Consider the following 71,544-nt stretch of genomic DNA (forward strand, 5'->3'; position numbering starts at 1 on the left):
CCCACTCTGTAGGCTGTCTGTTTACTCTGTTGCTAATTTCTTTTGCTGTGTGGAAGCTCTTTACAGTATTAGGTCTGACTTGTCAATTTTTGTTGCCATTGCTTTTGGGGATGTAGCCACATAGATTCTTTGCCAAACTCTATGTGAAGAAAGGTATTTTGTATGTTTTCTTGCAGGATTTTAATCGTTTGAGGTCTTCCATTTAGATCTTTTATTCATCTGGAGTTCATGGCGAGAGGTTGGGACCCAGTGTTTCTCTTCCGCCCATGGCTAGCCGCTTATCCCACCACCATTGATTGAATAGGGCATCTTTTCCCCCTTGCTTATTATTGTGGATTCTGTAGAGGATCAGTAGGGTTTTGGTGTGTGAGTTTACTTCCTGGTCCTCTCTCGTGTTCCACTGCTCTGTGTGGAAGCAGGTCCCTAACTTTTCCATAAAATTTGAAATCGGTGGGTGAGATGTATCTGACATAGTCTGGATGTCTCAGGATTCCTTTGGAAGAAATTCAGGGTGTTTCATGGTTCCGTGTGAATTTTAGCATCATGTATTTAAGTTTCTTTAAATAAATTTGCTGAATAGCAAAGGAATAAAATGAGAGGGTAGAGTGCAATGTTTTGGTCTTTCCTTACATTGTAGAATGATGAAACCAGGGTATTTAGTGTCTCTGTTATTTTGTACCATTGTTTATTCTTTTGTGGCAAGAAGCTTCAGTATCCTCCTTTCAAGCTGTTTTGAAGATGCAACCATACTGGGTAACCCTGGTTACCCTGCTGTGGAATAGAAGAACAAGATTTCTTTCCTCTCATCTGTGTGGAACTTTGTACCCTTTTCTAATCCCTACTCATTCCCTCTCTTCCCTCCAACCTCTCATAACCACTGCTACGCTTTCCAGGTCTTTAAGTTACAGTTTCTCAGCTTCTGCATGAGTGAGAGGATGCAAAGTTTATCTTTCCGCCTGGCTCATTTCATTTACCTTCATGTCCTCCAGGTGTAACCGTGTGGCTCCCATGATGGGATTTCACTGTGTTCTTCTGGCTGAAGAGTATTCCAGTGTCTGCATGTGGGACAGCTTCTCTACCCCTTCATCTGCAGATGGACAGGTAGGCTGATTTCTTCTCTTGGCTATTCTGCATAGTGCTGGATTCCACCTGCGAATGCAGATAATCTCTTCCGTGTCTTGATTTCATGTGCTCTGTATATATACCTAGTAGTCGAATTGCTGGATGAAATGGTAGTTGTCGTTTTAAGGTTTGGAGAAATCTCCAAGTGGTTTTTTTAGTATGTATACTAGTTTATGTTTCCACGAACTGTGGAGACAAGTTCCCCCTTCGTGGAAAACCCACACCATCATTGTTTTGTCTTTTAATATTTTTCAACTTTTTTGTAGTATCCAGTCCATCTAGAGTGAGATGGACTATGAATGGTGGTTTTGAGTTTGTGTGTATGTGTGATTAGTTACATTCGCCAAGTTATTGTTTTTGTTTTTTGGGTTTTTTTGAGACGGAGTCTCACTCTGTCACCCAGGCTGGAGTAAAGTGGCGTGATCTTGGCTCACTGAAACCTCTGCTTCCTGAGTTCAAGGTATTCTCCTGCCTCAGCCTCCCAAGTAGCTGGGACTACAGGCACCAACCACCACTCCCAGCTAATTTTTGTATTTTGAGTAGAGACAGGGTTTTATTATGTTGGCCAGGCTGGTCTGGAACTCCTGACCTCAAGTGATCTGCCCGCCTTGCCTCCCAAAGTGCTGGGATTACAAGTGCGAGCCACTGTGTGCAGCCCACTATTGAACTTTCTACTTCTAGGAGATAAAGTTGTTTAGAGATAAAGTTGACCTCATTCTTACATGCATGAAATCATGCAGTGTTTGTCTTTCTCTACCTGGTTCATTTCCTTTAATGTCACGTCCCCCAGGTTTCTGCACGTTGATGCAGATGACGTGATTTCATGAATTTCTATGGCTGAAGAGAATTCCATTGTGTACTCTGGTTTCTGTATTGCTTCATCTGTGGATGAACAGGTAGATTGATTCCATATCTTTGCTTTGTGAACAGTGCTTCAGTCACCATAGGAAGCCTGATATCTCTTCAACATAACAGATTTCATGTGCTTTCAGTGCATAACCAGTGGTGGGATTGCTATATGAAAGGGTAGTTGTAATTTTAAATTTTTGAGGTAACGTCAACTGTTTTGCATCATGTGTACAGTAATGTACATTCCCATCAATAGTGTATAAAAGTTTCTTTTGGCTGGGTGTGGTGGCTCATGTCTGTAATCCCAGCACTTTGGGAAGCCAAGGTGGGCAGATCATCTAAGGTCAGCAGTTCGAGACCAGCCTGGCCAACATGGCAAAAGCCCATCTTTACTAAAAATACAAAAATTAGCCAGGCGTGGGGGTGCACGCCTGTAGTCCCAGCTACTTGGGAGACTGAGGCAGGAGAATCACTTGAATCTGGGAGGCGGAGGTTGCAGTGAGCCAAGATCGTGCCACTACACTCCAGCCTGGGTGACAGAGCAAGACTCCATCTCAAAAAAAAAAAAAAAAAGTTTCTTTTTCTCCAAATCTACATTGGCCATTGCCTGTGAACATATGTGGATTTTTTGTTGGTTTTGGTAAGTTTCCTTCTAAGTAGAGTGAGAGGTGTCTGAGTGTGGTTTGCACTTATACATTTGTGTGAGGATTAGTGAAGTTGAGCAACTTGTCTTTGACTTGTTAGGCAATTTCAAGCTTTCTTTTCAGATACACCTTTTCAGGTTTTTTGCCCAGTGTTGGATTGGGTATTAGGTTTTGTTCATTTTCCCAGTTATAGTAGTACATTCTACTATATAGTCGTATATTCTTGTGCATGTTAGATAACAACCCCTTTCACAGATATGATTTTGCCAAACCTCCTTTCAATCTGTAGGATGCCTTCTTTTACAACTCATTGTTTTTCTTCCCCATGCAGAAGCTCTAAAATTTTGTGTAGTCCCCATGTGTTTGTATTTGCGTTTGCTAGCAGTGATTTTTGTGTCCCATCAAAAAGAAAGAAAGAAAGAAAAGAAAAAAGAAAAAAAAAAAGAGGAGAATGTTCACTTTTCCTCCCTGCGGAAGTGGCAGTGAGCCGAGATCGCACCATTGCACTCCAGCCTGGGTGATGAGTGACTCTCCATCTCAACAACAACAACAAAAACAGCCTTAAAGATTATTGGTAAAATGTAAATTTTTGGCTGGACATGGTGGCTCACACCTGTAATCCTAGCACTTTGCGAGGCTGAGGCGGGTGGATTGCCTGAGCTCAGGAGTTTGAGACCAGCCTGAGCAACACGGTGAAACCCATCTCTGCTAAAAATATAAAAAATTAGCTGGGCATGGTGGTGCATGCCTGTAGTCCCAGCTACTTGGGAGGCTGAGGCACAAGAATCACTTGAACTGGGGAGGCAGAAGTTGTAGTGAGCCAAGATTGTACCACTGCACTCCAGCCTGGGTGACAGAGTGAGATACTTGAAAAAAAAAAAATGAAAATTTTTGCCTAGGGTTAAAGGATTGTTTTGAATTAGATAAGATAAAGCTAAAAGTTCAAACAAGTTGTGGAGGGATTATAAAAATTAATCTTGCAAAAGAAATTCCGTGTATGGGGCCAGGCACAGTGGCTCATGCCTGTAATCCCAGCACTTCGGGAGGCCGAGGTGGGTGGATCACTTGAGTTCAGGAGATGGATACCAGCCTGGCCAACATGGCAAAACCTCGTCCAACTTGCCCAACAAGTGTTTACATCAAATGCTTTTGTGCAGATGAGAGAACCTGCCCAGGGTCTTGTCTGCGCATGCCTGCAATGGACTGGGGACCTGCCTGGGAGAATGGGGAAATTTGTGCCTTGTGCAGAGGGGAGCATCCTTGGCCTCTTCACCTTGTGTGTGGTGGCCTGATATTCAATCTGTGAGGTGGGAGCCTATTGGGGGACCCCTTTTCACTTTGCTAAGGGTTTTTGTTTTCCTTTTCGCCCAATAAATTCTGCTGTCCTCACCCTTCAATGTGTCCATGTGCTTAATTTTTCCTGGTCATGACACAAGAACTCGGATTTAGCTGAAATAAGGAGCAAAAATCCTTCATTATTTACATATGAAAAGTCAAGTAACGCAGGAGCTAACAATGCTAGAGTTACCTAATGTTGAGCTTGAAGGAAGCTAGATGGCCCATAATCCATCTCCCCAGGACCCACAAGGAAATGAGGCCCAGTGACCCCAAGGAACTTGCCAGCCTCGCTCAGCACATTGCTGAGAAGCTGGGTGACTGTGTCTTACAATTGACAAAATAAAAAGCAAGCCCTAGTTCTGCCGTTAGAAGGCATTCAGAAATATTCAGTGAAGTGAAATGAATGCCACAAGGCAATCCATAACTCACTGAAGAGGTAACAATGCATGCTTTGGTTTCAGGAGAGAACAAGATCACTTCAGGTGTGAGGGAACAAGATCACTTCAGGTGTGAGGGAACAAGATCACTTCAGGTGTGAGGGTTCTGGGATCAGCGTATATTTTCCCATCTTTCCGGAAAGAAACTAACCACTGTCAACCATGTGGGTGGTAGAGAGAGAGCAAGGCAGCTGAGGCCATCCAGGTGGCTGTTGGACATCTCCCATCCCAGGGCTGCTTACTTCATAAGACTCAATAAACTTCCACCTGGGGCACTGCAGGAATTAACACCTGCCTTCTCACGATCCAAAAAGAATTATCCTTTTTCTCCTTTTTTTTAATTTTTATTAGTATTTTTTAGTATTTTTATTAGTTCTATAGCCAGCTGAACTGGAAATTCCACTAGGATATTCAGGACTCAGAACCTGAGGCATCTAGCAACAGAGCAGGAGAATCTTCCCTAATAATCTTAATAACTAACATATACTGAGCATTTCCTGTAAACTAGAGGTTGTTTTAGGTTGGAGGTAATTAAGATAGTAAGAAGGCTAAAGCCCCTCCAGGCTACTCAATAATTAACCTGATAAACAGGAGATCTGAAAGAATGGCCAGGAGTCCCTTGAGATGTTAATCAATGGTCTTTAAGTGTTTTGAGGTCAGGGATTTTCCCTAAGAATCTGTGCATAGCTAGGCTAAACTGTTTCCCAGAATAATGCACACAAAAGTTTGCATATAATAAATGGGGTTCCCTGAAATCATCCTTGTTAAGTCAGCGTGCGTGTGTGTGTGTGTGTGTGTGTGTGTGTGTGTGTGTGTGTGTGGTGTGTGTGTTAGAGATGGGGGTCGGGGTGGCTGAAACATTATTTTCTTGGTAGAAAATAAGGAAGTGTTCAATGAATGATGAAGACTTGTCAAAAGGAAGCAGCTTGAAGGGACTCTCATGGTCAAAAGAAGAACAATTTGAACATCAAAAATAAACAGTGGCCAAGGGCCAGGTATGGTGGCTCATGCCTGTAATCCTAGCACTTTCAGAGGCCAAGGCAGGAGAATTTCTTGAGCCCAGGAATTCAAGACCAGCCTGGGCAACATAGCAACACCCCATCTCTACAAAAAAATTTAAAAATTAGCCATGTGTGTTTGGCGTGTCTATGGTCCCAGCTACTCAGGAGGCTGAGGTGGAGGATCACTTAATCCCAGGAGGTTGAGGCTGCAGTGAGCTGAGACTGTGCTACTGCACTCCAGCCTGGGCAGCAGAGCAGGACCCTGTCTCAGTCAATCAATCAATCAATCAATGCCAAGGCAGGAGGATCACTTGAGGCCAGGAGTTCAAGGCCTGTGTGGGCAACATAGTGAGTATCCATCTGTACAAAAACTTTAAAAATTAGCCAGAAACAGTGGCACATGCCTATAGTCCCTCGAGCGGCTGAGGTGGGAGGATCACTTGAGCCCAGGAGTTCAAGGCTATAGCAGGGAGCTAGGATAGGGCCACTGAACTCCAGCCTGGGCAACAGAGCAAGATCCTATCTCAAAAAATAAATATTAATCAAGTACAACTCACTAAATGAAGTCATGCTGGTGTGAATAAATGAATCAATGGGAGAGTAGGAAAAGTTCTTCCTTACAAGAGAATGCCAATTAACAAATATGGAGGAACTCACGGAAATAATCAACATTGGACAACCACTATGGAGGTGACTGATTCATGTGGGAGCTGTCGATGAATACTAAGCTAGTTGGTGGAAGCGTGACAAAGAACAGGATATTGGCATAATATTGGAATACCTCCCCCCACCACCAATACTAATCAATTACAAAGGTGAAATGGTGAAATTAAGGTAGAGAAACCCAGCAGTCACCAACATGACTAGATGATTAAGGTCAACATCACCAATGGTAGAACGAGCCCGTCCCTGGTGTGAAGCACTGAGAGGAGCACATCGCCATCTCTGTGATGTTCCTGCCATGAATGAGCAAATATCAGAATGACCTGAGTTGAGGGCTGTCCTACAGAACGTAAGGCCCGCACGCTTAAAACTGCCAAGGAAATGAAAGATAGGGAAAGGATGATGACAAACTGTTTCAGATTGAAGAAGTTTGAAAAGACATGACAGGCTGGGCACAGTGGCTCACACCTGTAATCCCAGCACTTTGGGAGGACAAGGCGGGAGGATCACTTGAGGCCAGGAGTTCAAGATCAGCCTGGGCAACATGATGAAACCCCGTCTCTACTAAAAATACAAAAATTAGCCAGGCATGGTAGTGCTCGCCTATAATCCCAGCTATCGGGAGGCAGAGACATGAAAATTGCTTGAACCTGGGAGATGGAGGCTGCAGTGACCTGAGATCGCACCACTGGACTCCTCCCTGGACAACAGAGTGAGACTATGTCTCAAAAAATAAAAATAAATAAATAAAAATTCAGAAACAGGCCGAGCATGGTGGCTCATGCCTATAATCCCAGCACTTTGGGAGGCCAGGAGTTCGAGACCAGTCTGGGCAACATAGTGAGACTCCCTGTCTCTAATATTTAATTGTAATTTTTAAAAAAGATAAAAATTCCCAAACAACTTATGATAACTAGTACTTATTTATAGAGAGAGGACAAAGGAGAAAAGAAGTAAAATGAACAATTAGGGAATGTGGGTAAATGGGAGATAGTTCTCTGTACTGTTCTGGCAACTTTAGTGCAAGTTTGAAATTATTTAAAAATATATTATTTTTGAAACAAAGAATGATACCTCATACACAAAGGACTTATGGTAGATCATTTGCCAATGGGGCCACATTTTCTCCTATTTTGGATGCTTCTTTGCAATGTTACTTTGTGGCCTTTCCTATCAAGAGGGAGAGTCTATTGACCTGCCTTTTGAATTTAGGTAGCTTTGTCCCTTGCTTTGACCAAAAGAAGGCAGACATTATGTGACTCCTGAGCCTTGGTCCTTTTTTTTTTTGAGACGGAATCTCACACTGTCGCCCAGGCTGGAGTGCAGTGGTGCGATCTTGGCTCACTGCAAGCTCTGCCTCCCGGGTTCATGCCATTCTCTTGCCTCAGCCTCCCGAGTAGCTGAGACTACAGGCACCGGCCACCATGCCTGGCTAATTTTTTGTATTTTAGTAGAGACGGGGTTTCACCATGTTAGCCGGGATGGTCTCGATCTCCCGCTCATGATCTGCCTGCCTCGGCCTCCCAAAGTGCTGGGATTACAGGCGTAAGCCACTGCGCCCAGCTGAGCCTTGGTCTTAAAAGGCCTCGCAGCCTTCCTTCTTGCCCTCCTGCTACTCTGAGATCATTGTGGAAAGAAGCTCAGAACTCCTTGAGGATGAATGACCACATACAGAGAGAGAGCCAACCATAAGCCATGTAAGATAGGCCATCTTGGACCATGCAGCCATTTCAGCTGCATTCTGCCACTAGAGACATGAGCCCAGGGGACACAAGCCAATGGACCGGCAGTTAACACACAGACTTGGGAGGAATAATAAATCATCGTTGTAAGTTTTGGGGTAGCTTGTTACACAACATTAAATAATCTTCTATGTTGCTATAATTAAAGATTTAATCAACATGACTGACCACATTGCTTTGAGTTTTTCTACATACCAGAGTACTGTAGTTGGTTTTCTCTGCAAAGCTATCTCAAACTTCCATTAGAGAATTTGTTTGCACACAAGTTCACAGTGATAACAGCTCTTTATAGAGCTCTTTTATTTATGTAACCTAATTTCACTTTTACCACAACCCTATAAGATGGAATAGGTGTTCTACTTAACTTGACGAATGGGGAAATAGGTTCAGAGAGGTCATGTCACTTGCCAAGGAAACATAGCCCTGAAGGGGGTAATATCAGGATTGGAACCCAGGTCCTTTCTACTTTGTCAAGGTCAACTATAGTCATGAGCTTTCTGGAGAGAACACTTTGCCCTCCCTTCAGATGTCAAACCAGAAAAATATCAGGAAATGTTCTGAATCAACCTCAGTTGCTGTGAATATGAATGGGGGTTAACAAGAATTCCCCAAGCAACCAGGACCCCAAATGCACTTTATTCCACCTGTACCTCATTTTACTGTGTGGATACTGAGCTGTATGACAACTATAGGTCTAAAATAAGAAGAGCTCACAGTGAGACTTAATGTCAATCTTAAAATATGCTTGATTATGACTGAAGGTTGTCTAGTCATTTGAATGTGGTCAGCACTGAGCCTCAGAACAGAGACAGGAAACAGATGGTGGAAAGTAAGGATTAAAAGTCATTGAACAACAAAAATCCTCTATTTTTCTTTTTAGCCATTATCATTAAGCTTCCTGTAAGCAATCAGTAACTACTTGCTGATTGATGAATGGACAGACAGATGGAGGAAGTCCAAATGAATGACGTAATAGAGGCTCAGGGCACAGGTTTTGCAACAAGATGTGGTTTACTACCACTTACCTGTGTGATGTGTCTCAAACTCTCTAAGCCTCAGTTTCCTCAACTTTAAAATGGAAGTGAAATAGAATACATGGCTTGTAGGATGGTTGTGAAGATCAGACGGGACTAGTATTTACAAGGACTAGGCTTGGTGCAGTGGCTCATGCCCATAATCCTAGCACTTTGAAAACCCAAGGTGGGAGGATCACTTGAGCTCAGGAGCTTGAGACCAGCCTGGACAACACAGGGAGAGCTTGTCTCTACAAAAAACAGAAATCTTAAAAATTAGCCGGACATGGTGGTGCATGCCTGTGGTCCCAGCTACTCAGGAAGCTGAGGCAGAGGATCACTTAAGGCCAGGAGGTGGAGGCTGCAGTGAGCTGTGACCGTGCCACCTACACTACAGCCTGAGTAACAGAGTAACTTTCAAAAAAAAGTTGGGGGGAATGGGGCACAGTGGCTCTCACCTGTAATCCCAACACCTTGGGAAGCCGTGATGGGAGGATCACTTGAGCCCAGGAGTTCAGGCCCAGGAGTTTGAGACCAGCCTGGGCAACATAAAAAGACCCTACACAAAAATATAAAAAATTCACCAGGCATGGTGTCATGCACCTGTAGTCCCAGCTACTTGGGAGGCTGAGGTGGGAGAAGTGCTTGAGCCTGGGAAATTAAGGCGGCAGTGAGCATGATTGCGGCACTGCACTCCAGCCCGAGCGACAGAATGAGACCCTGTCTCAAAAATTAAAAAATTAAAAACAATAAAAGACTAGCCTGCCTTATAATAGGCCCTCAGGAAATGTTACCTGATGGGAGAATCTGTGTTTGGTGGTCTTTTAAGAAAGAACAGATATGCTTCTGTCCGCACAGTTTAACCCTTATTTCTCTAAAATTCCCAGGATCAGAGGAGGTCATTTCCCAAGGCCCTCTCTAGTCCTGTGACTCTGAGATAGGATTCCTCTTTCAGATATTTTTTTTCATGGTCAGGGAAATGAGAAACAACTTCAGAAATGGCCCCCTCAAGGCCCGCTTTGTGGGCAGAAACCGGTTTGGAGAGTTTTCTCATCCAGACACACTTCCCTCTGAAGCATCTGAGGTTTCATTTCAGCCATGGTTCATGACAGTGAGTAACCCAACATGAAAAGGCCACTGGCAGTTCTTCACCAAAGGACGAAGCTAAATAGCTATGAAAGGATTAAAAAACGAATCTCACCACCCAGACAGTCTGTGAGTAAAACACACATACACAACTTAGCGACAATAATCAAAGAGCTAGAGACAGTGCTATGGTCTCATGGTCCTATAAAGAAAATATAAAGCCCCTTCAGGCTGTCTGCCCTCTCCCAGCAGCCTGTCGGTCTTGACGTGGAGATGAAAGAGCTGGCAATGGTTGACAGAAGGGTCAAAAGAGCTCGCCTAGGGGTACAGTCTGCCTTTATAGTGATCACTGTGAGAAGGATTCCGCGGGTCAACATTGCTATCAAAAGTTTCATTCCTAGGGTGAAAAATGGGATTGTTAACCATTTTTGGAGATGATGACGATAACTTTGAAGCTTTGAAGAAAACCTTTGTCTAGACAGAAACAGCTCAGCAAGCTTTTGGTATGCACATCCATCTGAAACCTCTTGACTGATTATAGCTGGAGAATGCTGACACAGCCTAGAGATGCTTTCCCCAGCCTGATTCGACTTGGCTGTCAAGTTCAGTTTAAGGCTTTGTGACAGTCCCTTTGGACTGTTATAGCAAAGTACTGTAGACTGGGCAGCTTAAACAGCCATTTATTTCTCACAGTTCTGGAAGCTAGAAGTCCAAGATTAGGATGCCAAGATGATGGCTGGGTTCTGGTGAGGGGCCTCCTCTGGATTGCAGACTGCTGACTTTTCATTGTATCCTTAGATGTCACAAAGAGGATGAGAGAACTCTCTAGGGGTCCCTTTTAAGGGCACTAATCTCACTCATGAGGGCTCCAGCCCCATGACCTCATGACCTAATCACCTCCCAAAGGCCCCATCACACTGGGGGTTAGGATTTCAACATATGAATTTGCAGTGGAGGGGGACAAGCATACAGTCCATTGCAGGCTTATAGCACCTGGAGTTAGGAGGACAGGAATTAAGTTCCAGGGTCCAGGATTGAAGTTCTGTTGCCCACAGATCCAAAACTGCTCTGTGAAAAGGCACAGACCCCATGTCTTCAGATCTAGATGACTGAAGGGCATCTCAATTCTACTCTCCTCCAAACCCTGTTCTTCTTTGAAAGGTTTTTATTCTTCTTCCCCCGTCCCCAGAAATTCCACAAAGGAAAGAAAGTAAGGTACTATTTATTTCTCTCTAGCCCTTAATCTATTGCATTTACTCTGTATTGGTTTCTTTGTTGATGTTTTTGTACATAAGCAGTGTATTTTTTTTACCCCAGAAGCCACAGACAAAAGGAAATTAATGAATTATTGAGCACCTATTATTTGCTGCCAGATTCTTGGGCAAGGTGTGTGGCATATATTATCACTGTCTCATATAATAAACACTAGGCCAGGTGTGGTGGCTCATACCTGTAATCCCAGCACTTTGGAAGGCCGAGGGAGGCGGATCACTTGAGATCAGGAGTTCAAGACCAGCCTGGCTAACACAGCGAAACCCTCATCTCTACCAAAATACAAAAATTAGCTGGGTGTGGTGGTGGGCACCTGTAGTCCCAGCTACTCAGGAGGCTGAGGTGGGAGAAATGCTTGAATCCAGGAGGCGGAGGTTGCAGTGAGCCGAGATCGTGCCACTGCACTCTAGCCTGGGTGACAGAGTGAAACTCTGTCTCAAAAATAAATAAATGAATAAATAAGTAAATAAATAAATAAACACTGCAGAACTTTCTGGAGATATTTATAGTTACAAAACCTTACACTACTAAATAAATATGAATATCATTTAAAATGTGTCATTATGAAGAAGATCTGTGTCATTTTTTTAACCAGGTCATTAAAAACTGATAACTTAATGCTTTTGAAACTAGTTAGCACCCAAGGAACAATATTAAACCCACACAGGTATACTTTTCATACAACCCTCATCTCATTTTCATCTCCACTGTCTGCAAATGGCAGAACCAGCTCCATCTTCTTCAACAACTTAAAAACCTACCTTAGTTTTAGTGCATTACCTTCCAACTCTCTGCCCTCCCAGTTATTTAATCTCTCCAATTCCTAGGACCTTCACCTCCACCTAATTTCAGACTCCTTGAAGCCTTGTCACCTCTGAGCCTCTGAATCAACTAGACCTGTTTACCTGGAAGACCTCAGGCTCAGAACTATCTTTGGCATCCCATCCTTTCCTCCACTTGGGTCACACCAGCCCAGCTCTCTTTCTCCCTTCACTGTGAAGTATATAGAAAGGGCAGTCTTCAAGTTGACTTCTACTTCTCATTCCTTCAGTCCACTGTGCTATTTCTGCTCTTACAGAGGTCTCTAGCAATACAGAGTGCTAAAGTCAGGACAGCAATCCAGGCCCTGCCTCATGCAGCACATTGCAGAGAAACTGGGGCCAGAGTGAAGGGCTCAACCCAATGAGTTCCCCTCATACTTCAACCACCTGACACCTCTGATTCACAGGATGCTGTCACCCACTCCCTCTTTCTGATACAATTATATCCTCATTTAACTGCCACAATTTCATACCAGCTTGATTCTCTTTCCAACTTCTCTGGCTCCTATTTCTCAGCTCTCTTCAAAGACATTTCTTCTTATGACACACCTTCAATGCAGGCCTGTCCCTGCTTTCTTCTCTTTATTTATTTATTTATATATATTTTTTGAGACACAGTGTCACTCTGTTGCCCAGGCTGGAATGCAGTGGTGTGATCATGGCTTATTGCAGCCTCGACCTCCTGGGCTCAGGTGATCCTCCCACCTCAGCCTCCCGAGTAGCCAGCACCACAGGCATGCACCACCCTTCCTGGATGATTTTAAATTTTTTTGTAGACAGCGGGGAGTCTCCCTATGTTTCATAGGCTGGTCTTGAACTCCTGGCTCAAGTGATCCTCCTACCTCGGCCTCCCAAAGTGCTAGCATTACAGGTGTGAGCCACCACGCCCAACTCTTCTCTTTTTCTCATCAACATTCTCCTGTGGAGATCACACCTACTTCTATTACTCCCCATAAGTGTGTGGCTCTTAAAGAAACAGCTATGCTTGACTTTTCTCTTGACCTCAACATCAGCATTTTCAGTTGTTTGTGGGCAGGAGTAGCCTACCAGTATTTTACATTCAGCATCTCCAAAACAAGACTCTTACATTTTAAATCCACTTCTCTTTCTGTGTTCTCAATTTCAACCACAGTTGTCTTTAACTTCTCCCTCTTCCTCATCCCCTCCCCCTCCTCTGAGTTGCCAAGACCTATCAGTTCCACTTGTTAATCCATCCCTCCCTTCCCGTTCCCAATAACACTATCAGAGTTCAGGCTCCCACTTCATTTCCTCTCCCTTAATTATGGCAATACCCTATTGGTCAGCTGCTTCCTACCACCGGAGTACCATGATCCTTAACCACATACCTTCTCCAACACCCTCCCTCAATTTTTTTTCAATAGTTCCCCATTGGTTAAAAACTCAACTCCAGGGCCGGGCGTGATGGCTCACGCCTGTAATCCCAGCACTTTGGGAGGCCGAGGCGGGTGGATCACGAGGTCAGGAGATCGAGACCATCCTGGCTAACATGGTGAAACCCCATCTCTAATAAAAATACAAAAAATTAGCCGGGCATGGTGGCAGGCGCCTGTAATCCCAGCTACGGGAGGCTGAGACAGGAGAATGGCGTGAACCTGGTAGGCAGAGCTTGCGGTGAGCCAAGATCACGCCACTGCACTCCAGCCTGGGCAACAGAGTGAGACTTCATCTCAAAAAAAAAAAAAACAAACAACTCCAAGCTGTTTTAGCCTGGCGTTCAATGTCCCTAGAGCCTTGCCTCAGCCATCGTGTGCAGTCTCCTATTACTCAGCCTCTCTGTGCTCTCCAAACAGTTCCTGTCTTTTCAGCAACTTTGTTCTTCTTGTTCCCTCTGCCTGGAGTTCTCGTTCCATTCTTACCTACTAAACGCTGCATCCACCAAAGCCTTTCCTTCTTGTTCCCTTCTAGCTTGAGGCTGGACCAAATCCCTCTTTTCTTTGGCTCCTCATAGCATATCTTCCATTTTGGATATCAGTTACACCATTTATACCTTTTTCCTCATATTGAGGTAAAATGGGTCTATTTCCTCACCAACTTGTAAAGAGTCTTCAAGTTCCATTCCATAAAAAAATTATAAAGCTTTCAGTGATTTTTTGTGTTGTTTTGTTTTAACTGGGCATGGTAACAGCAACTAGGAGTCAAAAAAAAAAAAAAAAAAAAATGTAGGCCGCAGCCGCAGGGCTGGATCATTCTAATGGGAAGAGGGAAATACAGGAACAGAAAGCACCCTGCTGTGTGGCAGGAAGTGGGCATGCCTTATTGCATTTGCTTCCCCCAGCTGGGACTTTGCACAGGTCGGATGCACAATATTTTCCAGCCAGAAGAGTCTAAAAGATAATGTGATCCACTCTTCATGTGTCCTAGCATAGGAAACGAGAGCACAACAGTTAGGGACTTGCTCAAAGTCACCAAGTCTGTGAGTGGCAAGAGCTGGCTCCAGCCTCAGGGCCAGGGCACGCTCCGCCACATCCCAACACAGGCCCTCCCGCTTTGCACGCTCGGGGTGGGGTGGGGTGGGGTGGGGTGGGTGTCGCAGCAATTACTCAGGTTGCCAACCACAGGGAGTATTCTAAAAGCAATCAAGTGCAATCAAGGGGTATGGCTGGGCTGAGTGGGAAAAATAAAAAAAGGGAAGATGTTGAAGGACATGAAAATCTTTCTCCTTTTGTGAATGCTTCATTGCCAAAAAAATCCCCTGCACTCTTGCTTCCACAAAATTCACTGGAAATTTATTTTGTTCTGTTTGAAAGCTAAATTGTTCTAGGGTTAATGAAGTGATCATTCGCAGGAAAAGAGGTCGAGCCTTTTTAGAGGTCTCATTCCTGGATTGGTGCTCTTCCTGTAAGTCATGAGGAGGGTCCCAGAAAAACTACACGATTTTTTCTTTTAAAAAGTTATATCATTGCGAAAGGAATTCATTTAATTATTATTATTTTTTTAAACAGGAGTCTTACTCTGTCGCCCAGGCTGGAGGGCAGGGAGAGGCACAATCATGGTTTACGGAGGCCTCGAACACCTGAGTGCAAGCAAACCTCCAACCTCGGCCTCCTGAGTAGTTGGGACTACAGGGACGTGCCACCAAGCCTGGATAAATTTTTTTAATTTTTGTAGGTACAAGGTTTCTATATGTTGCCAAAGGCTGGTCTCGTGCTCCTGGCCTCAAGTGATCCTCCTACCTTGGCCTCCCAAAGTGCTGGGACTACAGGCATGAGCCACCACACCAGCTGAGAGAGGGTTTTATTTTTATTTTTCCAAAAGATTTCTCAAAATCATTGCCTTATTCTCAACAGGGCTTCAAATAAAACCACATTAAGGTTTCCAGTACCTGGGCTGGTCTCAAACTCCTGAGCTCAAGCAATCCATCTACCTTTGCCTCCCAATGTGCTGGGATTACAGGGTGAGCCACTGCACCCAGCCAATTCTATGTTTTGACATGGATTCAGCGTTCAAAGCATGTATCCTAGAACCTTACCAGAGGAGGTAAGAGAGTGTGGTCACTCTGTCCCTCTATTGAAACACTGAAGAAATCACACCAACTCCACCTAGAGATTTTATTCTTAACCAGGCTTTATTCTCCATAAACTGAGAAATAGTATTTTCCCCAAAATAATAAAACTACTAATTTATCAATGGTTAGTGCCTTGCAGATTACCAAGGTCTTTCACATACACTTCTGTAAACATTTCTGTACAGGTGAGAAAACTGAGTTGCAGCAACATTTGCTCTGCTAGCAAATGACAGAGCAAGAGACAGCACGGTAAGGGAGAAAGAAATCCTTGGCTTTGGGTTCAGGCTCGGGACTTGATCTCAGCTCAAGGAATCCTAGCAACACTAAACTGGTCAAGGTATGTAACCTCTTTGAGCTTCATATTTTTTTTAATCACAAAATATTTGTCATACCCACCCCACAAATTTATGACAATTAAATAGGACAAAATGTAAAAAGCCACAACAAAATTCCTAGCACATAAAAGATGTCCACTGAACATATAGCCTGCCTTAGTTGCTACAACTGTAAAAGGAGGTAATAAAATCTAAGTGAAATCTACCTGGAGGATGCACTTCCACTGTTAGTTCTCTTTGTCCACTTCCATTTCCCCTCCTTCTTCCCCCACAAACCAAAGCTGCCTCCATGGAAAGGATAATTCGGCATATTAGAAAACAATCTTAGGGAAGCTGATCTTCATACATCAGCAAGCATTTAACTTATCTACTGAATTCAAAATTGTTTCTCAGAAAAAAAAGACCCAAATTCAATATTTTAAAAAAGGCTTTTAACATGGCCAAAGTCACTACATCATTTCCATATACTGTACCTGGAAGCCCTCATGGTGATAAAAATATTTGAGAATGTACCAACTTCGATCCATCCCTCTTGTCCCATATCTTTCCCCCATCTGGCTCAACCCGCAAAAAGGACTTCCAGGTAGATTTCTTTTTTTATTTTTAAAGTCACAATGCCACTTCAGTTTATCCAAAACTTAGATGGAGAGCTACAGGTTGGCGGTGGGGGGGGGGGGGGGGGGGGGGGGGGGGGGTATGCAGAGAAAAGGAAAATGAAGAAAACAGTGGACAAAACAATTGAGAGGAAAAACAAGTTTTCATACAAATCTGGGCTCTCTTCCAAAGAGATCATTAATTCTAAGATATTTTACTATCTGCTCAAAGCTACAAAGCTTCCACTTGGCCACTGGATGAAACAGTATGTACCAAGTCATGGATTCCCGGCACCATCATTCACACAGTCAACAGCACATGCTGGCAAATTCGTTCTCAAGTATCAGCTTACAGTCTCCTTCACCCAAAGCAAGAGGTCAACAATTACTTTCAATTACATTTCGAATACAATTCCCAAAGGGAGGAATGCAAGAAAATGTTCCTCTCATTTTTAAGGACTGCTTTTGGCTGTTTGGGGTCGTTTCTGTTTTGGTGGCAGTAAAGTTCCTCTTCGGTTAAGGTTTAATATTTATGTATACCATTTACCCACACCACGGAAGGTGGGAAATTCCAGTTGTTCTTGCCCTTTGAGTTTTTAGAATAATCGTATTTACAATGAGGCGCTCAGAATCTGGAACAGTTTGCATTTTAGAAGTATAGGAAAAGAGTCTCCTTAATAAGCACCTATAAGTTGCAGGCACGTAACCAGTAAGGGCAGGGGAGAAATTCCCAAATGTCAAAACAACTCCCCCATCCTCCAAACCCCAGCACCCGTTTCTTTTTCTTAAGATTTAGTCCTGGAGAAGATACCAGATTAACAATGCAAACCACCTTCGAAGAGACCTTAGGCTGAGCGCCCGGCTGCGCGCTGTGCGGCAGGCGCGGGGTCCTGGCCGGTCCGGGCGCTCGCTAGCTGCCCACCTCCTCGGGCTCGCTGCTGGGCGAAGGCGCCGAAGAGGCCTTGGACTCCCCGTCGCTGTTGCATTCCGCCCTGCGCTGGGGGACGGCGCCGGCCGCGCCCTCGGGCCCCCGAGCCTGGCGCTCCAACAGCTCCTGCAGGTGCTTGATGTAGCCGATGGCAGCGCGGAGCGTCTCCACTTTGCTGAGGCGCTTGTCTGCCAGCTCCCGGGGCAGGTGCTCTCGGAGGCGCGCATAGCCCTCGTTCACGCAGCGCACCCGCTGCCGCTCGCGCTCGTTGCGCTTGCGGAGGAAGGCGGGCTCGAAGGCGCCGTCCAGCGGCAGGGGCAGGTACTGCCGTCTCCGTGCGCAGCCGCTGCGTGCCCACTCCCAGCACGCGGCGTCCAGACGCAGGGCGACCCTGAGGGGGTCCCTCCGCGGGAGTCCGTGCAGGGTCGTCGGCACGCCCAGGGGCGCGGTGCGCAGCGAGTATGGCAAGGCCAGCAGTTCCGCCGGTTTACGCGTCTCCATCATTTGCCGGAAAGCACACAAATCACTCAACAGGTCAATCTCTCAATAGAAGACGACGAAACAGAATCCTAGAAGCAGAGGTGCTGGTGCAGACTGCTTGGCTCAGTGGGTCTGTCTTTGGAGAAGTTTCTGGGTCCGGAAGTTAAGTTCCTGGACAGGCTTCAAGGAAACGGTGCATGATTCCTGAAGTTCATTGCACTCCTCGATCTTTTCATGAAGATTTAGGCAGAGGTGGTAGGCAAAGACGTAGGACCTCCTAATCCACACTTCAAACCCCGTCTTCCCCGCTGATCTTCTTTCAAAAGATAACAAAGGGGGTTCCTCTGCCTGGTCCCCCAGCCTGGAAAGGTGAGCTCACACCAGAGTCATCTTCCAAAGCCACCAAAATCTTTTCAATGCCTGTAATCCACCACTCTAGGTCTTCAAGAGATGAGTCGTTCGCCAAGAGCCTAGCAATCTTCAGGATTTGAGAAGAGCTCCTCCCAGGAACCAGTAGATCTCCTGGCGGCGGGGGGGAAAGTGGACCAGAGGCTTTCTCCTTGAAAATCACTTGACTGTCCTTTGTGGTTTCCCGCGACCAGGTCTAATGGAAGGAGCTTTTAGAGTGTTTGCAAACTTAAACTTGCTCTTTCATTTCTGGGGCCTGAGCCTCATCAAAGGAAAAACTGCTCCCTTGCGGTCATAAAATGTGTCAAGTCAAGGAAGACCTGGGGCGAGGCTTGAGGTTTTTCTTCTTCCAAACCGAATCTTTTAAAAACTCGATGAGGCATATTTGAAGGGTACAGGAAAAATACAGACTGTAGCAAAGAATATAATGGTCTGCATATTATGTTACAACTTACGTTGTTTTATGGTTGTTTAGGATGTTTTATGGATATGCAACTTTTTAAGAGCACATCAAAAGACTGAACAATAACAAACGCGCTTAGCCGGTTATTTCTCACAGTGCTTACTGTAAACACAGCTTAAATACTGCTTCCCAGCCTCCTCTTCTAATCTCACCCAGGATATAAGGACATCATCTTTCCATAGTGCAAAGAATGTTTTTCCATTGGATTCTTCTTCTTTAAAAAATGACATTTATTTTCTTTCTTGGGGACAGGAAAGCAACATTTGAAAGGTGGAGACTCCCAGTTCCAAGGAGAAAGGATGATGACTTTGAAGACTTGTCTTTTTAACACACAACCCCTCCAAAATGAGTAATTAATCCATCCGTGATGGTAAATCCTTTGAAGATGAAAGTGTCATTAAAAATCCAACTGTACTGTTTAATGTCAAAGAATATGTTATCACACTGAAAATCAGATTTCCTCTTCTGCAAACCAGTACATTAAAGGCGTCTTCTACTTTAAAAGTCCGACTTAAAAACAAGAGAAGCAAAAACCCCCTACATTTATGATGAGACCTTCTGCCTATTCCTCAGCAGACAAGGTGCTGCCCTAACATGTTTTTCTTTTTAGTTTGGCAAGTCCTGTGCTTCCCTGTTTGTTCTAAATGATCTGCCTGAAGCAACTCAAAAAACAAGGCAAATAAAATAGAAATAATTATTCCTTTCGGGTATAAGTTAGTCACATTTTTAAAGGTGTAGCTTGGCTGGGTGCAGTGGCTCAAGGTTGTAATCCCAGCACTTTGGGAGGCCAAGGCGGGTGGATTGCTTGAGGCCGAGAGTTCAAGATCAACCTGGCCAATATAGCAAGACCCCCATCTTTTAAAAAGAAGAAAGAAAAATTAAAAGTTGTAGCTCCCGATGAGGTTTGTACTGGCAAACATCCTAATATATCATCACAATTTCTCAGTAGAATTGAGAAAGCCCTTTCTATTCGGAGAAAAGTCCACCACTCAGGCAGGTAGGCTGTTATACCACACGATGCTTTTGGGCCATGTCAAAGATTTTAACTTTTAACAGTGACAGGAAGATAATGAAATATTTTAAGCAGGGAGGTGATATTTGAAGATTTGTGTTTCAAAAAAGATAACTGGGCCGGGCGCAGTGGCTCACGCCTGTAATCCCAGCACTTTGGGAGGCCAAGGCAGGCAGATCACGAGGTCAGGAGATCACGACCATCCTGGCTAACACGGTGAAACCCTGTATCTACTAAAAATACAAAAAAATTAGCCAGGCGTGGTGGCGGGCACCTGTAGTCCCAGCTACTCGGGAGGCTGAGGCAGGAGAATGGCGTGAACCCAGGAGGTGGAGCTTACAGTGAGCCGAGATCGCACCACTGCACTCCAGCCTGGGTGACAGAGTGAGACTCCATCTCAAAAAAAAAAAAAAAAAGATAACTGTATCTGCAGATTGGGGACTAGATTGGAAGAGAGCAAAAGGAAGAACAGTTGAGATGCCATTTCTCCTCAGATTGGCAAAAATTTAAAAGATTGCTAAGATTCAGGGCAGGCAAGGATTTGAGGAAAGGGTGGGAGCACAGATTGCTTCAAGAAACTATTAAAATTATTATTATTATTATTATTATTTTGAGACAGGTCTCACTCTGTCACCCAGGCTGGGGTGCAGTGATGCGATCTCGGCTCACTGCAACCTCTGCCTCCCAGGCTCAAGGGATCCTCCTATCTCAGCCTCCTGAGTAGCTGGGACTACAGGCTTGTGCCTCCACGTCCCAGCTAAAGAAACCGTTAAAATTAATAGTGCACATCACATCCTTTGATTCAGATAGCTGTCCCATTTTGTCCTACCAAAATAAATGTAGCAATACCTATTTATGTGTACAATAATGTTTATTGCAACATTTGTAGCGATTTAAAAAAAGGAGGGTCCAGGCGAGGTGGCTCATGCCTGTAATCCCAGCACTTTGGGAGGCCAAAGTGGGCGGATCACTTGAGGTCAGGAGTTCAAGACCAGCCTAGCCAACATGGCGAAAGCCTGTCTCTACTAAAAATACAAATAATTAGTCGAGTTTGTAGCAGGTGCCTGTAATCCCAGCTACTTGGGAGGCTGAGACAGGAGACTCACTTGAATCCTGGAGGCGGAGGTTGTAGTGAGCCAAGATCACACCACTGCACTCCAGCCTGGGTGACAGAGCAAGACCCAATCTCAAAAAAAAAAAAAAAAAAAAAGGCGAGGCCGGGCGCAGTAGCCCATGCCTGTAATCTCAGCACTTTGGGAAGCCAAGGTGGGAGGATCACGAGGCCAGGAGTTCAAGACCTGCCTGACCAGCATGGTGAAACCCCATCTCTACTAAAAATCAAAAAAATTAGCTGGGCCTGGTGGCACGTGCCTGTAGTCCCAGCTACTTGGGAGGCTGAGGCAGGAGAATCGCTTCAACCTGGCAGGCAGAGGTTGAAGTGAGCTGAGATAGCCTGGGCGACAGAGCGAGACTCTGTCTTAAAAAATAAATAAATAAGAAAAGAAGAAGAAGAAAAAGGGAACAGCCTGAACAGCCTGAATCTCCATCAATAGGAAAAGAGTTAAAAATCTTAGAATATTGTGCTATTATTAAAAACAATGAGTAAAATCTGTACGTAAGAACTTGCAGACATATCCACAATGTCATAAGTGAAAAAAGCAAATTGCAGAGTAACATATGCAGCGGGAACATAAAAACAGTTCTACATGATGTGAATGTCCTGTATATGTGTTTCTGTGAGCATGGAGAATGAAATAGAAAGACACACAATGAATAGTTTTTTGCATTGGTTGCCTGAAAAGAAAGGGTGGCATTGGGGAGGAAGGGGGGGATGTTCATTTTTCTTTATAAATCTTTCTACTGTTTAACTTGTTAATACCAACACTATTACTTTCTCTTTTTTATAACTCAGTGAAACTTAGTAAGAGAAAATGTGTAGAAACTTCAAATGACACCCCCTGATCTGGCCCAAACCAACAGATTTATCATTAGAAATTAGAACTCTCGGACCAGGTTTTCTGGCTTCTTGTAAATTCTGTCTCTGAGGAAGAAGTATCTATAAGACTTTCTCTCTCTCTCTCTCTCTCTCTCTCACTCCTAATACCACAATCAAAATTGGTCAAGGCCAGGCGACGTGGCTCATGCCTGTAATCCTAGCACTTTGGGAGGCAAGGGCAGGCGGATCACCTGAGGTCAGGAGTTCAAGACCAGCCTGACCAACATGGAGAAACCCCGTTTCTACTAAAAATACAAAATTAGCTGGGCGTGGTGGTGCATGCCTATAATCCCAGCTACTCAGGAGGCTGAGGCAGGAGGAGAATCACTTGAACCCAGGAGGTGGAGTTTGTGGTGAGCTGAGATTGCGCCATTTCACTCCAGCCTGGGGAACAAGAGCGAAACTCTGTCAAAAAAAAAACAAAAAACTGGTCAAATCCTGATCCTACAGTGGTCTTTTTATAGGATCCAAGTAATATAATGACCTAACTGCATGGTCACAAAGAATGCTGACAGCCTTTCCTAAAGAACAAAAGCATTGAAAATAAGTGGCTTTTCCAGTAGGAATAGGACTGTTTCACTCACGTGATGTGCAGGGTATGGGGTGGGGGTTACCTTCTTTACATAAGAGATCAAAAGAAGAAGTTTTGACTCCTGATTACTCTCCAGTCAGTTTTGACCCAGATAAACATTCTCTCCAACCTAAAGCTGTCCTAAGGCTGGCTAGATCATGCAACATATATGCTAATCTGCCAAGAGCAACTGGGGCTGGGTTTGTGTAGTCCTATTTGGGTCTGCTCATGAAAGGGGGCAGATGGGCAGGTATATTTTAATCCTTTCCTTCTGGCTTTTGTCTTTTCTCCCTTGTTTAAGGCTACTTTCCCCTACCGCAAGTTTTACAAGGCCTCCCCTTGTCTGTATAACACCTTGATGTGAATTATGAAGAGGCACCAAACTCAAGGCTTGGAGAATGAATGGCTGACTCTAAAATTCATCTGGAAGAACTTTTGGGCAAGGATTGCCCAAATTTGGAAAAGAAGACCAAAGAACACAACGTGCACTTTTAATATCCATGAGGAAGAAACCACCACTTGAGATTCTAATTGAGGCTGTGTTAAATAGAAAGAAATTGGGCCAGGCGCAGTGGCCCACACCTGTAATTCCAACACTTTGGGAAGCTTAGACAGGCAGATCACTTGAGCCCAGGAGTTTGAGACCAGCCTGAGCAACATGGGGAGACCCCATTAATACAAAAAAAATACAAAAAGTAGTCAGGCATGGTGGCATGCACCTGAGGTCGCAACTACTCAGGAGGCTAAGGCAGATGGATTGATTGAGCCCAGGAGAGTGAGGCTGCAGTGAACTGTGATCATGCCACAGCACTCCAGCCTGGGCAACAGAGCAAGACCCTGTCTCCATTAAAAAGATTAATTTGGAGAGAATTACCTTTTTTAAAAAAAAATTGCATATCTCCATATATGCACATAACAGAACTCACTTCTTCAGGTCTTCTTTTTTGTTCTTTAGTAAATTCTGGCCAGGTGCTATGGCTCACGCCTGTAATCCCAGCACTTTGGGAGGCTAAGGCAGGCAGATCACTAGGTCAAGAGATTGAGACCATCCTGGCCAACATGGTAAAAGCCCATCTCTACTAAAAATACAAAAATTAGCTGGGCATGGTGGCGTGTGCCTGTAGTCCCAGCTACTCGGGAGGCTGAGGCAGGAGAATCACTTCAACCCAGGAGGCGGAGGTTGCAGTGAGCCAAGATTGTGCCGCTGCACTCCAGCCTGGTGACAGAGCAAGACTCCATCTCAAAAAATAAAAATTAATTAATTAATTTCAAAGATTTTTCCATGTAGGTCTTGAACATATTATGCTTATTTCAAGATGTTCTATAGGTTTTGTTGTTATAGCGAATAAGATTTTTTTTCTGTTATTCAAAGCTACTGATTTATTTCATGTTAATCTTTAATCTAGTCATTTCACTAAGCTCTCTTATTAGTTCTAATGATTTTTAATCATGATAAGATCTACATACAATTAAATGCACAGATGTTAAATATACAACTTAATGAGCTTCGAAAGCTTTGAATACATGTATACACTTGTGAAATAACACCCATTCAAGATGGTTTTTTTTTTTTTTAAGAGATGGGGTCTCACTCTGACACCCAGGCTGGAATGCACTGACAGAATCTCGGCTCACTGCACCCTCTGCCTCCCAGGCTCAAGCCATCCTCCCAGCTCAGCCTCCTGAGTAGCTGGGACTACAGGCATGCACCACCACGCCCAGTTAATTTTTGTATTTTTAGTAGAGACAGGGTTTCAGCATGTTGGCCAGGAAGGTCTCGATCTCTGATCTCTTGACCTCATGATCCACCCGCCTGGGCCTCCCAAAGTGCTGGGATTACAGGTGTAAGCCATCACACCCAGCCCATCCTGGTATTTTAATAAGAAAGCTTCTAATGTTTCCCTATCTAGTAGATATTCTTTACCAAGCTAAGGAAATTTGTTTGTTATTTTCAGGAAGAGCTATTAAATTTTATCAAATGCTTTTTAACATCTATAATCATGTATTTTCTTTTTTTATTTCTTATTGTAGTGAATTGCTATAATATATTTTCTAACATTGAGCCACCTTGCATTCTTAGAATAAAATCCTATGAAGTCATAATTCTTTTATACACTGCTGGATTCAATTTGTTAATATTTAGAAATTTTTTTCTTATAGTCCGAAGTTATATTGGCTCATAGTTTTATTTTCTTGTGCTCTCCTTTTTTGGTATCAGCATTATTTCAAACTCTTAAAAAAGATTTTTCCATGTAGGTCTTGAACATATCATGTTCAACATCATATAAAACCTAAGATGTTTTATAGGTTTTGTTGCTATAGTGAATAAGATTTTTTTTCTGTTATTCAAAGCTACTGATTTATTTCATGTTAATCTTTAATCTAGTCATTTCACTAAGCTCTCTTATTAGTTCTAATGGTTTTCCATCTGTTTCTAGGTGTTGGAACCATTTGTAAAAGATGAAAATTATCTGTTCCTTGGAGAGTTGCTAAAACAAAAAACATATGGCAGATGGACTTTTTGTTGTTGTTTTGAGACAGAGTCTTGCTCTGTCGCCCAGGCTGGAGTGCAGTGGCACAATCCTGGCTCACCGAAGCCCCAGCCTCCTGGGCTCAATCGATCAGCCTCCCGAGTAGCTGGGACCACAGCCATGTACCACCACACCCGATTAATTTTTATATTTTTTGTAGAGATGAGGTTTCAACATGTTGCTCAGGTTAGTCTCGAGCTCCTGAGCTCAGGTAATCCACCTGCCACAGCCTCCCAAGTGTTGGGATGACAGGCGTGAGCCACTGTGCCCGGCTATGGACCTTCTTTGGAGGTAAATTTTCAGTTACTTTTTCTTTTCTTTTATCATTGCTGTTGGCATTTTAGGAGGCCATTAACAAAGACAACGATCTTGTCTTTCTCTCTTGAATTTCCAGCTTCCTTCAGTGGCAACTACTGCTCCTTTGTTTATCATCTTAGACTCACAGATAGGCAGTTTAGTTTTTGCCCCTTAAACTTCTAAAATGAATCAGAACAGTACATCAGTTAAATTAACCCCAAAATATGGTGGACCCCATGCCAAAAACTCATTCCTGATTTTATTTGCTATTTCTAATGAAGTCCATTCCAGAATAGCTGCCCTGAGGTTATGCAGTCAAATAAATTACCCACAGAATAATCCTCCAAATTAAAAAAAAAAATCCTCATTACCAAATCCCTAGGCATAAATTAAAACCCAAAGCTTAAATAACCTTATCTTTTTAGGTTGAAATTCAGAGATATCAACATTAAAACTTCTTTGGCTAAACTCCTACGAATCATTTCCGCTTTGTGATATTATGATATACTGGGTTTTGTCCACAGTTCCTGGCTTATAACTCCCTTAGCTCTGGTTACAATCTTTTGTTATAATGTTGGGGCACTCAGAAGCAGGCCTCAGAAAACAGAATCTCTCTCTCTCTCTCTCTTGCTGAACTTCCCCTGCCCTTCTTTCACCAGCCCACAGCACAACTCTTATCTTCCACCACCTTTATAATTGTGGGTCATGAGACCCTCAATTCAGGAGTCCTGCCCTATCCGCTGGAGGAAGGAATGCTGCATGGAAGAGACTAGGAAGAATGTGAACAAACAGGCCTTGCTGGGTTTCTGCACTCAGTTTATTAGTATTCGATCACACACTTTTCGGGCCAATTACATTTCTACATGGTAGTCAGTCATGCCTATCCAATAATGTCTCCGTTAAAGGCCCAAGAGGACAGGGTTTGGAGAGCTTCTGGATAACTGAACCCCTAGGGGTTCCTGGAGGGTGGCATGCGCAGGGAGGGCATGGAAGCTCTGCACCCCTTCCCTGTGCCATGCTCTGTGCATCTCTTCATCTGTATCCTTTGTAATATCCTTTGTAATAAACCAGTAAATGTAAGTTAAGTGTCTCCTTGAGTTATGTAAGCCACTCTAGCAAATTAATGGGACCCAAAGAGGGGGTCATGGAAACCCCAATTTGAAGCCGGTTGGTCAGAAGTTCCAGAGGCCTGGACTTGTGACTGGTGTCTGATGAGGAAGGGTCGGGGGAAGTCTGATGGGACTGAGCCCTCAACCTGTGGGATCTGACGCTATCTCCAGGTAGATAGTGTTGAAATTAAATTGGAGGGTGCCCAGTTGGTGTGTGTTGCAGAATTGATTGCTTGCTTGGTGTGTGGGGAAAACCACCCCACATTTGGTCACAGAAGTCCTCTGTGTTGTGGTGTTGATGATGTGTTTTTTTCTGCTCACTCTTTGATTTCTTATTCTGCTCAGTCTAGTTAGAGGGGTGTTGTTCAAAAGACTGAGTAGAGTGTAGATTCATTCATTCTGCATGACCCTCACAGAAATTAGTACAGTTCCTTCAGATCTGAGAAACTGAATTAGTTTGAAACCATGTGTTTACCCTTTAAAGTCCTAAGACTTGGCCGGGTATGGTGGTTCATGCCTGTAATCCCAGCAATTTGGGAGGCCAAGGCAAAAGGATCACTCAAGACCAGCCTGGGCAACATGGTAAAACCCCATCTCTACAAAACATACAAAAATTAGCTGGCTGTGGTGGTGTATGCCTGTAATCCCAGCTACTCAGGAGGCTGAGGTGGGAAGACTGCTTGAGCCTAGGAGGCAGAGGTTGCAGTGAGCCAAGATCATACCATCTGTACTCCAGCCTGGGTGACAGAGCAAGACTCTGTCTCAAAAAAAAAAAAAAATTCCTAAGAGTTAACAGAACACACAAGATCACCCCAGTTCTACTGCCACATACACTGCATTTAGAAAACAAGTAATTCTACAGCTTTTAGAGGAGCTGAACAAGTACTTGGGACATTAATCTAAGAGAAATATTGTTCTAAGTACTAGTGCTTAATCCCCTATACCCATGTATCAGTTTCCTAAGATCAGAGCAGAGACTCAGAGGTAGCCAAGATAAGGGGGGCAGCCTCCTCAGAATGGCCATCAATAAAATGCTAAGCACTTGTTTAGCTCTTGAGCCTGAGGATCAGTGATTTGGCCTGACCTCGGCTCAGTGCAAGCATATGTTCCACGTGGCAAGCTCAGAATCAAGGGGCAGAAAAATAGACTCCACTTCTTCCCAAGAGAAAAAAGGCTGGCTACCGAGAGGAGTAAAGAATTGGGGCTATTGACAAAATCTCTCTATTTTACTCCCCACTCTAAAATAATTGCACAATGTAAACTAGGCCCATGTCAGGGGCTCCATAGCCACAGGTGGGTAGCAGCTACCACACTAGGTAATACAGTTCTAGAGTCACTGGTGTCCTTGCAATTTCTCAAATCCACCAGGCAGTCTCCTGCCTCATGGCCTTTGCTCTTAACCTTCTTTCTGATTGAGACATTCTTCCTCTAGATGTCTGCATGGATCACTCTCTCCTCTCCTTTGGTTCAAATGTCACCTTTTGAGTGATGAGTCCTCTGTCTACCCTATTAAAATCACAGGCCCATCCCCAGGCATTTTCTGTCCATTTTCCCAGCCATTCTTTTTTTATGTTATTTATTGCTATCTGGAATATTGTGTATTTTAATTATTTATTTCTTTATTATCTATCTTCTTCCATTATAATGTAAGCTCCAGAGGAACTGGTATTTTTTGCCTATTTTGTTTACTATATACCCCCAGTTCCTAGAGCAATGCCTGGCACATAGTAGACACTCAACAAACATTTGTAGAATAAACTCTATGCCTCTCTGCAAATATTAAATAAAGAAGGAGGTCAGTCCTTACATTATACATTATAATTGTATCAAACTTATGGGCAGGAATCCCAAGAATGCCAAAGAACAGGTTTACCTACATAAAAGGTCTTTATTTCCAGATCCTCCTTACCATAAGGAATAGGAAGCAAGATTTGAAACCTTAATTAGGGTTAGTTAAAAGTAAGATATCCTGATCAGCTAAATCTGGGGCAAAGTTTACCCATTACTGTTCTTGTCTTTAGTGCTAGGAAATAATGTTTAAAGGTAATTTGCTCTCTGTGTCTATCCCTGATGTCCAGGAAAAATCTTAGTGGTTGTTACCTGGTTGTCTTCATTGATATTATCTCTAAGGTCTACCCTTGACTATACTCTCCATCATTATTTCACAGTCATACTAATACAGTCCTGTGCCATACAATGATGTTTTGGTCAACGACAGACTGGATATACAAGAGAGGTCCCATAAGATTATAATGAAGCTGCCCATACAGGCATACCATTTTTTAATCTTTTATCCGTATTTTTACTGTACTTTTTCTATGTTTAGATATGTTTAGATACACAAATGTCACGATGTTACAATTGTCTGGAGTATTCAGTACAGTAACATGCTGTGCAGGTTTGTAGCCTAGGAGCCATAGGCCATACCATCTAGCATAGGGGTGTAGTAGGCTAGACCATCTAGGTATGTGTAAGGGCACTCTATGATGTTTGCACAACCACAGAATCGCCTAAGGTTGCATTCCTCAGAACGTATCCTCATTGTTCTGCCACGCCAACACTCTTCATTTCTACTTGTGTGATTGGCCAGTTTCTCCCATTTTTTTTGTTGTTGTTGTTTGAGGCAGTGTCTTGCCCTGTCGCCCAGACCAGAGTGCAGTGGCTGTGGCCTGATCACAGCTCACTGCAGCATCAACCTCCCAGGCTTAAAGGATCCTCCTACCTCAGCCTCCCAAGTAGCTGGGACCACAGGCATGTACCATCACACCAGGCTGATTTTTGTAAAGACAAGTTTCACCATGTTGCTCAGGCCGATCTTGAACTCCTGGACTCAAGCAATCCACCAGCCTTGGCTTCCCAAAGTGCTAGGATTACTGGTGTGAGCCACTGTGTCTGGCTTTTCCATTGTCTTTATTGTCTTAACAGCACCGTGGAGTCTCCTTAAAGGGGTAAGTCACCCTAAATCAGCAGTTAAGGCAATCTTTGAGCAACCATTTGCTGTATATCTCCAAGTAAATAGATATATGAGTCAATATGTGTGGCTTCAAATTATGCCAGTTCGACTTTCCCTCAGGCATCAGAAATTCATTGAATATGTAATATATGCCAGGGATAGTGCTATCTTATATAGCATTAAATAAGATAGACATGAATCTTCTCCCCAAAATTTAAAATCTATCTGGCAAAATAGAAAATTAAACAATTAATTACAATAAAGATAGGTACTATAAGAGAGCATACAGTGGGCCTAGTCTGGGGAGTAGAGTCAGAACACTTCAATTTTTGTTAATCTTGACATAATTTTTTAATTGAATTTTTGAGGTATTTTTATATACAACAAAATTCACCAATGTCAAGTTTACTATTTGATTAATTTGGACGGATGTATACAGTTGTGTAACCTCCACCACAATCAAGACCATTTTCATCACTCCTAAAAGTTCTCTTATGCCCCCACTGTAGGCAATCTCATCCCCCAATCCATTCCCAACTTCTGACAATCACTTCTCTGCTTTCTATTACTATAGTTTTGCCTTTTCTAGAATTTCTTATACCTGGACGCATAATATATAGTCTATTGCGTCTGGTTTCTTTCACTTAGCATAATATGGCTTTGAGATCCATCCATGTATCAACAGCTTGTTCCTTTTTATTTCTGAGAATTCCACTGTATAGATACTGTACACTATCATTATTCATTTGTCAGTTGATGGACATTTGGGTCATTTCCTATTCTGGTCTATGACAGATAAAGCAGCTATGGACATTGGCGTACAAGTCTTTGTACATATGTTTTTATTTTTCTTTGGTAAATACCTAAGGAGTGTGGAGAATTGTATGGTGTAAGAGGTATAAGAAATTGCCGGCCAGGCATGGTGGCTCATGCCTGTAATCCCAGCACTTTGGGAGGCTCAGGCGAGTGGATCACTTGAGGTCAGGAGTTCGCAACCAGCTTGGCCAACATGGGGAAACCCCATCTTTACTAAAAATACAAAAATTCACCAGGCGTGCTGGTGAGCACCTGGAATTCCAGCTACTGGGGAAGCTGAGGCAGGAGAATCACTTGAACCCAGCAGGCAGAGGCTGCAGTGAGCTGAGATCGCAGCACAGCACTCCAGCCTGGGTGACAGTGAGACTCTGTCTAAAAACAAAAAAGAGAAAGAAAAAAGAAAGAAATTCTAAAATGGCTGTGGCATTTTTTTTTTTTTGCATTCCCACCAACAAAATGTGAGGGTTCCAGTTGCTCCATATCTGCGCCAGCACTTGTTATAGTTGCTCTTTTTAATTTTAGCCATTCTAGTAAGTGTGTAATATCACTTCATTGTGCTTTGATTTGCATTTCTTTGATACCTAATGATGCTGCACATCTTATTGTGTGCTTAATCGCCATCCATATAGCTTCTTTGGTGAGATGGCTGTTGAAATTTTTGCCTACGTTTTTAAATTTAATTGTCTTCTTATTATTGCGTTTAAAGGGTTCTTTATATAGTCAAGATACAAATCCTTTGTCAGATATTTGTTTTGAAAATATTTTCTCCCAGTCTCTCGCTTGACTCATTTTGTTGACAGTATCTTTTCAAGATCAACCATTTTAATTTTGATGCAGTTCGATTTGTCATTTTTTTTTGAGATAGGGTCTCTCTCTGTCACCTGAGCTGGAGTGCAGTGGCACAATCTTAGCTCATTGCAACCTCATACTCCTGGGCACAAGCTATCCTCTTGTCTCAGCCTCCCAAGTAGCTGGGGCTACACGTGCATACCACCATGCCCAGCTAATTTTTTTTTACTTTTTGTACATACAGGGTCTCACTTTCTTGCCCAGGATGGTCTCAAACTCCTGGGCTCAAGCGATCCTCCTACCTCAGCTTCCCAAAGCGCTGAGGCGAAAGCCACTGCACTTGCTCCAATTTTTTAATAGTTTGTGATTTTTTTTTGTCCTATCAAGGTCACAAAGATTTTTGCCTTTATTTTCTTCTGGAAGTATTATGGTTTTAGCTCTTACATTTATGTGACCTGATTTTTATGTTCACCTCTCAACTTAATAAAATTGTTCCAAAAGAATAGACATCCAAACCCAAACCTAGTGAAAGCATTCAGCTGATAATAAGATACATCATCATTCTCTAGGCTCCAGATTTGAAGTGGCATTTCAGGGAATACTGTCTCTCAGTTGAGATGATGACCTTCTTGATTTAGATTTCTATTTGTTGTCAACAGAGAGCAAAACCAATGTGACCTGCCTGCCAATGTTCAGTGAAGTTCCCTCATCTGGAATGTGCTTTCTCCCCATGAGAAGTAAAGGAAGGGAAACATTATGGGGGTTGACACCCCTCCCAGCTCTCGTCCAAAATGTTGCATGTGCCTCTACCCTTTCACATTAGATTGAATTTTCAAAATTCATCAGTTCCCACTAGACTGCAGGCAGGTGAAGGTCAGGGCTTGTGCCTGGCTCTGTATCCCTAGGTTTGAGATGTAATTCAACAGCGCCTTGTGAATGAGAGGAAGAATTCCTGGGTCTGCTGTTCTGCTGGTGTAAGTGAGCCAGCCACCAGGCAGTGTGCTGTAGTTTCAACGTCTACCGCTCAGGAGCTTGGGACCATCTTCCTTTAAAGCCATCTCGGTACTCCTAGCGTTAGGCACAGTGCATGGTGCGCAGTAGAGAACTGAGGGCAGAGAAAAGGGGAAGGAAATTTGTTTAAAATCCCAAACCCCAGCATTTACGACGGGAAGCAGGGAAACTGGGCAGCCTTCAGGTGTAGCAGACAGCGAAAAATATTCAGGATAGAATCCCAATTCCTCCTGGACAGCAGAGGCAACTCTCGGGGCCAAATTTCGTACTTCGAATTTTGGGGGCTTTGTGTGGATCCATGCTTCTCTAGTAGGGGAATGTCATGAAGACTGAAATCTTGAGTCTGCGGGATTTAGGGGATTCAAAACTCACTCCCTGAAGGAACAGCAGCCCTGGTCGCCTAGCAACCATGGGTGGATCGCTCGGCGCTCGATTCTACCCGGCCGGATGGAGACGCTGAGCTCCTGGCCCAGCGTCTCGCGGCCAGTGCCTCTGCCGTGCGCACGCGCGGAGGGGCCTGGGCTGGGAGAAGGGCGAGGAGGTACGCGGGCGCCGCCTGCGGGCCGCGGCGGGGAGGGCGCACGCACGGGGGGCGGAGCGGCGGGCGCCGAGAGTGGCTGAGGAGCCGGAAACGCGCCGCGGAGGGTGCGGCCCAGAGGAGGCCACGGGCCGTGAAGGGCCGAGCGGGGCGGGAAACGTTAGGGCAGCGGCCCCCGGGGTGAGGGGGCCGAGCGGACGGGCAGGGCCCCGAGGCAAACTCTGCCCGGATGAGGAACAAAGCAGTGGGGCAGGCGCGTGCGCCCCCGGCGCAGCTGGCAGGTGGGCTGCGCGAGGGCCCGGCCGGAGCGGGGCGAGGCGCGGCGCGGCGCGGCGGCCCGGCCTGCGGGCCCCGGGCGGGCTCATCCACCGCCCTTGGGAGGCGGTGTCGGCAGCGCCTGGGGCTCACAGGTAGTTAGAAGATGGGGGCTGCGACCTCGTTGTGGTTTTGGTAACCGCTCTTGTCCCTACTCCCCCAGGTTGGGCAGGCCCCCTCCCGAAGCTTCTGGACGGAAGGCCCCAGGTGTTCCCCGAGATGTCCCAACCCGTGGCGGGGTGCACGGCCACCGGCCCTCGGGAGAAGTTGGGCGGCCCCGGGCGACCCCGGGGACGAGTGGCCGCGTCAATGCAGCGGTTGTGAGCAAGATGCGGTAGCACGTGACCCTGGAACGCAAACCCTGATGCCTGTTCCCCATCACCCGAGCGCTCCTTTCTCTGACATTTGGCCCCAAGCCGATGCATCACAGGTGAGTAGGGAGGTGGGCTTCAGCACTGGTGACATCGTTGGAAACTGTCTGGCAAGTGAGTGTCCAGGGTCAGTGCCGTTGTTTTTGGTGCCATTGAGAAGGTTACAGGTGTGATTTGCAAAGGGAACAAGAAATCCAGAAACTAGTGTTGGGTGGAATGTAATCTCATGCATGCTAATTTACTCCACATGTGGAAAGTTGTTCCCAGTAGCCACACATTTATTGTTGGCTTGTTGACACCTTTTTCCTGTGTCTTTCAGTTATTTGAGCGTTTAATATATTTTTCCGGATTCCAACGTGTATTGTTATCTTACTATGCTTCACCTTGAGTTTTGCTGGTATGGCAGGGACGATAGAGTGAGGTAATTAAGTTCTTAATTCTGCAAGCTTCATGCTGATGTTTAAAGTACTTTCAAGTACAGAAGCAGGCCACAGAAATTGTTGTATTTGGCTGTTTTTTCAAGGCCCTTTCAGAGGCCATATGTTTCGAATGAGGAAGATAAGGCACAAATTCATTGAAATGATTGAAGCCCCACTGCATTTTTCGAAGTGGCTGCATTTCAGTTTCTTATATTTTATGCGAAGAAAAAGGTGTAAAATCAGCAACTGGCAGATGGTTGCATAGGTCAGTTAGAAACACACACACAAACTGTAGAACTGTGTCGGAAATTATTTTACCTTAAATGAGTAGGGAAGATAGAGCTTAGTATCGTAATTCTTGCCTTCTTCCGGGATTGCTGCTTAGAATCTCATAGGAGAAAGAAAATGAGAATAGACTTGCATTTTAGAATGAGAAAGTCTTATGAGGATCATCATATTGTACATTCCCTTCATCTGCCTTCTCTCTGTGGGATACTCATTACCTTTGGTTTATGGCTGCTGAGGTCATCACGTTTTAGTGACTCACAACAAAGCAGAAATCTGCTGAGCCTCTCGCATTAAACTCTGGTTTGAACTGGTTTCAGAAGGTCTAGGAGTCAACCTAGAAACACCATGCTGATTTTTATCTTGAGATTAAATAAATATTCAGGAATTTTCAGAATGAGAGTTAAAGGTGCAGACTTGTAGTTGTACTTTTAAAAAAATATTGTAACCAGTTTGTTAAGTAGGCTGTTAACGGCTGTAGTGATTGTAGTGTTTTAATTATGGTTGTAGCTATAAAGAGTTGGGGAAAAGTCTGTTTTAAACCACCTCAAGCCCAGCAACTTTCAAAATTAAGGTAGATATGTTTTCTTTAGGCTACAGAGATTTTTTGCTTATTTTTGTTTTTAAGACACAGCCTCACTCTGTCACCCCAGCTGGAGTGTAGAGGTGCAGGCAGAGCTCACTGTAGCCCTGACCGCCCCACTTCAGCCTCCCCTGTAGCTGGAACCACAAGCACGAACCACCATGCCTGGCTAAGTTAAAAAAAATGTTTAGTAGAGACAGGGGTCTCAGTGTATTGCCTAGGGACGTCTCCAACTCCTGGGCTCAAGCGATCCTTCTGCCTTGGCCTCCCAAAGTGTGGGATTACAGGTGTAAATCACCACACCTGGGCTGCTTTAGTTTATTGCATAATAAAAACTTATTAGCATGCTGTTCTTCATAAGGTGTACCTCATTTGCCAGGTGCTTCTAGCTGTCTTTCTGGTAAGGGTGACGAGTTTGCATTGCTCCAACCGATAAAAAAAAAAATTCAGAATGTCTGTTCTATACAAGGTACTAGGTTGGCCTTTTACATTTTATTGATGTCTTAGAGCTTAGTTTTATGGGATACATGGCCAGGGATAAGGGTGAAACCTAATAATGCAAGAAACAGGTCTATGTGGAACTTTAAATATACGCCACAATATAAGTAGATAGGCCCTAATGTATTGCAACTGTGTAAAAGGCAATATAGTTCTTTTATTGTAATTGTCTTTTTCTTACTATAGTTAAGAGCTTTGGTTTCTTAAATTAGATCTGAATTTAAATCTCAACTCTCCTTACTGGTTATGTGATTCTGGGTTAAGTTTCTTAGCATCATTGAATCTTAAGTTTCCTCATCTTTAAAGTGGGAAATAATAACCTACCTCTAGCCTGGGCAACATAGGGAGACCCCATCTCTGCAAAATAAAAACAAATTAGCTAGGCATGGTGGCACATGCCTGTGGTCCCAGCTGCTTGGGGGGCTGAGGTGGGAGGATCTCATGAGCCTAGGAGGTAGAGGCTACAGTCAGCTATGATCACGCCACTGCACTCCAGCTTGCAGCTACTGAGCAAGACCCTGTCTCAAAAACAAAAACGAGGATTAAGAGAGATAGTTACATATAAATCACTTAGCCCAATACATAGCACATGGTAAGGGAGCCATAAATTTTAGCTATTATTATTTTCAGGTTGATTGATAAAATGGTGTTGCCACTTTTCAGAATTAAAAACCTATTTAGATTTGATTTCACTGCTAAGGAATTGTAACCTCATTTGTTTCCTCTTCTCTGCTTCAACCCCTCACATATGCAGAGAATAATTCATTATTATGAAGCCCAGTGTAAGGACTGGAGGTCATTAGAGAGCCCCTTTTGGATAACCTGTTGGCTAGCCTAGTGGTTCTATAATGTTTATAGTATGGCAGTCTCTAAATTCTGATATAAGAACTAATGCTTTTTGATAACAGCCTTCAGTGCTGTTTTATTCAAATCAGTATTACTCTTATTCAAAAGACATTTGTAATGGCAGTGCAAGATGGTTTACATAGAAAAGGTGATTCCTAGATTCTTCACCTTGCCAAAAATAGTCTGTAGTTAAAAGTTTGGTGCAATAGAAAACTTTTTGGCAGTGTTCTGCAGTTTGATCTGTGATCTTTCACTTAATAGCTATGTGATTTGGGGCATATGACATGGCCTCTTTGAGCCGTAGTTCCCTCATCTGTCTTACGTTGCAGTATTGGTGTGAGGATTTGAAGTCATTTTAAATGAAGTGGTAGCAAAGCTTACATAGTGACCCTCAATATATGGAGGACATTAATATTAGGACATTAATATACTGATACAGAATCTTAGTAAACTGTTGCTGAATGGGGAAAATACGGTGCTTTTCACTTCATCGATAATCAGAATCTTTAACTCCTACTAAAAATGATTAGTAAAATTTACTTGAGTAGGTTAAAATGCACTTCCTAAAACACTACTGGTTTGAAATAATAAGCCATTTGGAGAAAAATAAATATTGTAAAAGATGAAGCTTGAGTGATTTAAAAAAAACAAACTGTTATTGCCATTGTGTTCTAAGGATTGCAAACTTTGCTTTAGATGGTGTGCCTAGAGTTTCTTTTTCGAACAAGTCAGAATTCAAATCACTATTTCTGCTATGTGACATTGAATTGAGTTTTTTAATGTCTCAATCTCAGTTTTCTTACCAGTAGAAAGAATATGGCACTAGCTATCTAAGAGAATTGTTGAGCGTAAAAGTGAAGTAATATTTGGCCAAGTCCCATTTCCCCATCCCCACTGTTTCAGTTTCTTCAGTATCTTAATACAGAGTCATTGGAGTAAATTTTTGCATAACTAGTTGTGTGTGCTCTTTTCTAGGATGAATGAAATGAACCTGAGCCCAGTGGGGATGGAGCAGCTGACTTCATCCTCTGTGAGCAATACCTTGCCAGTCTCAGGAAGTCACCTGGGATTGGCTGCCTCACCCACTCACAGTGCCATCCCTGCCCCAGGTGAGTGGTAAGGGAGACCTACTGCATTTCAGCACTTAACTGTGTTATCAATTCTAAATGGAGTCTAGAAGAGATCAGAGTCCCCTTAAGGGTAGAAGGGAGAAGGTAAGCAGGCCTGAATGGTGGTTCGACATGTGATAGGTAATGGAAAATAAGGTTTTTGTAGAGGTAGAGTATAGTAGTAGCAATTTTTCTGATAGTCCTCTTCTGAGTTGGTAGCTTTTTGTCCAGAGCTATAATTAACTTGGCATTTTATTTAGGGTTGCCCATTCATCTGGTTCACACTTTAGTACCCTGTCCCTGGGTTAATAGAAGAGAATCAGTTAAAATTACTCTAATAACTATTCCCAGAGAGCATGGGGAATTGGGCTTTATATTCCACCAGGTTTGAAATTAAATGGCAAGTGTACCAGATCTAGAATTAATGTGGAAAGAAGTGTGGTACTTTTACCTGGGGCTTTTACATGGAACGCCTCATGAGCCTCCATACACAGCAAAATAGTATAGGAAAAATTCATTCTTCCTATCTTTTTTTTTGAAACGAAGTCTCACTCTGTCATCCAGGCTGGAGTGCAGGGGCACCATCTCGGCTCACTGCAACCTCCGCCTCCCGGGTTCAAGTGATTCTCCTGCTTCAGCCTCCCGAGTAGCTAGGATTATAGGCACGCGCCCCTACACTTGACGTATTTTCTTTTTTTTTAGACGGAGTTTCGCTCTTGTTGACCAAGGTGGAGTGCAATGGCACAATCTCAGCTCACTGCATCCTCCGCCCGCCTCCCGGGTTCAAGCAATTCTCCTGCCTCGGCATCCGGAGTAGCTGGGACTATAGGCACACGCCACCACGCTCAACTAATTTTTTGTATTTTTAGTAGAAATGGAGTTTCACCATATTAGCCAGGCTGGTCTCGACCTCCTGCCCTCAGGTGATCCGCCCTTCTCGGCCTCCCAAAGTGCTGGGATTATAGGCGTGAGGCACTGCGCCAGCCATCACTGTACTTTTAAAACCTTTTTTCTGCCTAGCTTCATTTTCTTATTCTATTGAAATGGAATATAAATGGAATAAATATTCTATTGGTTATTACAATGATAAGCTGTCAGTTCTTTAGGATCAATGACATTGTAATGTAGTGGACTTTCTTCGTCAAAGTAGGAGTTAGTGTAAATAAATCTATATATTGTTTAGTTGTCTAAAGAGAATTACTTGCTTAATTAATAAAATGCAGCAGTTAAATAAGATTCATCGAAACTAGGGTCTCTTCACATTTATTTAAGTGTCCACAAAAGAAATTTTAAAAAATTATTAATGGTTAACCCATTTGATTGTTTTGTAGGCATTCCCTTTAGTGGACACTCCTGTTAAGGTGGAAAAGCCTATTAAAAAATATTGCCAGCCAGGCACAGTGGCTCACGCCTATAATCCCAGCACTTCGAGAGGCCAAGGCAGGAGGATCACTTGAGCCCAGGAGTTCAAGATCAGCCTAGGTAACATAAGGAGACCCCATCTCTACAAAGAAAAAAAAAAAATTAGCCGGGCATGGTAGCACACGCCCGTAGTCCTAGCTACATAGGAGCTACATAGGAGGCTGAGAAGGGAGGGCCGCTTGAGCCAGGAAAGCTGGGGATGCCTGAGCCGTGATCATGCTACTATGCTCCAGCCTGGGCAGCATAGCAAAACTTTGTCTCAAATATATTGCCCCTGGTAAAAATACGCAAATCAGCACTGACCAAGTTGGTGGGTATTTATTATGATACTTAGGCACAGTAAAAGTCACTTCACTTTGCAAGTACATATAACTCAAAGTAGATATAATCTCACGTTTAAAGCTTTTATTAATCACTAAGCGTAGCATATATACAAAAGATTGAAAGTGTACATGTACAGTTTTACATGTAAACTATGTTATTTTCCAAGTAGAAATGAAATATTCTCACCATATAAAATGGTAAATAAAGTTTAAAAATACCAAAAAAATTTCATACTGTCACTACCTAGGGACTACTCCTATGAACATTTTATGTTTCCATTGTTTTTTTCTCTATATGATTTGTTTTGTTGTATTTAAACTCGGTTTTTAATTCTAAATTAAATATTTTGGCTGGGCATGGTGGCAATCCCTGCACTTTGGGAGGCTGAGGTAGGCGGATCACTTGAGGCCAGGAGTTCGAGACCAGCCTGGCCAACATAGTGAAACCCTGTCTCTAGCAAAAATACAAAAATTAGCTGGATGTGGTGGTGTGTGCCTGTAATCCTAGCTACTCAGGAGGCTGAGGTAGGAGAATTGCTTGAACCCAGGAGGCTGAGATTGCGGTGAGCCGAGATCACACCACTGCACTCCAGCCTGGGCAACAAAGCAAGACTCCGTCTCAAATCAATTGATAAATTAATTAATTAAATATTTTGGTATTTAAGCACAATACAGACAATTGGAGTATCAACTTGCCAGTTTAGAACTAACTTAAAAACTATCTTTGGGACTAAGATTACTTTCTTTAGGCCTATTTGTGGATATTTGCACATCATCTGTCTAAGGATGAAAAGGGCTACTAGGTGAGATTTTTGCCCATGTGTAAAAACCTTTTTAAGAGTTTAGCCAGTGGTTGTAGTGAGAATTTTTAATTACTATTTTAACTGAGAAAAAAAATTTTGTTTTGTAGGCCTCCCAGTGGCAATTCCAAACCTGGGTCCCTCCCTGAGCTCTCTGCCTTCTGCTCTGTCTTTAATGCTACCAATGGGTATTGGGGATCGAGGGGTGATGTGTGGGTTACCTGAAAGAAACTACACCCTACCTCCACCACCTTACCCTCACCTGGAGAGCAGTTATTTCAGAACCATTCTACCTGGTAAGTGTTACAGTTACTTGAGATGTTAGAAAAAAAGAACGGCGCCAACTTTTAACCTTAGTTCCTGAAAATATGAATAACACTTTTTTCTGTTTGTCACTATTAGATATTAATCTCTAGGCAGGAAAAATATCTTTGTTTATATTTATGTACTTTTCCTCTTAGAATGTGGCACATAACACATTAGTAATACAGTTTGACTAAGCTGAATTTCTTAATTGCACATAATTTTTCTTCTTTCTCCTCCAGTATCTCTTTCGTTCGATGTTTATAATTCTGTAGCTATAATTTCAGTCAAGCACTACAGTGTCTTGCTACAGTGTCATTGTTTTTTAAAGTTCATTGAATTTTTATTCTGTTATATATATAATATAATATATAATATGTAATATTTATATTGTAATAATTTTATATTTTTTATAATATAATTTATATTTTATAATAATATAATATATAATTTAGTATATAATAATATATATAATTGTAATTTTTGAAATAAGTATTATAATTATATATAATATATATAAATAATATATTATATTTATATATAATATATATAATAATATATTTATATTTATATATAATATATTGCAGAAAATTTAACAAAAGGGAAGAACCATCATCCCATCATCCATTTTTTGGTTTTTTTCTGCCTTTTTTTGGTATAGGTTTTTACCAATTTTTCTAATTAAGCCACGTTTTTCTCTTCTCTTCTCTTGACGGAGTCTCAACTATGTTGCCCAGGCTGGACTGGAACTCCTGGACTCAAGTGATCCTCTCACCTCAGACTCTTGAGTAGCTGGGAATACAGGCACATGCCTGCCTTGAGACCATACCGTATTTCCTTTCTTTTTTATGAATAACTTTTTTAAAAAAAGAGATGGGGTTTTGGCATGTTGCCCAGGCTGGTCTCGAACTCCTGCGCTGAAGCCATCTGCCCACGTCAGCATCCCAAAGTGCCGGGATTACAGGCATGAGCCACTGTGCCCTGCCCAAGACCATACTTTCTATACAATTGTCTCTCTTTACTTTTTTCACTGTATCTTTTTCTCTGCTGTTAACATGGGTGTTTTCCTTTGCTGCTACATGGTTTTCATAATTATCCCTTTTAATGATGCATTACTTTCTACTGAATGGGTATTTGATGGTTTATTATTTTTATTGTTGGACAGTTTGGTTTTTCCAGTTTTTATTACCATTGTAACTAATGCTCTTATGAACGTCTTTATGTATAATATTTACAAAATGGATTTAGAGAAGAGTACCATAAGTGGAATTTCTTGTGCAAGAGAGTATTAACATTTTTGAGGCTCCTAATATATATACTTCACGAGGAAGTTTTAGCAGTTTACATTCCTTCTGGCAGTTTAGTAATATAATTTCACCACATTCTCCCAAGCACAAGTGTTAATTTTTTTGTTTTAATAAAACAGGTACAACTGTGACTTGTATTAGTTTGTGTTATGATAGTTTAATTAAATTATATTTAATTAAGTTTTATTTTTCACATGGAAGATCTGTTTTTAAATCATTTTACCTTTTAATAATTAGTAAAGCAAATTTTACGCCTTAGGACTCAGGAATTGCAACCGTATGTATATTAAAGGCAGTGTTTTCGTTAGTGATTCCCAGTTAGCTTCAAGGAACATAGTTAACTTTTTAAGGATTTTTGAGTTTTACAGGAAAAACTCAATTATGGTATATGTACGTTGCTATTTATAAAATAATGTGGATCGATTAAATTAAAGAAGCAGGAGATTATTTGAACTTAGGTATATTTGTAAGGAAATAGCGTCTAGGGCTTGGAATTCTTTAATAATGTACTAAAAGTCTCTGATATCTCATCTTTTCCTTTTCTCAGGCATTTTATCTTATTTAGCTGACAGACCACCTCCTCAGTATATCCACCCCAACTCTATAAATGTTGATGGTAACACAGCATTATCTATCACCAATAACCCTTCAGCACTAGATCCCTATCAGTCCAATGGAAATGTTGGATTAGAACCAGGCATTGTTTCAATAGACTCTCGCTCTGTGAACACACATGGTGCCCAAAGTCTTCATCCCAGTGATGGCCATGAGGTGGCCTTGGACACAGCAATCACTATGGAGAACGTTTCTAGGGTTACCAGCCCAATTTCGACAGATGGAATGGCAGAGGAGCTTACAATGGACGGTGTTGCAGGCGAGCATTCCCAAATCCCAAATGGCTCCAGAAGTCATGAACCTCTGTCTGTGGATTCTGTGAGCAACAACCTTGCAGCAGACGCTGTAGGACATGGTGGTGTGATACCCCTGCATGGGAATGGCCTGGAGCTCCCTGTGGTCATGGAGACAGACCACATTGCAAGTCGGGTCAATGGCATGTCTGACAGTGCCCTCAGTGACTCCATTCACACTGTGGCCATGAGCACCAACTCTGTCAGCGTGGCACTCTCTACCTCACACAACCTTGCTTCCCTAGAATCTGTTTCCCTCCATGAAGTTGGCCTCAGCCTAGAACCTGTGGCTGTCTCCTCCATCACCCAGGAGGTTGCTATGGGGACAGGTCATGTAGATGTATCTTCAGACAGTCTTTCTTTTGTACCACCTTCACTGCAAATGGAAGACTCCAATTCAAACAAGGAAAACATGGCAACCTTGTTTACAATTTGTGAGTGTGCTTAGCCTTTCTTTTTTGGAAATACTTGTAAAAAGGGCCACCATCCCTAACAAGTCATAAAGTTTGGCATTAAGGGAGTATAGAAAGCAACTAGACCTTGGAACTTTTCTTTGCCTTGGTATTGTCCTTTATATTAATGTGGTGCCTTTTCTTCCAGTAAGCCAAATGATATACATACGTTTAGTTGGTTCTTAAAGCATCCTCCTGAAGAAATGAAATGTGAAGTATTCATTTTTGTATTTTGCAGATAAGCTTGGCACATGCGGTAGTGTGTGCCTGTAGTCCCAGCTATTCCGGAGGCAGAGGCAGCAGGTTGCTTGAGCCCAGGAGTTTCAGGCTATAGTGTGCTATGATCCCACCTGTGAATAGTCCCAGCTATTCTGGAGGCTGAGGAAGGAGGATTGCTTGAGCCCAGGAGTTTTAGGCTATAGTATGCTACGATCACACCTGTGAATAGTACTGCACTCCAGCCTGGGCAACAAAGTGAGACCCTGTCTCTAAAAAACAATCATAGCGATGATACAATATATTTTTTAAAAAGGTAAGTTTAGCCCAGTAATAGTTAAGGTATTTCCCAAGGTTTCACAATAGAAAGTTATAGGGGTAAATTCTAGTAAAGTTGTTTGTGACATGCCTTGTGAAAATTATTAGGTCAATTTTATAACCCTCTGGAAAAATGTAGGGGGATATAAATCAATTTTTTTTCTTTGCTCAGAGTGCATATAAATTATTCTTGGGCATGTAAAAGTTTTTCTTATTGGGCAACAACAACAAAAAACAATATGAAAACAGTTGATTTACTGGTGTCACTACGTTTCATTCATACAGGAAACATGTTGAGCGCTTATTTTATTGATAGGGTTTTTCTGTCGCCCAGGCTAGAGTGCAGTGGTGTGATCACGGCTCACTGCAGCCTTGACCTCCTGGGCTCAAGCAATCCTCCCACTTTAGCCTCCCGAGTAACTGGGACCCCAAGTGTGTACCACCACACCTGGCTAATTTTTAAATTTTTTTGTAGAGATGGGGGTCTCACTGTGTTGCCTTGGCTGGCCTTGAACTCGACTCAGTCTTCCTGCCTCAGCCTCCCAGAGTCCTAGGATTACAGGTGTGAGCCATCATGCCAGGCTCTTTAGTGCTTACTACGTGGCAGCCTCTGCTAGATGCGAGGGATAGAACGATCTACCAAGAGACAGTATGTGTACATACCTTTAAGGAGCTTACAGTCTGGTAGGAAGCATAGGAGACTGTTACAGTATAATAATAAGTGTGAAGATGGGATGAAGTACATGGTACTAAAGTAGCCTTAAGGGGAGCAACTAGCCAGGCCATGGAAGGGTCGAGGAAGATTTAACCAACGGAAGTAACATACATGTTAGCACAGACCTTAAGGACAAGAAAGATGTGGGCAGTTGAGAGTCAGGAAGACAGGAGCTGGCACCTGTAAGTGCCTAGAACCAAAGAATCATGAGTGTTTCAGAATTGCTGAAGCCTAAAATGAGGATGAGGAGAGGGGTCATGTGGTAAGAGAGAAGTAGGAGTCAGAACACAAAGGCTCTTTTAAGACAGGTCAAGAGTTTTAGGGAGTGAGGGTTGGGGTAGGGCTTTGCTGCAATGTGAGAATAAATTTGTTAAGAGGAAAGGAGGTGTGGAAGATATCATAATTTATGGGAAAGGTGATGATTCTCCAATCTAGAGGTAATTAGGATGCAGAAGAGTGGAGGACGTTTGCAGAGAACCCAGTTGACCTTATTGATTGGATAAAGTTGGAGGAGGGAAGGATTAAGGAGAAAACCCTGGTTTCTGGCTTCTGAAACTAGGTAGATAGAAACTCGGTAAGTAGAGAAGGCCATGTGTTGGCTCACGCCTGTAATCCCAGCACTTTGGGAGGCTGAGGCAGAAAGATCATTTGAGACCAGGAGTTCAAGATCAGCCTGGGCAGCATAGTGAGACCCTGTCTCCGGAAAAAAAAGCAAACAGAAACTAAGTAGGTAGGGTAGTAGTGAAAGGCAGAGGAGAATACGATTTTGATTTTTATTATTTTGGGAGGAGTGACGAGTCAAGTTTTAGACATGTTGATTTCAGTGTCTGTAAGACACCTAGTAGAGATGTCTAATGAAAAGTTGTGTGTGGAGCTGAGCGAGATCTGTCTGGAAATATTTAAGAATCATCAACATTAAGATGTTATTTGTGGCTGTAGAAGTGGAATGAAATCTAGTAAGAGTGTGGAATGAGAAGAGGGCTAGGGATGTCAAGATATAGCAGAAGAGGAGCTTCCAAATAGACTCAATGGGAGCCCCAAAAGTAGGAAACCCAGAACCATTCAGTGCCACAAAATCCAGGCCATGGAGAGACTAGTTTTAACCTTTTAAAGTCTCAAATTTAGAATTTTAAAATGTTTTAATCGAAGAATGTAATGAATATAAGGCTCATTAATTTAGCAGAAGTTAAGAGGTGGCCTATTGATTTTTTTTCTTAAGAGGGCAAATGGAACCTCTTCTAAGTGTGTGTGGGTTATAATGAGATATAATTTATACATTTTAAATGTGCAATTTAGTGGGTTTTTTGGTATATTTACAAGGCTGTGCAACCACCACCACTGTCTCCTTCCAAAACATTTTAGTCACCCTGTAAAGAAACTTCATAACCGTTAGTCACTTCCCATTCCCTCCTTCCGCCTATTCTCAGCAACCACTAATCTACTTTCTGTCTCTATGGATTTGCCTTTTCCGGATATTTCATATAAATGGAATCAAGCGATATTTGGCCTTCTGGATCTAGTTTCTTTCTCCTCACATAATACTGTTGTGTCTTATCCATGTTGTAGCATGTATTTGTACTTCATTTCTTTTTAGAGCTGAATAATCTGTAATATGGATATACCACATTTTGTTTATCCATTTATCAGTTGAGGGACATTTGGGTGGTTTCTGCTTTTTGGCTACTATGAATAATGCTGCTATGAACTCTCATGTACAAGTTTTTGTATGAACATATGTTCTTGGATATTTAGGAGTAGAGTTGCTGTATGTTTAACTTTTTGAGGAACTGCTTTCCAAAGTGGCTGTACCATGTTACCGTCCTAGCAGCAGTGGATGAGGGTTCTGATTTCTCCACATTTTTGCTAACAGTTAATTTTTTATTTTCATTTATTTATTTATTTTTGTTTTTGAGACAGAGTCTGGCTCTGTCACCCAGGCTGGTGTGCAGTAGCGCAATCTCAGCCTCACTGCAACCTCCACCTCCCGGGTTCAAGCCATCCTTCCACCTTAGCCTCCCCAGTAGCTGGGACTACAAGTGCTCGCCACCATGCCTGGCTGATTTTTTGTATTTTTGGTAGAGACGATTTGCCATGTTGCTACCTGGTCTCATGCATTCGAGACCAGCCTAGGCAACATGGCGAAACCCTGTCTCTACCAAAAGTATTAAAAAATCAGCCAGATGTGGTGGTGCATGCCTGTGGTCCCAGCTACCCAGGAGGCTGAAGCATGAACGCCACTGCACTCCAGCCTTGGTAACAGATCAGGAGCACGTCTTAAAAAAAAAAAAAAAAGAAAAGAAGACAGATAGATGACTGTGGTTCTAAGGTTTATGGTTTATGTATTCCAACTATTATTGTGAATGATTTTGGAGTTTGAACGTAATTATTGCATAATAGTATCGTAAATACTGTTCCTTAGCAGAGTGGAAAGTGTAAAGAATAGAGCAGAAGATTTATGGAGGAGGACACTCATAAGCTTGTGAAGTTGTAGTAAGAATAGAGAACAGTATATAAAGGCAGCATCCCCTCTGTCAATGCAGAAAGAAAGACCATATGAAAAATAAGAAATTAAGAATTTTAAGCGAATAATGTCTGCAAGAATGCAATTCTTCTGCCCTTTCAAAGAGCAGGCTGCAAATTGTTTTTGTCTTAAGAATGTGTCATCAAAACTTGGTTGACCATCTTGTTTATAGTGAAGCAAAAGAGTACAGTGGTGCAGCTGGCTCTGACCCCAGTGTCCTATGTTCATGGCGTAGGTCACTGGGGTCAGAGCCAGCTGTACCACCGTGGCCATATTTTGGCTCTGCATAACTAACAGCATTTCAACTCAGTTTCCTGTTACAGTTCAGAATTGGAATCTTTTGGACTTTAGGGCATCATACCTAAATGTACTACTTAATGTAAGAGATAATGTTCTTGATTGTTGACGTAATATGGTGCTATATTTTTCTTTTATTATTATTTTTAATTTTTTTTAAACAGACAGGATCTCACTGTGTTACCCCAGGCTGGTCTTGAACTCCTGGACTCAAGTGATCCTCCAGCCTCAGCCTCCCAAACTGCTGGGTTTACAGGCGTGAACCACCATACCCAGCCAATTTTTTCATCAATGTTTCTCTTATGCACTGAATAGGAAACTTGTCCTGTTGGATCAAAAGAAAAAAAATCAGATCTTATTGAAGTCTGAAGAGTGATGTAAGAGTAGATATATATGTTAGTGTAAGGAAGTGAGTCTTTGATCAGAATATCTCTCTTAGAACCATGCTTCTTACTGGATACATTTTAGTAATTAGCATTTAAATTAAAACCTGGGGCTGGGCATGGTGGTTTACACCTGTAATCCCAGCACTTTCGGAGGCTGAGGCGGGTGCATCATCTGAGGTCAGGAGTTCCAGATGAGCCTGGCCAACATGAGGAAACCTTGTCTCTATTAAAAATACAAAAATTAGCTGGGCGTGGTGGCACACAGGAGAATTGCTTATACCCAGGAGGCAGAGGTTGCAGTGAGCCAAAATCGCGCCATTGCATTCCAGCCTGGGTGCAGAGCAAGACTTCGTCTCAAAAAAAACAAAAAAACAAAAACAAAAACAAAACCTGGTGGTAATTTAGCCTGCTTGAACTAAACCCATTTGTATTGCTCAAATTTGTCATCTGTAGGGTGTACTCTGTGTGACCGCGCCTATCCCTCAGACTGTCCCGAACATGGACCGGTGACTTTTGTTCCTGACACTCCAATAGAGAGCAGAGCAAGGCTTTCTCTCCCAAAGCAGCTTGTTCTCCGTCAGTCAATTGTGGGAGCAGAAGTTGGTAAGAACCTTGGAACTGTAAAACACTATTACATCTCTTCTTCCTTTGTAGGGTAGAGTTGTAAAAGTGGATGTGTATAATTTAGTAATGATTTGGACCAAAAGTCAATTTATGGCTTAAGATTTATGCTTTTATGGAATATTAGTCTTGTCCACTGATGACAGCAATAAATCAAGTCAAAAACTTTATTGGGAAACCTCTCCTTTGTTAGAATCAGTATTGAGTAAAGCAAAAAATCCTAGACTGAGTCTTTGAAGATTTGACTTTTATTCTCAGCTGTCTCATCCACTAACAATTATTCTAAAAACACATTTCTTAAAACTTAGTTTCTTTTATAGAAACATGGAAAATTACCTTATGACCCAAATTTGGATCAAATGTTTGTAAATCGTATAATGCTTCTTAGAAGAAAGGAATAAAGAATGTAGATTGCCAGACTTTACTTACCCATATTTGAATTTAGCATGGCTTCTGAGTTACTGTGACATTTCTTTGGAAATATAAAATTAGGTTCATTATTCTTTTAGCTGCAGTTTGGGTGTGAGTCATTTGAAAGCATCAAACAGTTTAGGTAAAATAGAGCAGTGCTTTAAGCACAAAAGATTTTAGAAGTTTGACTTATTTCTATAGTAATTGCTTTATATTTTTACAATAGAATAATATTTTGTTTTTTTAATTTATTTATTTTTAAGAGACTGGGTCTCACTCTGTTGCCCAGGCTGGAGTGCACTGGCCCAACATATGGAATGCAGTAACTCAAGTGCAGTCTTGACCTCCTGGACTCAAGCAGTCTTCCTGCCTCTGCCTTCCAAGTAGCTGGGACTACAGGCATGTGCAATCATGCCCAGCTAATTAAAAAAAATTTTTTTTTTTTGTAGAAACAGCATCTCACTATGTTGCCGAGGCTGGTTTCAAACTCCTGGCCTCAAGCAGTCCTGCCTTGGCCTCCCAGAGTGTTGGCTCATTATATGTGTGAGCTACAAACTTTTTTATATTTAACTCCAAAATAATGTATTTGGAGAGACATGATAAGATTCTCTTTGGATAAAACTAGGTTCGGGAATTTCTGATGTTTCTTCTTACTCAGCATTTATTGTGAGCCCTATGTTATCTGTTCATTACATTTTATATATTTACAGGCTAGGACCCACAAGGCTTAGTCACCTCTGAGGAATGCTAGCATATTGTTTTTTTCATTTATTTTTAATTTTTTTATTTTTTTTGAGACAGAGTCTCGCTTTGTCACCCAGGCTGGAGTGCATTGGCCCTATCTCTGCTCACTGCAACCTCCACCTCCTGGGTTCAAGCAATTCTTCTGCCTCAGCCTCCCAAGTAGCTGGGACTACAGGTGTGCACCACCACACCCAGCTAATTTTTGTATTTTCAGTAGAGACAGAGTTTCACCCTGTTGGCCAAGCTGATCTTGGACTCCTGACCTCAGGTGATCTGCCCACCTTGGCCTCCCAAAGTGCTGGGATTACAGGCGTGAGCCACCACGCCCAGCCTACATATTGGTTAAGTTCACTGAAAATAAGATTCTTTGCATGGGTGAAGCACCTCTTTCTTCTGTATCCTGCTGTTTAAATCATTGATTGTGTAGTTGGTGTCCTTCCACTGATAGGTGTATGGACTGGAGAAACCATTCCTGTGCGGACTTGCTTTGGACCTCTAATTGGCCAGCAGAGTCACTCCATGGAAGTAGCGGAATGGACAGACAAGGCAGTTAACCATATCTGGAAGGTCAGTCCTGATGAAACTTTTCTGTGGCTTTTGGCTGTTTTTCTTAGTAAGAGGTAGTTAAAAAGTTATGATAAAGTCAAAATCAGCCAGAACTGATACAGTGCCATTCACTGGTCAGTCATTTATTTCATGTACATTTTTTTAAAATGTTACATTCATCATTCTTGGTAGCCAAGTTATAACATACAGCAAAACACCAGCTACTGGAAATAGAGGACAAACTGTTTTTGTCTCTGTTTTGTGAGTTAACCCAATTATTTTAACCATTTAATGCATTTGAATTACTTGTGACAGCTGAGGCCATGGACTTTGTTTATATGATAAAAGTCTTACTTTGTAATTAAAACATTCCTCAAATTTTTATCTTAGGAAATAATTCTGGAATAAGAAGCTAAGATTATTTTTCTAGTTTTTTTTTTTTTTTCTTGAGATGGAGTCTTGCTCTGTTGGCCAGGCTGGAGTGTTATGGTGCAATCTTGGCTTACTGCCACCTCTGCCTCCTGGGCTCAAGTGATTCTCCTACCTCAGCCTCCCAAGTAGCTGAGTTTACAGGCACTTGCCATCATGCCCAGCTAATTTTTGTATTTTTGTGGAGACGGGGTTTCCCCATGTTGGCCAGACTGGTCTTGAACTCCTGACCTCAAGTGATCCGCCCGCCTCAGCCTCCCAAAGTGCCGGGATTACAGGCGTGAGCCACCGCACCTGGCCTATTTTTCTAGTTTTCTAATGAGAGGGGTTAGAAATGCAAGATTTTCACATAGATATCTGTTGGGAATGATGCTTGCAAAATTGAAGTAAGAGGAAAATGGGTCTTGTGATCTTTGAAAAGGTAAGGTACCACTGTCATTGGGAACTTTAAATTTGGAATGCTAGGTCCAAGTGGGAAAATCATGAGAGGGGATGATCCTCTGCCCTTAATGGACATTCAGTCATTCAGTGCCTACTGTGTGATAGATGATGAAGACAGGTGGACAGGTAGACTGGTTTTTTGTCTTTTCCAGGCAAAGGTTGAATAATCAAAAACAAAGTCAGTCTCTTCACTGAGCACTAACTGTAGGTCTCTGATGGTCTTTACTGTATTGCTGGAAATAGGGAGAATGTTGAAATGATAGCATGTTGGAGAAGGTAGGAATGTATTTTCACACTAAGAAAGCTGGGACCTACTGCAAATGAGTAAATGAGGTGATTGCTGGCCTAAGTGTAATGTAGTACTTTATTGCATGTCAGTGCATTTGACATGTGTGCTTGCTTTCTGTTGGCAGATATACCACAGTGGTGTCCTAGAATTCTGCATCATTACAACTGATGAAAATGAATGTAATTGGATGATGTTTGTGCGCAAAGCCAGGTATGAGTAGTCTTGGATGAGAAAAAATAGTTACCATTTAGATGTTTTTCAATAGGAAGCTTTGCATAAAAGAGGAAAGAGTTAAGAATCCAAATTACACCAACACCTGGACATACGTAAAGCCCAAGGCAGCCAGGCATGGTGGCTCACACCTTTAATCCCAGCACTTGGGGTGGCTGAGGTGGAAGAACCGCTTGAGGCCAGGAGTTCGAGACCAGCCTCCTGGGAAACATAGCAAGATCCTCATCTCTAAAAAAGTTTTTTTCAAATTAGCTGGGTGTGGTGGTATATGCGTGTAGTCCCAGCTCTTGGGAGGCTGAGGTGGGAGGATCATTTGAGCTGAAGAGTTCAAGCTGTGATCAGTGGTGTTCAAGCTGTGGTGCTGTTGCATTCCAGTCTGGGTGACAAAGTGAGATTCTGTCTCAAAAAAAAAAAAAAAAAAACAACGCTTACCAAGGAACAACATAGTTACCACTGAATTTGCAAGTGGGTGTCTTTTCTTTACATTGGCTGTTAGTCCACCCCTGAGTTACTGGAGTTGATTCTTGTTTAGCTAGCTAACTCTATGTCTTTGACATACTGTTTTTTAAAGACTTCATTTTATTTACCTTGTTTGCTTCCAGTAACAGACTCTAGTGTTTTTGACTACAAAAGGTCATCAGCTAATATGTTGAAGTAAGAATTCTGTTTCTCTACAACTGCCTTCTTATAGATAGGACGGGAAATTACAAAAACATTCCAGAGGAAATAGTAAATAGTTCTGCCTAAGCTTTCATATAGGATTTTGCAATGGGGGAATGTTGTGCTTAGTATGCATTTCAAAATTAATGTGCTTGATCTATTAAATGTGATAACTCAGGAACCGGGAAGAGCAGAATTTGGTGGCTTATCCTCATGATGGAAAAATCTTTTTCTGCACCTCACAAGATATCCCTCCTGAAAATGAACTGCTTTTTTATTATAGCCGAGATTATGCTCAGCAGATTGGTAAGTTAATATAAGATGTGTTTATAATGAATCTGGCATAGTAAAAATACCAAAGACCAGGATTAAAGTTTTGGTAATGATTTACATGTTAGCTGAAGCAAATCATATACCTTTGTTTGTATGAATGCAAACTATTACTTCTGTATTTGAGGTGTTAAAATCTGTGAGGTTCTTCACAAGCTGAATGTTATTGACCAAGCAATAATTCATATGATATGGTCTTTTATGGTAGGACTTTGGTTTGGGGCATTGAAGTTCCTAAGGCTACTTTTCGAGCTAGCACCATTGAGATATAAATTCACGAAGGACAGCGAAGTCCCTTGGTTTGATTTAACCTGCATAGGCTTTCTCTTTGCTGTGTTGTTTCATGATGACAGCTGATGTTTAAGAGTTTGGGTATGCTATAAAACCTAAATATTTTGCTTATAAAAGAGGCCTTATAATCCAGTATTTACCAAGTGCTTTCTTTGTGCCTGGTACACTATTTTATGTATGTATGTTTGTATTTAGAGATAAGGTCTCTGGCGGGCTGGAGTGTAGTGGTGCAGTCATAGCCAACTATAACCTTCAACTCCTGGGCTCAAGCAGTCTTCCTGCCTCAGCCTCCTGATTAGCTAGGACTATGGGTGTACATCACCATGCCCAGCCAATGATTTTTAAGTTCTTTTTTATGGAGATGGGGTCTTGCTGTGTTGCCCAGGCTGATCTTAAACTCCTGGCCTCAAGTGATCATCCCACTTTGGGCTCTCAAAGCACTAAGATTGCAGGCCTGAGCCACTGTGCCTGGCCCTTAGTACATTATTTTAGATGCTGGGGATAAAGCACTGAATAAGACATTTTAGTTTTATAGGAAGTGGGCAAATTGGAAATTTGGGGAGAAAGGAAAACTGTAAGCGATGATTGTTAATATCAAGAACAAGTTTTAAGATTCAAGTATTGGGAGATAATGAGTAATTTTTTTTTAAAAGGTGTTCCTGAACACCCGGATGTGCATCTCTGTAACTGTGGCAAGGAGTGCAATTCTTACACAGAGTTCAAAGCCCATCTGACCAGCCACATTCATAACCATCTTCCTACCCAGGGACATAGTGGCAGCCATGGGCCAAGTCACAGCAAAGAAAGGAAGTGGAAGTGCTCAATGTGCCCCCAAGCTTTTATCTCTCCTTCCAAACTTCATGTCCACTTTATGGGTCACATGGGTATGAAGCCCCACAAGTGTGATTTCTGTAGCAAGGCTTTTAGTGATCCCAGCAACCTGCGGACCCACCTCAAGATACATACAGGTAAGTTGTGTTGGCCCATCAGAATGGAATTTTTGCAACAATTAGAAAATGCGGTAGTAAAGGCTTTGTAGAGGGATTGTAGGTGGAGTTGAGATTTGATGTCAGAGAGAGAAACCTTCGTGGTTTAACTGGGATTCCTTGGAGGCTGTCACTTCCAATTATTAGGATGTTCTGCTTTCCAGGTCTCCCCACCATAGTTGGAAGGTGCCTGGGAAAATGCACTTAATAATCAGGAAGTTGATCAATGTGTTTGGTCTTAAATAGAAGCATCTGAGTCTGAGCCTCTCATTAGAGCTTACCCCCTAGTCACCAGCCAGAGCCAGTCTCTCTCCTTTAATATTATTGCTCAATAAATATTGCCACAATTTATTTTTTGAGCTTCCATTTTCTAAATCCCATGCAAACCAACACCTTTCTTTTAGTACTTTTTAAGAAAAAAAATTTTTTTGAGATAGGGCCTCACTCTGTTGCCCAGGCTGGAGTACCATGACACCATCTTGGTTCACTACAACTTCTGCCTCCAGGACTCGGGTGATCCTCCCATCTCAGCCTCCTGAGTAGCATGGACTGCAGACGTGCGCCACCACACCTGACTAATTTTTGTATTTTTAATATAGATGGGTTTTTGCCATGTTGCCAAGGCTGGTCTTGAACTCCTGGGCTCAAGCATTCTGCCTACCTCAGCCTCCCAAAATGCTAGGATTATAGGCCTGAGCCACCGTGCCTGGCCACTAACTTTTTTTAATAAATACTACAAAATAACTGATGGTTTTAGCTTTCTTGTTTGGATCATCTTTTCTCCAAATCTTCAAAAGTTTCTTCCTCATCCTTTTGCAACAGAGACCTTATGGCCCACAAAGCCTAAAATTCTATCTATCCTTTAAGAGAAGGTTTGCTGACCCCTGACTTAGAGGAATCTTATTTTTGCATTCTTGGAAGGATTTTGTTTCATCCCTGGTTTTGAGGCAATATTATGTTTTAAAAAGATACAAAACTATAAAATCTATCTTGTGAAACTATGTTTCCCTATAGACAAGTCCTAGAATTCATGAGTTTTTTTTTGGTTTGGTTTTTTTTTTTTTTTTTTTTTTTTTTGCTTAATGTTTGTGTTAGGGCATTAGGCTTATAAGTCATTTTTTTTCAAGTTTTATGTATCACCTATACATTTTTTAAAAATACATATTTAGGTCAGAGGTCCTAAAGGAGATCAAATTAATTTACTAGCTTTAGTTGCAGAATATAAACTCAGGGGCTCTGAGTGGTCTCGCATAGACAACCCTAGAAAGTAAAGTGCCGCTTATCAGTCAGCTCTGTTTCATTCCTGCCTCTGCTGTATGCACATATGTGTGCCTGTGTGTCTTGGGGGTGCCAGCAGTTGTTTTCTTCACGGTGTAATACTTTGGGCTGATTGCAGGTCAGAAGAACTACAGGTGTACCTTGTGTGACAAGTCTTTCACCCAGAAGGCTCACCTGGAGTCCCACATGGTTATCCACACTGGGGAGAAGAATCTTAAGTGTGATTACTGTGACAAGTTGTTTATGCGGAGGCAGGACCTCAAGCAGCATGTGCTCATCCACACTCAGTAAGTTACCCTGCAGCCAAGATGTTGTTCCTCAGGTGGTGAGCCTTTGTGTGGCTGCAGCCCGCCTGCTGATTGAAGGGCTGGGGAGTCCTGGCTCATCATCTGTTTCCTGCCTTGGTACCATGGTAGATGCCTTCTGTGTTCCATGTAGCCAAGCCAAGGTTGGAACACTCTTTTTGGTGTTATCCTGGAAGATTTCAGTTGTTGGCTTTCTTTTTCTTACTTTTAACATGTACTCTTTTTTCACATCTACGAAAACCTAGAGACAAAAAGGACTATGGACTACAAGTGGTTGCTTATAGTTAGACGATAGTGTGCATGTAAGAGAGTGATGGAGTGAGAAGAGTAAGGGTCAGCAGCCACACTATGAAGAGCCTTTGGTCCTATTAAGAAAATTCAATTTCATTCTAGAAATAATGGCAAGACACTGAAGGATCTGCCAGCCCCTGCCATTTTGGAACTGTTCTGTTGGGGTGTGTGTGTCTGAATTGCAGTAAAAAAAAAAAAAAATTATTGTCTTAACCGTTTGTAAGTGCCCAGTTCCATAATGTTAGTTATATTCACATTGTTGTGCAAGCACTATAGGATTTTAAGGAAAGGACTCTCATAGTGACATACCCATTCTGTTAATACAAAGATTACTCAGGCAGCTGAACAGAGGATGATTGTGGGTGGGGAAGCCTAAATATTAGAAGACGAATCAGGAATTTATTGCATGAATCCAAGTGTAATTAAATGTCTAGACTGCATTAGTCACAGTGGTCATAGAAGGAAGAGATGGATTTTGTTGTCCTTAGCTTTTAACAAGTGTTAGAAGAGGAAGAAAACGTTTTCAGCTTATGTTATGGAGATTCTCTTTAGAAATCTTATCTTCACTGAAAACGTTATATTCTTAATGTAGACTTTGGATAAACACTTGGCTTTGATACCAGTTCTTCCGTCTGCTTCCTCATCACAATGCAGCCTGAGATGCTAAACAGCCAAGGAGCCTGGATCTACATTCCTAACTCTCACAAGGACATTCTAAAACAAAGACTTCTTTAGTTTCATTGCTAGTGTGAAATTTTACAAAATTAGACAGAAATTATCAAATATTACATTGAATTGTGCAATATTGGAGCCAAAAGAGATCCCCGGATCGTCTAGTCTAACATCCTATCTAGGCAGCTCAGGTTGTGATAATAAAATACCACAGATTTTGTGGCTCAATCAACAGGGGAGAGACACAGTGAGAGAAGGCAGTCATGAGCAAGCCTGGAAGAAGGCCCCCACCAGAACCCAGCCGGGCTGGCACCCTGATCTCTGACTCCAGCCTCCAGGACTGTGAGAAAATACATTTCTGTTGAGAGAATGAAAGAGAAAGAATATGAGAGCTCCAGTCTCTTCTCATAAGGACACTAATCCTACATCATGGAGGCCCCACTCTCATGACCTCATCTAACCGTAATTGCCTTCCAAAGGCTCCACCTCACACTGGGTGTTAGGGCCTCGACATGTGAATTTGGGGTGAGGGGGGACAAATATTTGTCCAGAAGACTGCCCATTATAATTGCCTGGAAAATGTGAAAAACAACAATTGGTGCTAGGACCCCACTTACGGGAATTCTAATTTAATTGGTCAGTGTTAGAGCTCTGGCCTTGGTATTTTAAAAAGCTCCCCAAGTGATTGTCGTGCCCAGCCGGGGTTAAAAGGACTACTGACTTCATCCACATGCAAGACTGATTTCCACAGTGTCTCTGGCAAGTGGATATATTGTTTCTTAAAGATCACACAATTACAGTTTGAGGAAAAGTTTTGCTTGAATCAAGTCGGTATCAGCCTCTATCCTTTCATTTTACTTTTGCTTAACAAATGTGGATCTGGACTCTCCTTTTCAGGATGAGAAGATATGGTAAGCCTCTTTCCAAACTTTCATGGGATAGAAAGAAGGTTTTGGACTGTCAAAGCTGGTATAAGTCATTCATATAAGAAGCACTGTTCCCTCAAAATGGTTTTGAATGAGGCTTTAGGCTTCCTATGGAGATCGTTGGTAAAATTTTCAGATGCTTGTATTTTTACTTTGGGGCATTTCAAAGTGGGTATAGTGGTATTAGCAGTCTTTTTATTTATCTACTTAAAAAAAAAAAACAGCTACAGCCCTAATGCCAAATGCAAGAGTAGTTCCCCCTTAGTGTCCCCCGAGAGTGGAAGAGTTGTGACAGAACCTGGCTTTGCCCTTCCTGTAAGAAAGAGGAAGTGAGCGGAAGAGCAGTGATGTTTACTCCCCAGGTCATCGTGTCTCATGGCTTTAGATACCATCTTATGATTTATGTCTCCACCCTCATACACCGCACCATCAGCAGCTCTGATGCTGGATGTTCACTAGGCAACTTTAATGTGTCCAAAACTCAACCCAATATTACCCCACAAATTTGATTTCCTCCAGTGCTGAGCAGCTCATTAAATGGCACCACCATTATTCACCTTAATGGTCAAGCCAAACACCTTGAAGTAATTCTCAACTCAGTTTTTCCTTCCTTCCTTCATTCAACTATCACCTTGTCCAGACCACCAGCTTTTCTTCTATGGATGGCTTCAGTAGCCTCCCAGTTGATCTCCCTGCTACTACTTGCTATTTCTCCTCATCTACTCCGCAACACAGATGAACACACGTACACACAGTTTTCTGTCCACAGTGCCAGAGCAATCCATTTCAAATATAAGTCAGATTGTGCCTGTCTTCATTCGTACGTCTCTGGTGGCTTTCCATCGTATTTGTGTTAAAAGCTTTTTGCAACAGTCAGAAGGCCCTTTATGATGTAATAGTACTTGGCTACCTCTCCCGTTCACCTTTTATTACTTTTCATATTCTGCTTTGGCCACTCTGACCCTCCCCTTGCTACTCCTTGAGCATACTAAGCACATCCAGTCTTAGGGCCTCTGCCTTAGAAACTTCTCCCTCCAGATTCCTGCATGTCTTCTTCCCTCCATTCAGGTTTCTGCTCAAATGTTATCTCCTCAGGAGGGCCTTCCTTGACTATCTTATCTAAAATAGGGACCCCTTCACTTTTACCTGGCTTCATGTGTTTTCATAGTCTTTATTGCTATCTGATATCATGTTACACATTTGTTTATGCTATAATCTGTCCACTTAGAATGTAAGCTTCAGGAAAGCAGGGACTTAGTTTACCCACATCCTATAGCCCTAGCATCTAGAACAGTGCCTGGCATAATTAGACACAGTAAATATGTGTTGAATAAACATCTAAAAACCGTAAGACTAGAAGATGAAAAGTCAGACACTTGATAGGGGTTTTGTTGTGGCCTTGGGCAAGTTGCTTAGTAGTTTTTATGCACATGATGTTTCTCATCTGCAGAATTAAGAGGTTGGATTAGATTGGTGGTTTTAAAACTGCTCCAGGGAATTCCAAGAATTCTTCAGTGCCATCTGTTGCTAGAAGAGGATGGGAGAAATGCTAAGGAAGCCAGGCTTCAGAACGCCTGACTGCACCCTCTCACTCCTTCCAGGATTTTATTAATAACTTGCTTTAACTGTTTCATTTTGGGCTTTCATAAAGACATGGAGTTCAGCTACTCAAAAAAAAAAAAAAAAAGTTAAAAAATTCCTGGTCTGTGTGATCTCTAAGGTTCTTTTCAGCTCTGAAATGTCTAGGCCAGGGTTACTCAAACCTTGACATTATTGACATTTTGACCGAGTTAATTTTTTGTTGTGGGGCTGCCCTGTGCATCGTAGAATGGTTAGCAGCATCCTTGGTCTTTTCCTGCTAGATACTAATTATACCACCCCTCCCCAGTATAACAATCAGAAAGGCCTCCAGACATTGCCAAATGCCCCCATAGAGGCGGTTGCCCCTACTTGAGAACCACTAGTCTAAGAAAAGCACAGAAAAATGGCAATTCCATAAAAGTGGCATCCAGGGAACACAAATAACAGTGTAATGAGATACCATTACGTACTGGCTCATTGGCAGACATTTTCACATTTGAGTCTTCCAGTTGAGAATATGGGACAACCAGAACCGTCAATGATGGATGTGTATATTGAAACAACTACGTTGGAAAACCGTTTGTCATTATCTTGTAAAGTTAAAGATGTGCATATCCTTTGATTTAGCTATATAGTTCTTGGGTATATGCCCTAGAGAAACATGTATTGCAGAGCACCGTACGAGTATAAAAATGTTCAAATGCCAGGTGCAGTGGCATGCATCTATAGTCCCAGGTACTTGGGAGGCTGAGGCGGACAGATCACTTGAGCCCAGAAGTTCAAGGCTGTAGTGCATGATGATCACACCTGTGAATAGCCATTGCACTCCAGCCTGGGCAACATAGTGGGACCCTGTCTCTAAAAAATAACAATAACAATTTAAAAACGTTCATAGCACTCTTGCTCGTGATAATAAAAAACTGGAAACCACCAAAATATTCATTAGCTAGAGACAAATCCAGTACCATAGATAAGTTGTGGTATATTTGTATATTTGTAAATAGTATACAGCAGTGGAAGGGAACAAACAACTGATACAGCAGCTTGAATGAATTTTATAAGCATCATACTGAGAGAATGCAGCAAGACAAAAGAAATATATATAGAATTTACATAGAATTCGAGAATTTACATAGTATTCTAAAACAGGCAAAATCAGCCTACCACTGTTTTAAACTATACACGTTTTATGAGTCTTCTGTATATCGCCCATGCAAAAGCCTGATTCAGAAGGATAGAGCTGCTCTGACAAAGGCCTGCGGCTATGAAGAATAAGTGTTGCCTCAGTTGTTATTTGTAACCCCAAATCAAATGTTTTTTCTTGTGTTCCTCTTAGAGAACGCCAGATCAAGTGTCCCAAGTGTGATAAGCTGTTCTTGAGAACAAATCACTTAAAGAAGCATCTCAATTCTCATGAAGGAAAACGGGATTATGTCTGTGAAAAATGTACAAAGGCTTATCTAACCAAATACCATCTCACCCGCCACCTGAAAACCTGCAAAGGGCCCACCTCCAGTTCATCAGCACCAGAGGAGGAAGAAGAGGATGACTCAGAAGAGGAAGATCTAGCAGACTCTGTGGGGACAGAAGACTGTAGGATTAACAGTGCTGTGTATTCAGCGGATGAGTCTCTTTCTGCACATAAATAAAAGGAAAAGAAACAAGCTATTTTGGATGAAAATGCAAATGGAAAAATACACATAACCAGTTATCTACTATAATGGTTTTTATATAAAATGGTTCGTGATTTATTTTCAGCCAATAATCAAAACACTGGGAATGAATAAAGCACTTACAGAAGAGTATCCTAATGAAAACACTTTAAAACAGATTGGGAAAACTGAGCATGTGTCCTATTTTAAGTGGTGGACTGGGAGAGAAGTGTCAGCTTCTGAGGTCTTTATTTACATGATAATCTGGGAGATGCATTTATGCCTGAATCAAAGCTGCCTTCTGCTCAAACAAATCAGATTTATTTCACATTCTTCCATTATTCCATTTTCCTGCTGGTCCTGTGACTTGGTAACATTCTAAACTTGGTCCTTGCCCCATAGCCATCCTCATTGCTGATTGTGTTTTATGCAGACTCTTGTGACTTATACTCACCACAGAATGGATTGGGACACAGTGGCATAAGTGTGCTACTTGGCAGCCAGTAAGTTTAAAGCAGGACCTGCCTTAACTGCTCCTGGCCACTTCGGAGTTTAGGGTAGATCTTGCTTTCCAAAGTTTCGGCAGGTGCCTGGAGGGCACGGCAGTCAGTCAGTAGTCAATGATGGAGAGAACAAGAGGAGAGATGCGTGGCCTCTGCCCAAGAAATTAGCTTTGATGGAAGCCTGAGCAAGTCACCTGGTTATTGTGACATGGAGATCTTTGTAGGTTTAGACATGGCTCTCTGTCTCCAGTAAACTTCCAGCCGTTCAGACAAAGGGGGCCTGGAGATACGGAGAGCCCAGATAATGCCTGCTGGATTGTCTCCTGACGAGTACATGTGGACTCACCTGAGGAAGGGAAGGAAGGGAATAATCTTTTATGTTTCATTTACCTTATGAAAAGTGTTAAAACATTGCCAACTCAAAATAACAAATTATTTAATGCATGTGCAAAGTTAGGTCTTTCCAGTTGTCTCAGTGCTGAGGAACCTCATCAGAGAAGCATGGAAGATGCCAAAGGATTTTTGGAAGGTAAAGAAGGCTAAATGGTGACCACATGGGCCTGTTTTCAGGGTCCCAGCTTAGTTAAGTCACCCATGCACATCCAGCTTTTTTCAGAAGCAGACCCACCCTTAAGTTGACAGGGTTGATGGAATATGCTCTCCTGCTGAAGGCACAACCTCTGGACTGGAGTAGAGGACTCTGGTTGGAAGGTTTTGCTGCTAATGTATTTATGGAATGAATGTATTTCATTCAAATCTGTATTCCTCTAGGAAGGATTAAAATTAAACTTTTTTAAAATACAGGATTCCTCTGGTAGTCTTGTTTTATGGAGGAAGGAGATGAGTGAGTCTTCTAGGGAAAGTCAAGTACAATTTGAATCTTTCTGAGGTTAGAAGGAGAGGATTTCTAGAGTATTTCAGCTTTCGAGATCATATTCTTATTGTTTCTCCTGTTAGTACTTAGACAAACTGCTTCCTGTGCTTCCAACCGTCTTCTGCCCTCTTCCTGCCTAAGGTATGCCTTTACTCTGTTACCTCCTTGGAGAAATGTGGCAGGTCTGCAGTGGAGGGTTGGGGGATGTGTTGTGGATGGTTAGGGGTGGCTGCTGACACTGGGTCGTGACGCCTCCCTCAGGGCAGCTCTGGTTCCTAGGGCAGCTTCAAACAGCCTTTTGCCAAAGGCATCCAGCTAGCAGGCTACCTCATTCCCAGGAAACCACCGGTACTGCGACTCTAAGCTCCCTTTCTTCCTTTATCTCAGTAGCACACACTGGGTTAATTTCCTTCATTCCCAAGACTGAAATGATGCCCAAGATAGTTACGCCTAGTGTCACAGGAACACAAACAGCAGAGGAAGCTTGGAAACCTTTTTAGTGAAAATATAGCTGTTAGTGCTTGGTATTTACAAGTGTCTCCATTTTTTTACATCCTAATTTTAAATTCTAAGTCATTTTCACAATATGAATAAATGAGTAAGTGCCCTTTGACACGAATGTTTTCAGCCCTTTCTGCCCATTTTGGGTGGCCTTGCTGCTGTTGAGTAAATGGTCATGGTGAGAGGCAGGATGTGTATGTAGGCTCTGGAGCCCTGCAGAATGTTCTCTAGTGTGGGCTTTGCTGTGTGATGAAGGTTTGTAACCTTGGCCAAGTTATGTAAGCTCTCTATGCCTCTTCCCTTAACCGTAGAGTATTAAGAGTGCCACTTCATTATACTATTTAGATGTTAAGTTCATACATGTCAGTGGCTCCCACAGTGCTCAACATAGAGTAAACAGTAGCTGATATTCTTTAGTTTCCCATTAGTCTACATGTTTCATTTTAACATAGGTTTCTACACTAAAAAAATTGACGTATAGAATACCGAAGAAGCCCTGATTTTAGTAATATAAAACTGGAATAATTTGAGTTTTCAAGGCCAAAGCCTATAAACTAGTTCAGAGTATTCTTGTAGCTCACTGTATGCTTGGCATTTCCTTCTCAAAAAGGTGAGTTGCTCATAATCCTGGCATTTTTGTTGTGCTGAGATTCTCAGAGGGCAAAGAGGTAACAGGATCTAGAGTCTTCGTCAGCCTTTTCACGCTTGACCTGTGTCCCTGCTTTCTAGTAAACACTCCTTTACCTGTGTCCCAAGAAGCATAAACATGCCAGAAGCTGTCAGCCCCTCATCAAGTATGTAAACATGATGATCTGATCACCAAACTTGGAGGCACACACTAAGGAATGACATATCTCCATATACACAAGTGATTATGGTCTGTTACGGGTGAACACACTGCCTCCTGCCAACACCACCAGATTCATATGATGAAGTCCTAACCTCCAGTAATCTTAAAATGTGACTGTAGTTGGAGATACGGTTTTTAAAGAAGGAATTAAGTTAAAATGAAGTCCTTAAGTTAGGACCTAACCCAATGTGACTGGTGTTCTTAGAAAAAGAAAATTTGGACAAAGCCTTATACAGAGGGAAGATGATGTGGAGACAGGGAGAAGACATCTCCAAGCCCAAGGAAAGAGGCCTGGAACAGGTCCTTCCCTCACAGCCCTCTGAACGGTCCTGCCATTGCTTTGATCTCAGACTTCCAGCCTCCAGAACTGGGAGACGATACATTTCTGTTTAGTCTACCCAGTCCATGGCAATTTGTTGTGGCAGCCCTGGCAAACTACACAGTCTAACCAGGTACACGCTCTTGATAATGATTGCTTAAAGAGGAGCAGCTTCCAGTATAGTGACTTCAGTTGAACCCCAGCTTTACAGGTTAGCATGAGCAATATAAAGGCAGGCACCATTTCTAGTGGTGTATATTGCCACCAGCAAATTTCCCTACTACTGAAAGGGATGAAACCACTCCTTAACAGCATTTTTGCTCCTTAGCTTTTCTTGCATATGCACATTGAGGATCATTAGGCACTCAGGCCTGCGTAGTCCTCAGACAAGGAGAATGTTCTTTTCAAAAACCATTTACTAAGTCCTGGTACACTTTAAGGCATTGTAGGGGGAACAGAAAAATGACTAGGGCTCTGCTCCTGCCTTTGGATACAGGTGATCTGCCCGCCTCGGCCTTCCAAAGTGCTGGGATTACAGGCATGCGCCACCGTGCCTGGCCCAGGCTACAAGTCTTTAAAGGAAATCACATAAACTCTAAACTATTCCATTTAGACAACGCATATTTATATCTACAAGTTAGGGAGCACATGGAGAGCATGCTTTGTTCTTTGTGTTTTCTGCCCCCTGCACCTGCCTCCTTACCCTGCAGCACATCTTATGCTGCTACATACTTGCTGAGGCTCAGGCTGGGCATGGGCTTTGGGATTGGGCAAGCATCAAGTTCAGTTTAGGGCCAGATTTGGGAAAGAAAAATCACCTAAGGTGAAAGTCACTTACTTTGGGAAATTTTACTTCTCGAATGATCTGTTAATTGGTCAATAGACACAACTTCTGGCCCCTCTTAGCTAGCACTGCCTAGGCCCTTGTGACAAATTTGCTTGCAAATATGCTTTCTAGTGGTAGGTGGTACATTTTAGTTTACTGTTTTACTCCTCATTGGGCATTACAAAAGTAGGCTTTACCCTCAATTGTCTAGATGTTGAAAATGAAGTTCAGAAAAATTACACTTTTCACACCTGTAATCCCAGCACTTTGGGAGGCAGGTGGATCACCTGAAGTCAGGAGTTCCAGACCAGCTTGGCCAACATGGTGAAACTCCGACTCTACTAAAAATACAAAAATTAGCTGGGCATGGTGGTGGGTGCCTGTAAATTCCAGCTACTCAGGAGGCTGAGGCAGGAGAATCACTTGAACCCAGCAGGTGGAGGTTGCAGTGAGCCAAGATTGTGACACTGCACTCCAGCCTGGGCAACAGAGCAAGGCTCTATCTCAAAAAAAAAAAAAAAAAAAAAAATACAGTTTGTTGCATTTCATATTCAGTGATTTGCTGCCTGGGAGCGCTTTTTAAAAATGCCTATATTTCTCTTCCAGGGCTCTCTTCCATGTTAATCTACATGAAACATTATTTAGACGCTGCTGTTTTTCTGACACCTCATTTCAGGATGCATCACACTGCTGCTTACGCTTAGTTGCATATTTGCACTGGGGTTGTGAAATCTATTTTTTTTTTTTTTTTTTTTGAGATGGAGTCTCGCTTTTTCACCCAGGCTGGAGTGCAGTGGCTCAATCTCGGCTCACTGCAAGCTCCACCTCCTGGGTTCACGCCATTCTCCTGCCTCAGCCTCTCCGAGTAGCTGGGACTACAGGCGCCCACCACCACGCCCGGCTAATTTTTTGTATTTTTAGTAGAGACGGAGTTTCATCGTGGTCTCGATCTCTGACCTCGTGATCCGCCCACCTCGGCCTTCCAAAGTGCTGGGATTACAAGTGTGAGCCACCACGCCCGGCCGTGAAATCTATTTTTTATAAGCAAATAACACCTTTGTGGGTCATTGCTCTTAGTTCATTAGAGCCAACTACCACTCAGTTATGACAAGTGAATTATTCAAAAGCATATGAGATGACATAATATTCTGTTAAGGGACTTATTCAAGATGCCTGACCCAGATGTGCTGTAGCAAAAAGAAAGGGAGCCAGGCTACTTTGCATCTAAAATTCCCACTGTGACAGTGGGCAAATAGTATGTTTCATAGCAAGAGAAAAGCAGGATGGTCTATTCATCCAGCATTGTTTGTTTTCTTTGGGAAAGGAACATGTTAGACTTTAAGGGCTGGAGAGGTGTGTATTTAAGGAGAAGCAATGGCTTGTGACCAGGAAATTCAATTTTAAGCTGAGAAGTAACCATTCGAAAGAAGGGAACAGAACTCGAGTAACTTACTTAAGTTTATTATATGTTAAGTCCTTTAACTTCACAATAACCTTGTAGGGTAGGTTTTAATATCTTTGTTTTACCGAGGCCACAGAATGTCCCAGAAGTTAATGCAGTTACAGAAGTGTCAGATTGGAAAGTAAGGCCTCCTAGCTCTGCATTCGATGCTTTTTCTACTGTATTCTGTGGAATAGAGTTATTAGTATGATTACGGAAAAGTCATCTAGCTTGGGTGGCTCAGTACTCTCATTTTGGTGGTTGATAATAATCAAGTTTTTTAAATTGATTAATAAGACTTGAGAAATGCCCTGAGACTATGAATGTATGGTTGCTTGCTGTGAATGCTGGGAAAAGACATTCTGAATATATCAAGTGGTAAGGCATCCCAGTTAGCTAGATTTTTGTAACACAAAGCAAAATCCTATTACTTCATACTAAATCTAATGAGGAGCTGGGTGCTCACACCTGTAATCCCAGCACTTTTGGAGGCCGAGGCAGGTGGATTTCTTGAGGCCAGGATTTCAAGATCAGCCTGGTGAAACCCCGCCTTTACTAAAAACACAAAAATTAGCCAGGTGTGGTGGTGCATGCCTGTAATCCAGCTAGTCAGGAGGCTGAGGCAGGAGAATCACTCAAGCCCAAGAAGTGGAGGCTGCAGTGAGCGGAGATCACTCCACTGCACTCCAGTCTGGGCAATGGAACGAGACTCTGTCTGAAAAAGAAAGAAAAAAATCTAATGAGGGAGACTACTAAGCAAGTAATTACAAAATTTTAAAAGGAGTAAAGACAAATTACATTGTAACACAGCAGGGGTATCTTATGCAGGCTACGGAGATGAGGGGAGTCTTCTCAAAGGAAATGACTTTTTTATTATACTTTAAGTTGTAGGGTACATGTGCACAATGTGCAGGTTTGTTACATATGTATACATGTGCCATGTTGGTATGCTGCACCCATTAACTTGTCATTTACATTAGGTATATCTCCTAATGCTATCCCTCCCTGCTCCCCCCAGCCCACGACAGGCCCCGGCGTGTGATGTTCCCCTTCCTGTGTCCAAGTATTCTCATTGTTCAATTCCCACCTGTGAGTGAGAACATGTAATGTTTGGTTTTCTGTCCTTGCGATAGTTTGCTGAGAATGATGGTTTCCAGCTTCATCCATGTCCCTACAAAGGACATGAAGTCATCCTTATTATGGCTGCATAGTATTCCATGGTGTATATGTGCCACATTATCTTAATCCAGTCTATCATTGTTGGACATTTGGGTTGGTTGCAAGTCTTTGCTATTGTGAATAGTGCCACAATAAACATATGTGTACATGTGTCTTTATAGCAGCATTATTTATAATCCTTTGGGTATATACCCACTAATGGGATGGCTGGGTCAAATGGTATTTCTAGTTCTAGATCCTTGAGGAATCGCCACACTGTCTTCCACAATGGTTGAACTAGTTTACACTCCCACCAACAGTGTAAAAGTGTTCCTATTTCTCCACATCCTCTCCAGCACCTGTTGTTTCCTAACGTTTTAATGATCGCCATTCTAACTGGTGTGAGTTGGTATCTCATTGTGGTTTTGATTTGCATTTTTCTGATGGCCAGTGATGATGAGCATTTTTTCATGTGTTTTTTGGCTGCATAAATGTCTTCTTTTGAGAAGTGTCTGTTCATATCCTTCGCCCACTTTTTGATGGGGTTGTTTGTTTTTTTCTTGTAAATTTGTTTGAGTTCTTTGTAGATTCTGGATATTAGCCCTTTGTCAGATGAGTAGGTTGCCAAAATTTTCTCCCATTCTGTAGGTTGCCTGTTCACTCTGATGGTGGTTTCTTTTGCTGTGCAAAAGTTCTTTAGTTTAATTAGATCCTATTTGTCAATTTTTTCTTTTGTTGCCATTGCTTTTGGTGTTTTAGAAATGTAGTCCTTGCCCATGCCTATGTCCTGAATGATATTGCCTAGGTTTTCTTCTAAGGGTTTTTATGGTTTTGGGTCTAACATTTAAGTCTTTAATTCATCTGGAATTAATTTTTGTGTAAGGTGTAAGGAAGGGATCCAGTTTCAGTTTTCTACATATGGCTGACCAGTTATCCCAGTACCATTTATTAAATAGGGAATCCTTTCCCTATTTCTTGTTTTTGTCAGGTTTATCAAAGATCAGATGGTTGTAGATGTGTGGCATTATTTCTGAGGGCTCTGTTCTGTTCCATTGGTCTATATCTCTGTTTTGCTACCAGTACCATGCTGTTTTGGTTACTGTAGCCTTGTAGTATAGTTTGAAGTCAGGTAGCGTGATGCCTCCAGCTTTGTTCTTTTGGCTTAGGATTGTCTTGGCAATGTGGGCTCTTTTTTGGTTCCATATGAACTTTAAAGTACTTTTTTCTAATTCTGTGAAGAAAGTCATTGGTAGCTTGATGGGGATGGCATTGAATCTATAAATCACCTTGGGCAATATGGCTATTTTCACGATATTGATTCTTCGTATCCATGAGCATGGAATGTTCTTCCATTTGTTTGTGTCCTCTTTTATTTTGTTGAGCAGTGGTTTGTAGTTCTCCTTGAAGAGGTCCTTCACATTCCTTGTAAGTTGGATTCCTAGGTATTTTATTCTCTTTGAAGCAATTGTGAATGGGAGTTCACTCATGATTTGGCTGTTTGTCTGTTATTGGTGTATAAGAATGCTTGTGATTTTTGCACATTGACTGTATCCTGAGACTTTGCTGAAGTTGCTAATCAGCTTAAGGAGATTTTGGGCTGAGGCAATGGGGTTTTCTAGGTATACAATCATGTCATCTGCAAACAGGGACAATTTGACTTCCTCTTTTCCTAATTGAATACTCTTTATTTCTTTCTCCTGCCTGATTGCCCTGGCCAGAACTTCCAACACTATGTTGAATAGGAGTGGTGAGAGAGGGCATCCCTGTCTTGTGCCAGTTTTCACAGGGAATGCTTCCAGTTTTTGCCCATTCAGTATGATATTGGCTGTGGGTTTGTCATAAATAGCTCTTATGATTTTGAGATATGTCCCATCAATACCGAATTTATTGAGAGTTTTTAGCATGAAGGCTGTTGAATTTTGTCAAAGGCCTTTTCTGCATCTATTGAGATAATCATGTGGTTTTTGTCTTTGGTTCTGTTTATATGATGGATTACGTTTATTGATTTGTGTATGTTGAACCAGCCTTGCATCCCAGGGATGAAGCCCACTTGATCGTGGTGGATAAGCTTTTTGATGTGCTGCTGGATTAGGTTTTCCAGTATTTTATTGAGGATTTTTGCATCGATGTTCATCAAGGATATTGGTCTAAAGTTCTCTTTTTTTTGTTGTGTCTCTGTCAGGCTTTGGTGTCAGGATGATGCTGGCCTCATAAAATGAGTTAGGGAGGATTCCCTCTTTTTCTGTTGACTGGAGTAGTTTCAGAAGGAATGGTACCTCCTTGTACCTCTGGTAGAATTCGGCTGTGAATCCATCTGGTCCTGGACTTTTTTTGGTTGGTAAGCTATTAATTATTGCCTCAATTTCAGAGCCTGTTATTGGTCTGTTTGGAGATTCAACTTCTTCCTGGTTTAGTCTTGGGAGGGTGTATGTGTCCAGGAATTCATCCATTTCTTCTAGATTTTCTAGTTTATTTGCATAGAGGTGTTTATAGTATTCTCTGATGGTAGTTTGTATTTCTGTGGGATCGGTGTGATATCCCCTTTATCATTTTTTATTGTGTCTATTTGATTCTTCTCTCTTTTCTTCTTTATTAGTCTTGCTAGTGGTCTGTCAGTTTTGTGGATCTTTTCAAAAAAACCAGCTCCTGGATTCACTGATTTTTTGAAGGGTTTTTTGTGTCTCTATCTCCTTCGGTTCTGCTCTGATCTTAGTTATTTCTTGCCTTCTGCTAGCTTTTGAATGTGTTTGCTCTTGCTTCTCTAGTTCTTTTAATTGTGATGTTAGGGTGTCAATTTTAGATCTTTCCTGCTTTCTCTTGTGGGCATTTAGTGCTATCAGTTTCCCTCTACACACTGCTTTGAATGTGTCCCAGAGATTCTGGTATGTTGTGTCTTTGTTCTCGTTGGTTTCAAAGAACATCTTTATTTCTGCCTTCATTTTGTTATGTACCCAGTAGTCATTCAGGAGCAGGTTGTTCAGTTTCCATGTAGTTGAGCGGTTTTGAGTGAGTTTCTTAATCCTGACTTATAGTTTGATAGCACTGTGGTCTGAGAGACAGTTTGTTATAATTTCTGTTCTTTTACATTTGCTGAGGAGTGCTTTACTTCCAACTATGTGGTCAATTTTAGAATAAATGTGATGTGGTGCTGAGAAGAATGTATATTCTGTTGATTTGGGGTGGAGAGTTCTGTAGATGTCTATTAGGTCTGCTTGGTGCAGAGCTGAGTTCAATTCCTGGATATCCTTGTTAACTTTCTGTCTCGTTGATCTGTCTAATGTTGACAATGGGGTGTTAAAGTCTCCCATTATTATTGTGTGGGAGTCTAAGTCTCTTTGTAGGTCCCTAAGGACTTGCTTTATGAATCTGGGTGCTCCTGTATTGAGTGCATATATATTTAGGATAGTTAGCTCTTCTTGTTGAATTGATCCCTTTACCATTATGTAATGGCCTTCTTTGTCTCTTTTGATCTTTGTTGGTTTAAAGTCTGTTTTATCAGAGACTAGGATTGCAACCCCTGCCTTTTTTTGTTTTCCATTTGCTTGGTAGATCTTCCTCCATCCCTTTATTTTGAGCCTATGTGTATCTCTGCACGTGAGATGGGTCTCCTGAATACAGCACACTGATGGATCTTTACTCTTTATCCAGTTTGCCAGTCTGTGTCTTTTAATTGGAGCATTTAGCCCATTTACATTTAAGGTTAATATTGTTGTGTGTGAATGTGATCCTGTCATTATGATGTTAGCTGGTTATTTTGCTTGTTAGTTGATGCAGTTTCTTTTTTTTTTTTTTTTTTTTGAGATGGAGTCTCGCTCTGTTGCCCAGGCTGGAGTGCAGTGGCGCAATCTCGGCTCACTGCAAGCTCCGCCTCCCGGGTTCAGGCCATTCTCCTGTGTCAGCCTCTCCGAGTAGCTGGGACTACAGGTGCCCGCCACCACGCCTGGCTAATTTTTTGTATTTTTTAGTAGAGACGGGGTTTCACCGTGGTCTCGATCTCCTGACCTCGTGATCCGCCCGCCTCGGCCTCCCAAAGTGCTGGGATTACAAGCGTGAGCCACCGCGCCCGGCCAGTTGATGCAGTTTCTTCCTAGCCTCGATGGTCTTTACGATTTGGCATGTTTTTGCAGTGGCTGGTACTGGTTGTTCCTTTCCATGTTCAGTGCTTCCTTCAGGAGCTCTTTTAGGGCAGGCTTGGTGGTGACAAAATCTCTCCGCATTTGCTTGTCTGTAAACTATTTTATTTCTCCTTCACTTATGAAGCTTAGTTTGGCTGGATATGAAATTCTGGGTTGAAAATTCTTTTCTTTAAGAATGTCGAATATTGGCTCCTACTCTCTTCTGGCTTATAGAGTTTCTGCTGAGAGTTCCGCTGTTAGTCTGATGGGCTTCCCTTTGTGGGTAACCCGACCTTTCTCTCTGGCTGCACTTAACATTTTTCCCTTCATTTCAACTTTGGTGAATCTGACAATTATGTGTCTTGGAGTTGCTCTTCTCGAGGAGTATCTTTGTGGCATTCTCTGTATTTCCTGAATTTGAATGTTAGCCTGCCTTGCTAGGTTGGGGAAGTTCTCCTGGATAATATCCTGCAGAGTGTTTTCCAGCTCGGTTCCATTCTCCCCGTCACTTTCAGGTACACCAATCAGACGTAGATTTGGTCTTTTCACGTAGTCCCATATTTCTTTGAGGCCTTGTTTGTTTCTTTTTACTCTTTTTTCTCTAAAATTCTCTTCTCGCTTCATTTCATTCATTTGATCTTCAATCACTGATACCCTTTCTTCCAGTTGATCGAATCAGCTACTGAAGGCTGTGCATTCGTCACGTAGTTCTCGTGCCATGATTTTCAGCTCCATCAGGTCATTTAAGGACTTCTCTACACTGGTTATTCTGGTTAGCTATGTGTCTAATCTTTTTTCTAGGTTTTTAGCTTCTTTGCGATGGGTTCAAACTTTGTCCTTTAGCTAGAAGTTTGATCGTCTGAAGCCTTCTCTCAACTCGTCAAAGTCATTCTCCGTCTAGCTTTTTGCCGTTGCTGGCGAGGAGCTGCATTCCTTTGGAGGGGGAGAGGTGTTCTGACTTTTAGAATTTTCAGCTTTTCTGCTCTGTTTTTACCCCATCTTTGTGGTTTTATCTACCTTTGGTCTTTGATGATGGTGATGTACAGATGTGTTTTGATGTGGATGTCCTTTCTGTTTGTTAGTTTTCCTTCTAACAGTCAGGACCCTCAGCTGCAGGTCTGTTGGAGTTTGCCGGAGGTCCACTCCAGACCCCATTTGCCTGGGTTTCAGCAGCGGAGGCTGCAGAACAGCGAATATTGCTGAACAACAAATGTTGCTGCCTGATCATTCCTCTGGAAGTTTTGCCTCAGAGGGGTACTCAGCTGTGTGAGGTGTCAGTCTGTCCCTACTGGTGGGTGCCTCCCAGTTAGGCTACTCGGGGATCAGGGACCCACTTGAGGAGGCAGTCTGTCCATTCTCAGATCTCAAACTCCGTGCTGGGAGAACTGCCACTCTCCTCAAAGCTCAGTTGGAAATGCAGAAATCACCCGTCTTCTGTGTCGCTCACGCTGGGAGCTATACCTATTCGGCCATCTTGGAACCTCCCTACTCAGGAAATGACATTTAAACTGAACTTTAAAGGACGAATACAAGTT

General features: G+C 42.4%; 2 protein-coding genes across 4 annotated transcripts; one reads left to right on the forward strand and one right to left on the reverse strand.

Annotated features, from left to right (window-relative positions):
* Positions 1-16,427: 16,427 nt before the first annotated feature.
* Positions 16,428-18,393, reverse strand: ASCL4 (achaete-scute family bHLH transcription factor 4). Its single transcript, XM_032171651.2, has one exon. The coding sequence runs from the start codon at positions 17,872-17,874 to the stop codon at positions 17,353-17,355; it is 522 nt and encodes a 173-aa protein (XP_032027542.1). The 5' UTR covers positions 17,875-18,393; the 3' UTR covers positions 16,428-17,352.
* Positions 18,394-32,432: 14,039 nt separating this feature from the next.
* Positions 32,433-60,728, forward strand: PRDM4 (PR/SET domain 4). 3 transcript variants are annotated; one of them, XM_032168792.2, is made up of 12 exons: positions 32,433-32,451; positions 32,823-33,089; positions 36,637-36,770; positions 39,426-39,611; positions 41,473-42,267; positions 47,192-47,341; positions 48,963-49,081; positions 50,344-50,429; positions 51,289-51,416; positions 52,385-52,699; positions 54,114-54,282; positions 59,107-60,728. In XM_032168792.2, exons 2-12 carry the CDS (start codon positions 33,079-33,081, stop codon positions 59,417-59,419), a joined length of 2,406 nt encoding a protein of 801 aa, XP_032024683.1. In that variant the 5' UTR covers positions 32,433-32,451; positions 32,823-33,078; the 3' UTR covers positions 59,420-60,728. The 3 variants fall into 3 exon arrangements, with proteins under 3 accessions (XP_032024683.1, XP_032024682.1, XP_058280979.1); XM_032168791.2 differs by having other exon boundaries at positions 32,445-32,625; XM_058424996.1 differs by lacking the exons at positions 32,433-32,451; positions 32,823-33,089 and adding an exon at positions 38,102-38,252 and having other exon boundaries at positions 36,635-36,770.
* Positions 60,729-71,544: the final 10,816 nt, after the last annotated feature.

Source organism: Hylobates moloch, unplaced genomic scaffold (genome assembly GCF_009828535.3).
Source record: "Hylobates moloch isolate HMO894 unplaced genomic scaffold, HMol_V3 SCAFFOLD_12, whole genome shotgun sequence".
NCBI lineage: Eukaryota > Metazoa > Chordata > Mammalia > Primates > Hylobatidae > Hylobates > Hylobates moloch.

Bases quoted from the DNA above. Each gene is read 5' to 3' on its own strand.
- PRDM4 (XM_032168792.2), top strand. The intron at 42,268-47,191 runs GTGAGTGTGCTT...TGTCATCTGTAG, and splicing joins GGCAACCTTGTTTACAATTT to GGTGTACTCTGTGTGACCGC. The intron at 54,283-59,106 runs GTAAGTTACCCT...TGTTCCTCTTAG, and splicing joins CATGTGCTCATCCACACTCA to AGAACGCCAGATCAAGTGTC.
- ASCL4 (XM_032171651.2), bottom strand. From the start codon at position 17,874: ATGATGGAGACGCGTAAACCGGCGGAACTGCTGGCCTTGCCATACTCG.